The following is a 71,501-nucleotide window of genomic DNA, read 5'->3' on the forward strand; positions in this document are numbered from 1 at the left end:
AGCTTTTACGATCCAAATTAAACCGAATCTTCAGCCATCACACATACACTGATACACACTAATTCCTAATTCAATGATCGGCTCAAATATTCAAAACTCAAAGATCAGCTAAATTATTCGAAACTCAAACACCATACCAATCTTCAGCCATTACATATACACACTAAATCCTAGCTCGCCGATCAGCAAAATAGTTCCAAACTGGAACACCTAGCTAATCAATATTTTCAATCACCAAACTCAACACGACTAAAAAAATTCAGAAGATCTCCCATTTTTCAAGCTCTTACGATCCAAATTAAACCGAATCTTCAGCCATTACACATACACACTAAAGCCTAGCTTAACGATCAGCTAAATTATTCGAAACTCAAACACCACACCAATCTGCAACCATTACATATACACACTAAATCGTAGCTCAGCGATCACCTAAATCATTCGAAACTCGAACACAGTAAACAAATCAACAACAATCAATCAACCTAACTAAGCACAAAACAATTAAATTCAGAGAAATTCAAAGAGATTACAGTCTCGGATCGCTTAAGCAACGGCCCTTGCAATAAACTACGACCAGAGCTAGAAGCTAACTGTCGTTTGATCTTGTCAAGACTAGCTTCAGTATCTCCAACTTTCTGCAATTAATCAAACAATCATTCAATCAAATTCAATTCAACTCAATTCAATTCAATTGATCAAAATGTTCTACTTTCTCAATTAATTTGATCAACTAGCTTCAATTAATTACATGCGAAATGATAGAGATAACGAATAAATGAAGAAATGAAGGTGAAGAAGAATTACAGTGGAATCGCCATTGGACGCCATTGATGAAGGAAGTATTGAGCTCGGAAATTGGGGGAATTTATTAATTATTAAATATTAGGAGAAGGAAGTTTGGAAGAGTCGTAATTTTTCTCAAGACTGGTTGTTGGTGATAGTGTTCGTGTTAGTCTAATGAAAGGTGTTTTTTGGTTCTGCTTTTTTTAGGACTTTGCTTCATTAGTTGGGTGAGTACTATGTTTGCAAAGTATTTTTTGCAACGTTTTTCACGAGATTGGAAATTTTGACGGAAATCTCAAGTTTCCGTTTGTGATTTACACTTCGGTAGCTTTATTTGGCCAAAGTAGTTTATTTAACCAAAATTTCAAATCCTGGATTTTTGCGAGTGTTTGACAAGAAGGCTTATTTGGTCGAATAAGGTCACTCGAAATGAAATCTTCATCATCGTGTAGCATTTGAGAAATCATACCCGAAATAACTTATTTTTCATTTTGTATCCTTTTATTCTATAATATTAAATAATTTTCATATCATTTTACGTCATTTTACCAAAATCATTACTACCTTTTTCAATTTAGTTTGCCAAACACATTTTTATATAATCGATTCATCTTATCGATTCACTAATTTTCAAATTACCTTATCGATTCTGGCACCGTTTTATTGTTTTTTCGGTTTTTCAAATACCTTTTCAGTTTAAATCACCTTTTCGTAGTTTTGCCAAACAGAGCCTAAGAGATCGTCAATCAAGGTACAAATCTATTATAGTAAATGAAAATGAAATTAAGATACAATGAGTATACCCTAACTATAAACAATAAATTTCGATTGAAAATGTCTTAACCTAGTAATTAAGAACGATGTATATTGGACAATAGGTCCAAGTTCAACTCCTCCATGGCTCCAACCCCGTCCCTCGTTATTCTAATACCTTTGTGACTCATTTGATAATAAATAAAAATAAAAATATAACCAAGATATCTCATGCTAAAGTATTGTAAAACACATTTAAAGGTCTCATCCATAAATTATGTGTTTGGTTACCCCACACAATTTTGCATTTTCCCACCTTATTGAAGTCAACCTTCTCTTCTGTCATCGCTTGTAAGTTGTAAGCACTTTTATAACTCTGTAGTCCAAAATCAGGTCATTATTATATAATCTCGTTTATTTTGTCTTTCACCGGAATATAAAAGCCTAAACTACTCTAAAACTCTCGTCCATCAAAGTAAAGCCTAAGAATTTGAACCTTACCAATCAAAGTCCAATCCAAACCGATTTAAGAAACAATATTATCCTAATCCCGCTTTAGACTTTATTCTTTTGGACTTAGGCGCTGTTTGGTAAACGACATATTGGCCAAATTTTAGCATATTCAAGGCTTTTAGCATGTTTGACCAATTAATATGCTAATTTTATTATTTGGTAAACAGCATATTGAAACAGCATATTTGGGGTCAATATGCTGTTTTACAATATTTTATAATCTGCTTTTGCAATCTGCTTATGCTGAAATTAATCCGCTATTTACCAAATACGTTTCATCGAGTTTACTTCAATTCAGGTCCCATTTTAGCTCAAATCTATACTGATTAATTTGAACTTAATACGAAGTCTTTATTCAATTGATTCTACCAGCATTCGATTCAAAAATTAAAAAAAAAAGCCTATATCCAACAAAATCAATCCAAATAAGCCAATAATAGTCATCCAATTGGTCCAATGGGCCATAATTCCATGATCCAAGAACACATTAATTTCCCTCTCAACTCAAAATTTCAAAAACACCTTGACTCCTTCACTCCTACATTGACTACACAGTACTACATATATACTCTCCTTTGAGTCTTACCTTTCCTATGTCTGAAAGTGAAACCCTCAAGAAATCAAAATCAAAATCAAATATCATTTCATCTTTCAAATTCACCTAAACTCACATCATTTTCCTTCAACCTCTTCCTTCATCTTAAACAATACTACTTTCAAATTCAGATGACATGCCATTAACTTACTGTGACGTTTTCGCTTCTCTTTGGCGTTCTTTTCTTGCCATGGGTTGTTTTTTCGACTGTTTCCGTGTTCGTAACGATCCTAATCGTCCTCGTCCTCGCTCCGTCCCTGATTCTTCTCCTCCTCCTCCTCTGAACGCTACTGTTTGTATTCGTCACTTCTGTTTCTTCAATTTATCGTACATTTGATTGATTTTGTGTTCTATGATGTTATTACTGTCGTTTCGACTATAATCGGAGTAATCTTGCTGTCATTTTTGATTAATTTACGAGACATTTGATTAAAATTGTGTTTTTTAATGATATTCCCGTCGTTTTGACTATAATCGGAGTAAATTGATTATTTAATGAGACATTTGATTAAATTTGTGTTTTTTAATGTTGTTCATGTCGTTTCAACTATAATCGGAGTAATCTTGCTGTCATTTTTGATTAATTTATGAGACATTTGATTCAATTTGTGTTCTTTGATGTCGTTCCAGTCGTTTCGACTTTAATCGGAGTAATCTTGCTGTCATTTGTGATTAATTTACGAGACATTTGATTCAATTTGTGTTCTTTGATGTCGTTCCAGTCGTTTCGACTTTAATCGGAGTAATCTTGCTAGCATTTTCGTAGTTTTATGTTATTTGAAGCATTGCTCTATCAAAACCATTAGATTTTGAAAAGATTCAATTGATTAAATTTGAATTCTTTGATGAATGATGCTGTTGTTTTCACTTTGATCGGAGTAATTTTGTTGTGAATTTATGAATTCCTTATATAATTTACTGCATTGCTCTGTCAAAATGATTCGATGTTAAGAGGATATTCGATTGATTAAAGCTGCGTTCTTGGACGATGTTGTTTTCATTTTGATCGGAGTAATTCTGCTGTCAATATTTGAATTTTTTCTGTAATTTGCAACATTGCTCTTTTGAATTGGTTAGATGTTAGAGGATATTTGATTGATCAAATTTGCGTTCTTTTATGATTGATGTTGTTTTAGACTGATCGTAGTAATTTTGATACGTATTAGATTAAATAAATTTGAGTTCTTTGATGATTCTGATGTGGTTGTAGACTGATCAGAGTAATTTGCTGTGTTTTTCTGCCAAATGGATGGAATTTTGGACAAAAAATAGATTTCTTTCTCGTGTTTTCTGGAGTTATATAGTCGCGGAATCTTGCTGTTAGACTCTCTTGTACACTGGCTTGATTTTTTCATAGTCATCTTCGTTTCTGTAACTTTCTCCTAACAATTCTTGGATCAGTTTTCTTTTGTCAAAGAACATTTGCAATGTTGCGTTTCTGTTGGAGTTGAAATATACGCGGTTAAGTTTTATTGTTGATGATTCAGGAACATGTGGCGGAAAAGATTCATCTTTCGTCTTTGTTCACAGCTGAAGGTACATATCTTTCTCAAGGTTAAATGCTGGTATAACCGTATAAGTGTTGTTAACTTTATGGCTGTTACTAATTGATCTAATGTCGGACCTGCACAGAGAAAAAAGAATGTGTTGTGACAGACCAAGAGAACCTTGTACCGCCAGTCGCTAGGTCGGGTGTGGATGAAAGCCTCCTGGAAGAAGTACATTCTCATGATCATTCTTGATGATTTCTGTTCAAACATGTTATTTCTTTGTCGTATTTTTTTGTCCATGGTGAAATTGAGGTTTAACTCCTAAAGTACTCGTGTGCATAACTCTGAAAAGTCTTTATTTTTGTTAGTCTTGGGCTCTTTGCTGTTTGAGTTGAAAATATTTGAAAGCCTGATGTAGGACGGTAGGCTGAACCGAACTTGTGAGCATGTCTGGTATAGCGTCACCTATAGGTATGTTTCGTTCATGTTTGGCAAAAGAAGGTACCGATTAGAGGATGCCAATACCGCTGTGACCACCCCTTCATGTAAACCAAAAGCCGATTATAGCTAAAAAACCATTATGAGATGTTAGTTGGAGGATATGTCTTATGAGCCGCATTAACCATATTAGCAGAATTATAATCTTTGGGCTGCCACTGATTCTGTGAAAGTTTAAGTGAATGCTTGTCTGCATTAATCCAGCTTGAATAATAGTTACGAGTCTTCTCAGTAGTTTCTGCGGAAAATTTCCTCCTACTATAATTGCAGCTAGGGTGATGGTTTATTGCTTGGGGAAAAGGATATTTACTGGTATCAGTTGTGTGTACTTTGTATTACCAGGTTCGACTTCTAAAAGCATGCGGCACTCTACCTCAGACTCCCGTAGAAATCCGAAAAGCAGTCAAATTCTCTGATCAAGTGGAGAAATCAGAAATGAAAAGGCGTCCGAATGCTCTGGAGTCTGCACCAGACACTCCTGCAGCAATTCCGGCAGAAGAGCTTGAAATTTTTGAGAGTGCAAATTCAAAATCACCAGAGACTCCTGAAGAGAATTCAGAGATATCACATGTTCAAGTACCGAGCTCTGTGATGAAGGCTTCACCGTATGCTACCCCAAGAAAGATAACAGACGACATGCAGACACCTGGAACAGTTTATGCAACAAGTATGAAAAGTCTAACTCAAGGGAATGGTAGAATACGATCCCAGTACGTCTACACAACCTTGAACCCTATTGACGGCTTATCTCAGCTTGAAGATTTGAAGGAGACATCAGAAACTACTTCACCTGAAACTACTTCGCCTGTTGTGGGGTCCAGTCAAAAACTCGTGAATAACGAGTCATTAGGAGATGCAACTTTATCGTCATGGCTGAAACCAAACCAGGAAGAGAACATCAGAAAGCCTAATGGTCGAAATATTCCCGGGGAGAGGCCTATTATTGGTTTGGTTGCTGCACACTGGAATGAACAAGAGAAGACTCCCCATGTTCCGCCAAAGTGGTTTGATGGTAATGGAATTCCAAATTCAACGACTAAATACAAGGAGGTTATTCTCTTCACTCTCATAACACGGTTTCATACTTTCAGGGTGCGTTTGGATAGCAATAGTGGAGGGAAAAGAAGGGGAGGGGGAAGGAGGGAAGGGAAAGGGAGAGAAGGGAAGGGGAGGGGAAATGGAGTGTGGGTGTTTGGATATAATTTCCCTCCAGATCTTGCCTATTGTGGAGAGCTTTTGATTAGGCTTGGAAGAGGGAAATTAAATCCCTCCAAATCTCTCCCCCTTCATTTCCCCCCACCCTCATTTGCTATCCAAACAAGATTTTAAATCCACTACTCTCCCTCCCTTTCTTTTCTCTCCAAATCCCTCAATCCAAATACACCCTGGGTGTGTTTGGATTAAAGGATTTGAAAGGAAAGGGAGGGGAGTGATTTGAAAGGATGGGGAATCCATTGTTTGGTTAGCAAAATGGAGGTGGAGGGATTAGGAGGGAAGGGAAAATGGATCCCTCCATTTCCCTCCTCCAAGCCAATCTATTTTCTCTCCAACAAAGGCAAGATTTGGAAGGAAAATCACCTCCTCCATTCTCCCTTCCCTCCCCTTCCTTTCCCTCCTTCCCCCTCCCCTCCCTTTCCCTTCTTTTTTGCTATCCAAACACACCCTCATTCTCAATTCGACATATCTCGCTTTGCTAAATAAATACCTGTGGGTTTTCCAGGATCAGAAAGTCCGTTGGCACGCTACTCCGTTTGAGGAAAGGCTGGAAAAGGCACTGTCCGAAGAAACATGTGTTCCCCAAAGGTAAGCATTTATAGACAATATTACGAATTCTGGCCTTGGCTGGCACCTTATAGGCTTATAATACTCGGAAATCTTATCCGCTTTTTCATTGTAGGAAGTCGATCTCAGGGGCGGCACCAATAATTTTCGAGGAACTGGAAGGTCAGGAGGATACAGCTTCATCCCAGCTAAAGACTGCTCCAAAACCCGTGGAATCTTTCTGAATACCAGCCAATGTAGTGTAATAAGCTCGGAAAACGTTTTTAATGTTCCCGAGTTCTTCTGAGGATAAGCTGTTTCGTGATTTGAATATTTTGCAAGTGATTTATAGTACAAATCCAATCATCTTGACTGGGTTTGAGCAGTGAAGATACATTTACCGAGTAATTCCTAAGGTTTCGACTTTGTTAGTGTATTTTTCAAGCAACATTATATATCGAAAATGTAAATAGAAGTAGAGAACTTTCGAACATGTGCTTATTCACTTGCAGGTTGCTGTTTGTGTCGAATTCCCCTCCGCACCACCCCCAGTTTCGATTGCAATTTAGATCGGTTACTTTCAGTTCTCTTATATTATGAAAAGTCGAAGTTAGTTGTACATAGTTCGCTAAATTAACATTTCTTGAATAACAAACGAGAGGGAAGATCATAAATCCTGCAAAAGTGGCAAAGAAAACTCGGTTACCATGAATCATTATATGGAACCGTTTTAATTTATGGCGGAAAACAGTTTCAGACTTTCAGCAATCACATAATTGATGTTTCTATTAGACCTACGATCCTACCAAAAATCTCCACAACTGCAAACACCGTCTTTGAAATGGTGAAAACGGCTAGTGTCTCTCACAGTGATCTCCCTCTTAGCAACAAGAGTCATATACTTAATGGCATCATGACAATCACTACATACTCTAAGATTCTTAGTAACAAAAATCGTCTCGCTTGGGTTTTGATTAATAATAGCAAGGGTTATAGCTAATTTCTCGCTATGATGGAGAAGGATATGCTCCTTTTCTTCCTCTTCGACATCCTGAAACACCTCATTGTTCGCCGTCTGATATCCCAGCTTTTTCATTTCCCCCAGCATTTTCTCCAGTTTCTTGTAGATTTGTTCCGACTGTGGATGGGAATCGTCTCCTCCAATGAACGCGTGGGTAACACCATTAATCTCGACCCAACTACATCCTGGCCATTTCTTGAATCCTTGGTCCTTCTGCCGGGTTCTAACTAAAGCCGCCTCTTCCCATCTCCCGGCATTACTGTATATATTAGACAAAAGCACAAAATTGCCAGAACTTTCCGGACCCAAACTTTGAATCTTCTTTGATACCTCTTCAGCTAAGTCGACATTCTTGTGGGTTTTACACGCGGCTAGTAGGGCACTCCAAACATGAACGTTGGGCGAGAATGGCATTTTATTTATGAAACTAGTGGCTTCGTCTAACTGCCCTGCTCGACCCAACAGATCGACCATGCATATATAATGATCAATCCGAGGAACTATCTGAAACTCTGTAACCATTGCATCAAACCAGAGTTTCCCTTCTTCCACAAGACCTGAGTGACTACAAGCAATCAAAAGACTGATGAATGTTATGGCATCGGGTTTTAAACCAACATTTCTCAATTCATTGAACAGAGACAATGCTTTTAACCCTCGGCCGTGAATACCATACGCAGCAATCATAGAATTCCAAGAGATAATGTCTCGATCAGGCATCCTATCAAAAACTTCCTTAGCGGCTTTAACCCGTCCACATTTTGAATACATATCAATCAGGGCATTACAGATTGATGTGTCGGACACAAAACCATTGGTTATACAAAACCCATGAGCGCAAACTCCGAATTTCAGAGCAGATAAATGAGAACAAGCTGGTAGCAGAGATAACATTGTAGCCTCATCCGGATTTATTCCTGAAAATTGCATATTTCTAAAGAAATACAATGCTTGCTGAGCGTTACCCGTTTGCACGCATCCAGAAATCATTGCACCATACGAGACTCTATCGATTGGTTCCATTACTTGAAAGAATTTGATAGCATCATGTATTGCACCACACTTGGAATACATTGAAAGAGCGGTATTGCTAACCATTAAATCCGACAGATGCCCTGATTTGGTAATATGACCATGAATTCTTGTACCGTATTTTAGGTCAATTAACTGTGTGCACGCTCGAAGTGCACAACCGAGAGTAACTGGTGACAGACCACTACCATCCTCGTACAACATACGGTCAAACAACTTCAAAGCTTCTCTCATCTGATCACATATAACACAAGCACCAATCATCGCGCTCCAAGTAACTTCATTTCTGACACCCAACAAGTCAAATATCGTCCTTGCATAAGATACACACCCGCATTTGCCATACATATCCAAAAGACTCGTGCCTATCATAACCGCGTTGCTAAAACCCTGCCTCACAGAATACGCGTGGATAGCCTTCCCATGACACAATACATTAGCCTGCGCTACTGCTGGTAAGACGGTTACAATAGTAGACGAGTTAGGCCTTATTCCTTCCTTCTGCATATCAACAACCAATCTTACAATATCATCATAAAACCCGTGATCTGAAAACCCCACAATCATAGCATTCCACGCAACAATATCGCGACTTTGCATCCTAGAAAACACATTCTCCGCTCGAGTTACCTCTCCACATTTGGCATACAAATCAACTAAAGCAGTAGCAACATAAACATCCACCTCAAACCCACGTCGTAAAACATGTCCATGAATCACCTCACCGCGGTCTTTAGCATACAAACTCGAACACGCCTTAAGCACAAAAGGGTACGTAAATTTCGTAGGAACAAACCCAAATTCAACCATCTTCCGATACAAATCAATTGAAAACTCAAAGGGTCCATTCCAAGCATATCCCCTAATCATCATATTCCAAAGAATAATACTTGGGTGCGGAATTTCATCGAACACATGGCGTGCAATATCATGTCTACCACATTTTAAGTACAAAAGGCATAGTTTTTCCAGCATAATAGAATAAAGACCACCATTAAAATGGTGATCTTTGTTCTTGAGGAGGTGTTGATGAATTGTCTTGCCATTTATAAGAGACTTGGTTTCGATACAGCGTTCGACTAAGTCTACGTATTGGTCTGCTTGTATGGCATGAATGAAACGATGTTTGGTCACTTGAGTTGGGATGTTGGCAAAGTTTAGTCGCACAAGATATTTGATCATATCCTTCTGTTTCGTAAAATTGCGAGACGGAATATTTGTGATCTGGGTTCGAATCCTGTTTAAGATAGTCCTAGGCTCCTAGCACTTAGCTGATGAAAGGGAATGAATGAATTTTGTCGGGTTGGATCGGGTTTTGCAAAATCCAAACCCGATCCAGTTACTTATTGAATCACAAATCTATAACCAAACCCGATCCATATCCAAAATTTTAAAATCCATACCCGATCTATTATACTTTTTTCAAATCTATACCCACTCCAAATCCATATCCGATACACCATATAATCCAAAACCCAATACGAAACTTGATTTACTATATAAAAATTTAATCTTATATGAAAAAAAATTGAAATTTCAAGTTTAGTAAAGCCTAAATTTTCAAAAATATTTGATTGGATCAGGTTCGGGTATGAATGGATCGGGTTTGGATTTGGTTCGGGTTTTCCAATAGTGGATTTGGATATGGGTTTTAAAAAGTGGATTGGTTATGGGTTTTTAAAAGGTGGGCTTGGATCGAATTTTCTCCTTCGGTTCGATTCGGGTTCAGTTCGGTTTGGACCACAATTGCCATCCCTAGTTACGGGTTGGGTTAGGTCGGCGTCACATTATCGTCAAAAGGCGGCCCTATTGAAGTTCAGGCTATATAAAAGAAGTCGATATCACAAACACACCCGGCCAAAAGCGGGCCTTTGCCCGATCAATAAAAGAGATGAAGTCGCTAAGAAAAGAGGAAAGTAAAACGCGTATTGTCTAAAGTTGGTTCACAAATAAAGTCGGTTCGTTGACGTGTCATAGAAGTGTAAGAGAGATGTAGCGACAATTAGTAAATTCCGGAGTAAAAATGCTTTTGAATAACAAAAAAATACACAATGTGTTTTGTGCAATCATCCAATTGAAGATAAAGATCATTTCTTTTTCAAGTGTTCATTGATTGCATGAGTCATCCAAGACATGAATATCATTAGTTTTAACAATTTTTTTGGCAATATACGATAATATTGCAAGTCAGAGCTTTATAGAGAAACTTAATCATCTTAAAATTTTAATTCCAAAAGCCGATTTCATTAAGATTGTATTTATTTGGTGGAATGCATGGTTCTATAGAAATGACATTATTTTTAATGATGTTTTTTTTTTTTTTTTTTTTTTTTTTTATGACGAGGAGGTTGAGTCCCCCAAGCCCATGCATTCCCGCACCACCACATGTACCATGTAAGCCACCCCTTTGGGGGCCGCAGCGTGGCCAAGTGATCATCGCCTCGGTGGTAGTCGAACCTAACCCGAGACCTCTCAACTCCTACATTTCGCAAGCTTCATTTTAATATCGAAACTTATCCTTTTATGTAATAATAGCATTAAGATTTGGAATGAGACTAGACATAAGGATCTTAACAATCCTGATAAAGACGTTGATGGGGCATATTCTGCACCGCTGACCAAGTCAACACATTGAGCAAGGTCAAGGATATCCACAGCAAAGTCAACGACTTAGACAGCCTAGCCGATGCAGCCTATCGGCTGTCACTGGTCTCGGCATGGCAACCAGCCAGCCGGGACACATATCCGCGTACCCATATCCAAGGACCCTCGGCCGGCCTGCCATAGGTCCATCGGCCGAGGGTAGAACGGTCTTTCCACCTGCTAGCCACTTGGCCACTTGGCCACTACGTGACAAAAGGTGAAAGTCTATAAATACTCCTCAACCTTCATTGAGGAAAGGATCCATAAATTAACCTAAGAATCACTATTCATCTGGTAATATCTTCCTTATCTCTCTACAATACATCCTTAGCCAAGTAACAACTTATCTCTTAAGTTTACCGACTTGAGCGTCGGAGTGAGTACGCTTGGCACAAAGCCAAGCCCCCGCCTCGTTCATTGTTGCAGGAGAGGCCGAGTGGAACGATAAAGACAAGAGGGATTCAACTCAAGACATCATTCTACAAGCCACGGGTGGTAACAATACTTGCTCTGGAATTACACCCGGAACAATTGGCGCCGTCTGTGGGGACGACACTAGAAGCTAGTCACATTCAGTCCCAAACAAAAAATATACACACAAAAAACCCACCCCAAAAGCCAAGAAGATGTCGAAACAACAAGAGGTATTCGTGACTGACGAAACCGAATTCTACCAAGATGATACAGTCCACAAATTTGGAGTTGTGCAACCCTCCGCCGGTCAAGTGATTCAACCGGAGTACGGGATGCCAATAATACCAGACACTCCGCTGCCTGCCGACCAGGTCACCATCATGGGACATGTGGTTGACGCAAAGAAATCAAGATGCTCCCCGGACCTAATGGGAGTACGCCGGCTCACACTGTCACGCCGACAAGAGCGGCGGAAACCGTCCAGGAGACCAGGGCCCAAAATGTGACCCCAAGAAACTTGAACGGAGCATTAGGAGAAGCTGACCCTGTCAAGACACCGGAGGAGCCCAAAGTGGTCGTGGTAGACCTAAGTCCTTCTCGCACTCGTGAGAAGACAGCGTCGCCGCGGCACGAACGAGGCACACCCCGGAGGAGCGAAAGAAGCCCAACTCGTCAGAGTTGGAGAAGAAGCCCGACTCACCAGAGTCGGAGGAGAAGTCCTTCTCGCTACGAGGAGAGAAGCCGGACTAGGAATGCGAGGAGCCGATCGCCGCGTGTCGTTCGACATGTGGTCAGACAGCCCCTCAGCGCCTACTTCCTAGATATCCCGGTGCCGACTAAACTGAAGTTACCACCTATAGCATACAAAGGAGAAGGTGACCCAACCGACCACGTCGAGGCTTACGAGTCTCACATGTCAGTATGGGAGCAACCCGATGAGGTTTGGTGCCGAATCTTCCCAACGACACCGCACGGGATGGCACGAGTTGGTACAAGGGGCTACCGACGGGTCGGTATCTGTTACGCCGACCTGAAGGACACGTTCCTAGCCCAGTATTCCTGCAACAAGAGGAGGGCCGTGGAGACATCGGACCTCCTGACTATCAGACAGGAGGGAGGCGAGTCTCTCCGAAGTTATGTGAAGAGATTCGACGCCAAGGTTCGAAGAATTCGTGAGTGAACAATGAACCGGCGACCTTCACCCGATGAAAGGCCTCCCAAGGGGAGACCTAAAAACGAGCTCATCAAATGCGGCGGCCTCGACCTTGACGCGCCAGAAATCGGCGATCAAGCCATTAAAGTGGAGGACTATCACAAAACCCGGGTAGGCCCTAGCGAGGCCAAACCCTCGAAAAAGAAGAGCGCCGGGAGGACAACCTGGATGAAGGACGCCGTGACAATAATCGGTCACGGTGCTGGTGAAAGACGCCGTGACAATAATAGGTCACGGTCGATAAATCTGCCAGAAAGCAGACTCGACGGGCGTCGGGTGGAGTTCGGGAACGTACCACCAGAGGCGGTATAATGATAAAACTCCCCTCATCGTATCGGCCGCCGAGTTCTTCGCCCTGAGCAAAAACGAGGGCCAGAAGTGGGAAAGGCCCCCCAAGCCGAAGGGAGACGGTGACACGAGCCAGTACTGTGAGTACCACGGCCACACCGGTCACCTTATCGACAACTCGGCATCTCAAGAATGCCATTGAAGAACTGATCCGGAAGGGGAGCCTCGGCAAGTACGTTGCCAAAGGCCAAAAGACTGACGCCGGCAGCTCAGATAAGAAATCCGTCTTCGAACGGATAGGAGTGATCCATGTTGTCATCGGGGTCAACGAGAACGGAGGGTCCGCTCATGGGCACAAACGGCACCTGAACGAGCTATATCAGGCCATCAACTTTGTGCCCAACACAGCGATCCCCGCTTCCAACATCCCCGATATGACTATTGGAAGAAAGGACTACGGAGGAGTCATCGCTCCTCACAGCGACCCACTTGTAGTCAATTTGGACATATCCAACCACCTGGTCAAGAGGTGCCTGATTGACACAGGCGCCTACACGAACATCATGTTCAGGGAGTGCTTCCTCGGCCACGGTCCGAAAGTCAGGACTTAAGCCCCCCGCACCAATCCACTATACAGCCTTCTCCGGGGCCTACCGGTACCACCGGGGTCAATCGGGATCGCCTATGATGTTCGGCGAAGGGAATGCGGCTAAGAATGTCCTAGCCGAGTTCGTGGTCATTGACGGCTCGTCCGCCTACAACGTTCTCATAGGCCGAGTCACTCTGAGCGAGGCCGACGCAGTGATGTCTATCCGGGCCCTAACACTGATTTATGTCTCGGACCGGGGGGAAGCGCATAAGCTCGTCTCTAAGGACGAGAGGGACGAGGTGGTCAACATCCGATAGGCCGCGAGGGATGCAACATGCAATCCTCAAAGTGGCAAAGAAGTCGAGAAAGGAAAAGTCCATCCTTACAACAGAGGACGACCTCATGGATGCAACTAGCGGCCGATCGGGAAGGTGTGCCTTTGATGAGCCATTAGGACGCTGGTAATCTCGGGAAAACTTTGTATAGCGGCGGAGGTGTCCAAAATAGCTGTGGGCACCCCAACGCATGTTTATACCTAATGAAAAATCGTCCAAGTCTTCCATCAAAGTATCCATTTTTTCCCCATCAGTCATTAACAGGAAGAAAATGCCGGCTCACACTGTCATACCGAAAAGAGCGGTAGTCTCCATAAAGAGGCAGGCGCCGTCGCAGTCACCCCAAGTAGTAGACGCCACGGCTGTCACCCCAAGAGGTTTGACGCCGTCGCAGTCACTCCAAGTGGTAGACGCCACTAGATCATTAACAGAAGAAGACGCCGGCTCACACTGTCACACCGACAAGAGCGGTAGTCTCCATAAAGAAGCAGGCGCCGTCGCAGTCACCCCAAGTAGTAGACGCCACGACTGTCAGCCCAAGAGGTTTGACGCCGTCGCAGTCACTCCAAGTGGTAAACGCCACGGCAGTCATTAACAGGAAGAAGACCGGCTCACACTGTCACACCGACAAGAGCGGTAGTCTCCATAAAGAAGCAGGCGCCGTCGCAGTCACCCCAAGTAGTAGACGCCACGGCTGTCACCCCAAGAGGTTTGACGCCGTCGCAGTCACTCCAAGTGGTAGACGCCACGACAGTCATTAAAAGGAAGAAGACGCCGGCTCACACTGTCACATCGACAAGAGCGGCAGTCTCTATCGGCAAGCAGACGCCGGCTCACACTGTCACACCGACAAAAGCGGCAGTCACCATCAAATAACACGTACGCGGCTCACACTCGTCACACCGACAAGAGCGCAATCACCCTCGTAGCGTGACACCGCGACGGTCACGACCAGCGCAGTTGATACTAGCTGAAGCGATCAAAATGCCTTAGAAGCGTTAAACGCAATTGAGATACGCACTCTACACTACCTCGGCCAAGCCGAGGCGGAAACAAAAGAGACGCTCAATTAATAACGTAAGAAGACAACTCGGACGAAGACGAGAAAAGACCTCGGCCAAGCCAGAGGCAAAGTAAAAACGCTAAGAACAGTTGAGACGCTCAACTATTAGCACAAGGAAAAGAAATGAGGTAAAGACCTCGGCCAAGCCGGAGGCAGAAGAAACGAACTCTTATTAAAAATGATAACAGGTTACAAGCGAGGAGAATACGGACGACGGCCGTCCCCATAGGGATAAGCCAAAACACAACCTACCGAAGTTGTACAAAATACAGAGAAAAGTTACAAATATGTCATTTGGAGCGCCAAAAGATGGCAGGGAGGAAGGGCTTAATAATTGGCTCCCGAACAACTGAAGCTATCCGAAACGCCGGGTGAGCCTGGTGACAACCGCCCGCCTCCCTATGCCTGTTGCTGCTTGCCATCAGCAGCAGTAGCAGCATCTTCTTCGATGGGCAACCCGACAGTTTTCCTAGCAGCCTCAGCCTTAGCTTCAGCAGCCTCAGCCTTCTCAGCAAGGGCTGCATTCTCCGGAGGATATCCTCAGACAGGTCCGGTCCAAAGTGGTCTGCGAAGGAAACAAAGCAAGAGTTAAGTAGAAGAAATAAATCGAAGTTCGAGAAACAGGAACATTGAGAGCGGTGATGGGCCTCACACCGACCCCACTCACCCTGTGCTAGGGCCGGTATGAGGCCGACATGGCAGAGCGGCTCATCCTGGAGGATGATCTGCGTTGGGGGAATCCATCTTTTCGGCACCCCACTCTTGTCCGCCTCAAAGAGCCTCATCGCCAGCTTCTCATCCTCCTTAAGAGGGACCTTGCTGGCATCCATCTTGAGCTTTTTCCGGGTGACCCATCTGTCGTGCTCCGCCTTAGTCTCACACCGCAAATTAACTTGGTGCTGAAAGGAGCGGGGCAGCGGATAGTCATCCGGCACATTAACGTACACCCACCGATCTTTCCAGTCCTTGCAAGAAGTAAGTTTGTCAATAGAGACATAACCCTGCTCCGTTTGCACACTGTACCATCCGACGCGGCCGTAGATTGATGGCCGGAGATGATGAAGCCGGCGGAATAAATTCACCGTTGGGGCCTCTCCCTTGAAGAGACAAAGCCAGACAAAGCCGACTATGGTCCTCATAGCCAACGGGTGCAGTTGGGCAACAGCAACGTTCATGGCCCTAATGATGGCCATAACGTACTCATTCAAAAAACCGGAGCCCGTACTCCAAGTGCCGCATGTATACGCCGGTGTAGCCCGGTGGAGGGCAACAGACGGCCGACCCTCCTCGGGGATAACAATTTTGTATCCCCCGCCAAAGGAAAAATGGCCCTCGAAAAATTTCTCGCGGAACAATCGGCGAACTTATGGGTCCAAGCACGGTCAAGGCGGACCTTACAGGCGTCGCCGTGATCCATAACGCATCGCCTCCCCTCATTAGGACGAGCCCTTTCAAAGATCATCACCAAAATCGTCTGCGTCATGATCGACATCATCGTCATCCTCCCATTCCTCCAAAATTTGAGGATCAACTTCGGGAGAAGGAGACCTGGGGCCCTGGACCTTATCGGGATGGCGTCTGGCTTCTCCTCCTCATCAAGGCGCGACGGGAACCCCCGGCGTAGAAGTGCTAGTCCGGCGTCGGCGAAGACATGATAGCAATGATTACTTAACAAAATAAGAAGTGAGGAAATTTGTTCGTTTAACTTGAAGAAAAATACTCACGGGAGTAACAACTCGAAAATTAGAAGACAAAGAAGCCCTTGAAAGTTTAGAGAGAAGAAAATTTTGGAGAGAATGAAATTGGTGGCCAATTTCGTGGAATAACTGCCCTATTTATAGGAAAAGCCCATGAAGAAGGACCAATCGAGAACACCCATGAAGCGCCAACCAATCAAAGAACAGACACGTGTCGGACATGCAACCATGGAAAGTCAATCGTCGCAACAACAAACGTCAATCAATGCAATAGTGATCAAGCGTCTTCAACACGCCCCTTCACCTCTCTTCGCCTATTCATCTTCCTCAACAAATTCCTAGGTATCTGCTCTCCGCCGGCCACATGATCAACCAAGCTAGGAAGCACCGGCCTGGGGGCAATCAAAAACAACCGGCACTCCCAACCCTGGTCTCGGCCAGCGTCACTTTCTTTTCCACATCGGATGCCCTTTACACATCCATATGGAGGGGGATATGGTACGGCCTAAGCGAGAACCAGGATCGAGGTAGAAGAAGCCGATACCGAAAAGTTTCAGAAATTACTTGCGCAGAATATACGCTCAGCATACATCGGAGCCCATACCACGGCATAGACTACGCTGGGGGCAAATTGATGGGGCATATTCTGCACCGCTGACCAAGTCAACACATTGAGCAAGGTCAAGGATATCCACAGCAAAGTCAACGACTTAGACAGCCTAGCCGATGCAGCCTATCGGCCTGTCACCTGGGTCTCGGCATGGCAACCAGCCAGCCGGGACACATATCCGCGTACCCATATCCAAGGACCCTCGGCCGGCCTGCCATAGGTCCATCGGCCGAGGGTAGAACGGTCTTTCCACCTGCTAGCCACTTGGCCACTTGGCCACTACGTGACAAAAGGTGAAAGTCTATAAATACTCCTCAACCTTCATTGAGGAAAGGATCCATAAATTAACCTAAGAATCACTATTCATCTGGTAATATCTTCCTTATCTCTCTACAATACATCCTTAGCCAAGTAACAACAACTTATCCCTCTAAGTTTACTGACTTGAGCGTCGGAGTGAGTACGCTTGGCACAAAGCCAAGCCCTTAGTTCGTTCATTGTTGCAGGAGAGGCCGAGTGGAACGATAAAGACAAGAGGGATTCAACTCAAGACATCATTCTACAAGCCACGGGTAGGGATGGCAATGGGTAGGGTCTGGGTAGGGTCCGTCTAGACCCGGACCCGACCCGAGATTTTCCCTTTGGACCCGTGCAGACCCGGACCCGCAAGGGTCTAAAATTTGAGGACCCATACCCGGACCCTATGGGTAAGGGTAGGGTTTGGGTCTACCCGTGGGTCCGAGTTTCAGCCACTTTAGTAACAAGATTAACAGCTATGGGGTCAATAATATTAAAAAAGAAATTCATACTATTTTAACATTATGAGTTTATTTTATTAATCATCTGCCAATTAATGGTGGGTGTCGGTCATTGCCATTATTAGAGAGGTGGTCACATGCGTATCGTGCTATGGTGGTGGTTTTCTTGTGTTAGTGATGTAGTGGTAGTATTGTCAAAAGAGTTTGGTTGAGTTTTATCACTTTATGGGACGAGGAAGAAAAAGAAACTTTAGTTGAGTTTCTACAAATCCATGATATGAATTCGAGAAAAGTTGTAATTTTGATTTTTTTCTTTAATAAAAGGGTCTAAGGGTCTGGGTATGGGTCTCATAACTTAGACCCCCCTTGACCAAAATATTTTCTTAAGACCCATACCCGACCCATACCCATTGGGTCTGAAAAAATGAGACCCATACCCGACCCATTAGGGTCCGACCCTCAGGATTTGGGTCGGGTCCCCGACCCACTGCCATCCCTAGCCACGGGTGGTAACAATACTTGCTCTGGAATTACACCCGGAACAGACGTGTCAGTTAGAAATACTATTAGTAAGGAAGAAATTTGGTTGGAGAAACCTAAAAATGAGTTTCTAAAGCTAAATTTTGACGGATCAAAAATAGATGGTAATAAAGCTGTTCTAGGATATGCTATAAGAGATCATAATGGTAAAGTCGTTTTGCTTGGAGTAAAAAAGTGCGGATCTAATAGTATTCTTGTTGCTGAAGCTCTCGCTTTAAAGGAAGGCATTTTAGCAGCTAAATACTTAGGAATTTCGAAGTTAATTGTAGAAGGTGATAATTTATGTGTTATCAACTCAATCCGTAGTATTTGGCAAATTCCTTAAGAAATTTCTAGTATTATCAAGGATGTAAAATTAGATCTTGGATCTTTGAGGAAGTGATAATAAAACATTCTTTTCGTGAAGTCAACAAAGTAGCCGACTTTATGGCTTCTATTGGACATTCATGTCCAACTCTTTCGAGGTGGTTTGAAAGCCGGTGACTTCAACTTACCTCTATCATTCGAAAGGTTGAAATAAGTTAGTCCTACCTTAGAGGATCAATATAGTTTTATTACCTTATAAAAATAAAAATAAAAAAAATACACAATTCATATATACAAAGAATTTGGACACACATTGATCAGCTTCCCAAACATTAAAGTTTTGTGTTACTTAAGTTGATACAGTCATACAAAGACTTGAGTTGTCTGTTAATCAACTTACTGTTATTTATGACGATTTGTAGTTTGAGTCCGTCACCCCACCATTGATCCAGTCTATGAGCATCAAGAAACTTTTGATGTCCTTTGGACAAAATAAAGAGTTTTGAACCGATATTCATGTTGCTGACAGGACCCGCAGTCTTGCCACTGGTGTTGTCTCCGTCTCCCCCATTCCTGGTTGGACAGGTATAATAAGAGCAAACCAAGTCGCTGTCGTTCACGTACAGGTTTGGGACCCACTTGCTCAAGCCTGGGCACGACACCTTACTTGGGTCTTCTAAGATTGGGACTACTCCGGTTCTTGAAGGGAACATGGACCTAAATCGCTTCCAAAGAACGCCTGCTTTTTCCCCGATACTCCTCAGAGTCATGGCTAGGGAAACCGAAGGAGGATTGAATAAATGAGTGTCGGCAAAAATCCTTCTTTAGCTAATCCTTTACCGATTTGGAGGGCAAACCCGGCTCCTAATGAATGTCCGGCAACACAAACTTTTTCGCTTCCATACTTGTCAGCCAGGGATTTCAATGCATCAGAAGCTATCTTGAATCTTACAGAACCTTTCAAACAGTCCCAGGTTAGGAAACGAAGATCATCAGTCAAGTCCCTTCGGGCAGTCCACCAGTTCAGCATTGTTCCTCTTAGGGCTAAAACCGCTTTTGGGGCCCCACTGGGTCTTATGAGGATGAAGTCAGCCAAAGCTGCTGACCTGTCCCATTCAAGAATCGCACCAAATATCGAGCCATCCCTCTCATCGATCAAAGTTTGAGTTAGCTTGTACTTGAATGGCAACCACCACCCGGGAGCCAATGCGGTTTCTGCTTGTCTGTTTTCTTGTCTATCCTGCTCTAGTAAGTAAGCCGCTTCTACGAAACAGGCCATAAATGTTCTTTTATAATTGCTGTCTTTCCTTCATAGCAATCCACGGAAACAATTTTAATCGGTAATTTCAGAACACAATCCTAACCTTTCAAAACGTAACTGCAAACAATGTAGCTCTACAAGCAAATAAAAGAAGCGAGATAGACGGCCAGCAATCACAGCTCGAAAATAATGATGAACTTATGCCTTAAAGTTCTAAGTATGTGATATGCTACCTCTCCTATACATTTCACAGTATTGCTACATCTTACAAAACTTATTATGATCAAAATTCAAAAGCTAACTAATCAAAAATCAACCTGAAACATCAACCATTAGTTCATGTTTGGATTAAGGATATAAAGGTCAAGAGTAACCAATTATAGATTTAAAATTATAAGCTCAATAAACAGATGAAAACCCGGATCAATTTGCTCAATAAACAGATGAGAACCCCGAATCAATTCAGAAACTTGAGCAAATTGTAAATGTAGGTAACATAGTCATTATCGCTCTCTTTGGTAAAACTAAATGAAAACTGAAAAGATAACTGAAGCCTGAAATCTAAAAAGGTAATTGAAGCCTGAAAAGGTAACTGATAAGTTAGCTGAAAATTAGGAACTGATAAGGTAGCTGATTATATAAGAAAGTGTTTGACAAACTAACTGAAAAGGTAACTGATTTTGATGAAATGACGTAAAAAGATATGATAATTATATAATAGTATAAATTTACGGGGTAAAAACGAAAAATCAAATCAAATTAGGTACCTGACATCTCAAATGTTACTCTAGGTAGCATTTCATTTCAGGTAGCTTATTTGGTTAAATAAGCTACTTGCTAAATGCTTACAAAAAAAATAAGGTACCTGAAATTTTGGTCAAATAAGCTACTTTGACCAAATCAAGTACCTAAAATGCATTGCCAAACAAAGTCTAACACACAGCATATTACATCAACATTGCCCTCTGATCCCCATCTTACAAAAAAACTCCCAAGTACGCAAAAAGACGGTGGTTCTACCAAAGCGTCTTACTTGTGACATATATTATCCGTTACAAGTTGAAGACGGATAGTTTCTCTCTCACAATAAGGCAAGTGAGAGGACAAGTGGGGTGGGGTGGGGTGGGGTGGAATGGAGCACCCCATGGATAGCGTCACTTGCATATTGTCAGAGGGGCACTATCTATCTTCAGCTTCTGACGGATAACCCGTCTTCAATGAGAACTTGTGTTCTATTTTAGGAATGCTTTTAATGGGCAATTGGATTCTCCACACTCAATTTGTTTCACTTGTCATCTAATAATTAACCCATACTTTTTCCTTGATTTTTGTGTCAAAATCAAAGGCAAACAAATGACTGGGGACGGAGGGAGTAACATTAACATTTAAAATAAACAAACTTACTTGACAAAAAAAACACTAACCATTTAGATTTAAGGATATCTTTCCAAGAAGGTGAAGAAAAATTATGAGGACCAGAAACATGAAAAGCAAAAGGGTGTGATTCAATACCACCATTGTTACTCCCTTGATCCATTTTTGTTGTTGGTGGTGGTGTTGTAAATTTGCAATGACAATTTCCTCAACATTATGTCCCTTTTATAGTTCTGCAATCAAAAATCATAACTTTTTAAAATCCCCACTTACAAATTTTTAATCTTTTAAAGAATTGGGCTTTTTCTTATGAAAATTATTGACCTAATAACATTCAATATTGGAATAAAGACTTGAAAATGTAAAAGCTCAAAAATTAATTGGAATAAATCCTTGAAAATGTATGATTTAGGCCATGTTCTTTTAGACTTTAAGCCACTCTTTTAGTTCATATAAGTTTAGTTCAATTCGTACCCACTTTCCTATAAGCTCACATCTTATAAGTTCAATTCAAATCATATAAATTTAGTTTAGAAAAGTTAAAATCATGTAAGCTCCATTCCGAATTCTAAAAAGTTAAGTAAAAAAAAAAAAAGAGCCTTACAGAATTCACAAATTCTCACTTGTGACGGACACTATCCGTCACAAGTGAGTGACGGGTCACCTCCCTCTCACACAAATGCAAGTGGGGAAAAAATGGAGCGCCCCACTTGCCTCCCACTTGCATTTGTGTGAGAGGGAGGTGAGTCGTCACTCACTTGTGACGAATAGTGTCCGTCACAAGTGAGACTAGCTGGAATGAATTACAGATTTTTTGGGTGGAAATTTTCAGGGAATAGTTGAGAAAAAGTGATTGATTTTATCAAATGAGGAATGCAAGGGGGGAAGAATGGAGAAATGTTGAAATTCAATGGACTAGGGCTTATTCCTTCCTTCATATCAACGACCATTCTCACAATATCATCATAAAACACATGATTCAAAAACCCCGCAATCATGTCATCCTCCTCTATACGTCTCAATCATTTATTTATCTTTGATTATATACCACTTAGAGAGAATAAAAAAAAGTAAACAAACGAATGGGATGGGAGAGAATAAAACACATTCTCCGCTCGACTTACCTCTCCACCATTTAGCATTCAAATTAACCAGAGCAGTAGCAACATATAGAGTTATACACCCCCTCAAATGAAACTCACGTCGTAAAACATGATGAATAAAAAAGGTAAACAATTGAATGAGACTGCGGGAGTATAAAACACATTCTCCGCTCGACTTACCTCTTCAAATTTGGCATACATGATATAGCCCACGTCGTAAAACATGACCATGAATCTCCTCACCACGGTCTTTAGCATTCAAACTCGAACACGCCTTGAGCACATAAGGGTACGTAAATTGCGTAGGAAGTAGGAACAACCCCAATTTCAACCACCTTTCCATACAAATCAACTGCCACTTCAAAGGGTCCATTTCCAACTTCCAAGCATATTCCAAAGACTAACACTTGGGTCAGGAATTTCATCGAACACATGGCGTGCAATGTCATGTCTACCACATTTTAAGTGCAAAAGACATAGTTTTTCCAGCATAATAGAAAAAAGACCACCATTAAAATGGTGATCTTTGTTCTTGAGGAGGTGTTGATGAATTGTCTTGCCATTTATAAGAGACTTGGTTTCGATACAGCGTTCGACTAAGTCTACGTATTGGTCTGCTTGTATGGCATGAATGAAACGATGTTTGGTCACTTGAGTTGGGATGTTGGCAAAGTTTAGTCGCACAAGACATTTGATCATATTCTTAAGATTTCAAGACGGAATATTTGTGACCTGGGTTCGAATCCTGTTTAAGATAGTCTTAGGCAGCACCCGTCCTTATTAATAAAGTTACTTGATTTTTGTTGTTGTAAATCATCCGGTTTAATCCGGATTCGAGCTGGATAGGACCACTAGGGCGGTAAAGCTCTCCGTCATGAGTTTTAACACTGTTGCGTTTTCAGGGCTCAAACACGAGATCTTCGATTAAGCTAGAACAACCGCTTACCAGTTGATCTAAGTGTTCATGGGTATTAATAAAGTTACTTGATAAAAGGGACGGAATGAATTTTGTTTTGTTTTCCGGGTTAAGGGTTGGAGGGTCGGGTCACATTATCGTTAAAAGGTCGACGGACCCATTTCGGTGACCAATTTAAAAGAAGTCGATATCAACTAACTCACCCAACTGATATACGAAAATGGTAATTGGTGGAAAATATAATCTGAGCAAATAATTTGGGTGTAAATTATTAAAAAAAAGTTGACGTGGGAATAAATATAAAAACGTGGATTAAACGTGGGTGTAATTTATAATTTACTCATTAGTAAATTTCGGAGTAAAATGTCTTTGAATAACAAATTAATATACGATTCATATATACAATTACGAAGAAAGGAAAACAAAACAAAATTACACGACCTTAAATTGAACAGTTAGTTGGTCTTGATTCAGACGGACCATTTTGGTCTGAATGAAATAGACACACACATTGATCAACTTCCTTGATTGTAATACAATGACTTGAGTTGTCTGCTAATCAATTTACAATTATTTATGACAGTTTGTGGTTCGAATTCGTCGTCCCACCATTGAGCCAGTCCATGAGCATCAAGAAACTTTTGATCTCCTCTAGACAAAATAAAGAGTTTTGAACCGATATTCGTGCTCCCGGTGTTGGTATTGGTGTTGTCTCCCCCGCTCTTGGTTGGATAGGCATAATAAAAGCAAACATAGTCGCTTTTGTTCACGTACAGTGTGGGACCCAATGGCTCAAGCCCGGGTCCAACACCCGGCTTGGGTCTTCTAAAATTGGGGTAACCTCGGTTCCTGAAGAGAACTTGGACTTAAATCGCTTCCAAACAACACCGGCTTTTTCTTTAATATTCTTTAGAGTCATGGCTAGGGAAACCGAAGGAGGGTTGAATAAATGAGTCTCGGCAAAACTCCCTTCTTTAGCTAATCCTTTAGCGATTTGGAGGGCAAACCCGGCTCCTAATGAATGTCCGGCAACACAAACTTTTTCGCTTCCATACTTGTTGGCCAGCGATTTCAATGCATCGAAAGCTATCTTGAATCTAGCTGAACCCTTCAAACTTTCCCAGGTTAGGACACGAAGATCATCGGTCAAGTCCCGTCTGATAGTCCACCTCTTCAGCAGTGTTCCTCTTAGGGCTAAAACCGCTTTTGGGGCCCCACTAGGTCTTATAGGGATGAAGTCGGCCAAAGCTGCTGACCAATCCCAGTCAAGAATCGCACCAAAAATTGAGCCATCTCTCTCGTCGATCAAGGTTTGAGTTAGTTTGTACTTGAACGGCAACCACCACTTGGGAGCTAACGCGGTTTCTGCTCGTCTGTTTTCTTGTCTATCCAGCTCCAGTAAATAAGCAGCTTGTATGAAACAAGCCACAAATGTTCTCTTATAATTTCCGTCTTTCCTTCAAATGCAATCCACCAAAACAATTTTAGTCGATAATTTCATAGATATAATCACTAGGTATACGCAACCTTACCTTCAGAATCAGGTACGAAGCTAGGTTCAAATTCTACCTAGGGCTGCTACATTAGTCCTACCTATATTAGTTATTACCCGAGTCATGGCTTAGCCAGCCTGTACTTAGCTTCATCTCTATCGGAATAACAACATTTATGGACAACCCACCAAATTTCATCAACACCACCACCACTAAACATTACCCAATTTGTTAAACAAAAAAAAAGTTCAATTACATTTAAAAAAAAAAAAAAAAAAAAAAAAAAAAAAAAAGCCAGAATATTACCATTAAAAATAGGATCCATAAAAATAAAAAAAATGTAATTAACAAAAATAAATACTAACCATTTAGATTTAAGGATATCTGTCCAAGTAGGTGAAGAAAAATTCTTAGGACCAGAAACATGAAAAGCAAAAGGGTGTGATTCAACACTCCCTTCAACAACTTCCATTTTTTTTGTTGTTGTTGTTGCAATGACAATTTCATCAACATTGTGTTCCTCTTATACTTCTGCAATCAAAACTCGCACTTTTTAAAAAATCCCACTTACAAATATTTATCTTTTCAAAGAATTGGACTCTTTCTTATGAAAAGTATTGAGTTCATATTAGTCAACTCAATATTATGGAATAAATCCTTGAAAATGTATGATTTATGGTTTTTTTTTGGGTGGAATTTTTCAGGAAATACTTGAAGAATGCAAGTGGGGAAGAATGGAGAAATGTTGAAATTCAGTAGATGCATAATAACAAGTCAACAACCCAACCCATGATCCGAAACCCCGCAACCATTGTTACTCCCTCAGTCCTATTCATTTCTTTACGTTTAATTAAAATATCCTTCACAAAGAATGAAAAAGTTAAAGAAATGAATGGGACAGAGGGAGTATAAAACAATACTTTGCTCGACTTACCTCTCCACATTTGGCATACAAATGAACCGAGCAGTAGAAACATATACGCCCCTTTAAACCTACATCGAAAAACATGACGAATAAATAAGGTAAATAACTGAATGGAACAAAGGGAGTCTAAAGCACATTCTCCGCTTGACTTACCTCTCCACATCCGGCATACAAATCAACCAGAGCAGTAGCAAACTAGCAACAACACAAAGATCCGCCTCAAACCCACATCGTAAAACATGTCCATGAATCTCCTCACCACGGTCCTTAGCATTTAATCTCGAACACGACTTGAGCACAAAAGGGTACGGAAATTTTGTAGGAACAACTCCAATCTCAACAATCTTTCAATACAAATCAACTGCCACCTCAAAAGGGTCCATTTCCAAGCATATTCCAATGAATAACACTTGGGTCCGGCATTTCATCGAACATATGGCGTGCAATGTCATGTCTCCCACATTTTAAGTACCAAAGTTGGCTGATGTGAGTGATAAAGGCTCTCATCCTTAAATAAGTGGTCAGGGGTTCGATTCCCGACTCTTGCGAATGAAAAAACTAAACTTGGGAGGGGTCAACCCATTAAATTGCTTTCTTGATCTCGAATGAGATTGACCCAAATTGTCGGTAGGGATCTTACAGTCAACACCAAAAAACAAAATACAGAAGGAGATTTTCCATCATAATAGAACAAAGAGCACCATTAAAATGGTGGGATTTGTTCTTAAGTAGGTTTGATGGATTGTTTTGCCATTTATAAGAGACTTGGTTTCGATACAGCGTTAGACTAAAGTCTATTGATCAATAAAAGAGATGGAGTCGCAAAGAAAAGAGGAAAGTAAAAGTCGGTTCTTTGACATGTCATAAAAGTGTAGGGAAGATGTAGCTACAACAACTGCTAAACGACCCGCTCCATGAACAGAGGAGAAGATGAAGTCGCAAAGAAAAGAGGAAAGTACAACGGATTGACTAAAGCTGGTTCACAATTAATGTCGGTTCTTCGACATGTCGTAAAAGGCTAGAAGAGATGTAGCTACAATATATTGACAATGACACTTAACGATGCACAGATCAATTAGTAAATTCCGGCGTAAATGTCTTTGATTAACAAAGATACACACAATGTGTACCGAAAGTTCTCTTATATTCCTTCATATACAAAGAATTAAAGAACGTAATTGCTAAATCCCGCGCACTTTAAATATGGAATAAATTAAAACAACAAAATGCGCGGGATTTAGTAAAATTATGCGCGGGATTTAGCACGCTCCTTAAAGAAAAACAGAACAAGATTATATGACCTTCAATTGAAACCGGAACATATTGATCAGCTTCTCAACCAGAGTTTTGTGTTACCTCGGTTTCACAGTTACTTGTTGAGAATGCGGAAGTTGATACAAAGACTTGAGTTGTTTGCTAATCAACTTACTGTTATTTATAACGGTTTGTAGTTCGAGGTCGTCAGCCCACCATTGATCTAGTCTATGAGCATCAAGAAACTTTTGATTTCCTTTGGACAAAACAAAGAGTTTTGCACTGATGTTCGTGCCGCTGACAGGACCGACATTCTCCTTACCACCGCTGTTGGTGTTGTTGTCTACTTCTCCCCCGTTCCTGGTTGGATCAGCATAATAGCAGCAAACATAGTCGCTGTTATTCACGTACAGGTGCGGGACCCACTTGTTTAACCCTGGTGCTGACATCTTGTTTGGGTCTTCTAACAGCGGGGTAGTTCCTACCTCGGTTCCTGAAGGGAGCATGGACCTAAATCGTTTCCAAACAGCGCCAGCTTTTTCCCCGATATTTCTTAAACTCATGGCTAGGGAAACCGAAGGAGGGTTGAATAAATGAGCCTCGACAAAAATTCCTTCTTTAGCTAATCCTTTACCGATTTGGAGGGCAAACCCGGCTCCTAATGAATGTCCCGCAATACAAACATTGCCGCTTCCATACCTGTCAGCCAACGATTTCAATGCATCGAAAGCTATCTTGAATCTTACTGAACCCTTCAAGCTTTCCCAGGCCAGGAAACGAAGATCATCGGTTAGGTCCCTTCGAATAGTACAACTCTTGAGCAATGTTCCTCTTAGAGCTAAAACCGCTTTTGGGGCCCCACTAGGTCTTAAGAAGATGTAGTCAGCAAAAGCCGCTGACCTGTCCCATTCAAGAATCGCACCAAATATCGAGCCATCTCTTTCGTCAATCAAGGTTTGAGTTAGTTTGTACTTGAATGGCAACCACCATTTGGGAGCTAATGCGGTTTCTGCTGGTCTGTTTTCTTGTCTATCCAGCTCGAGTAAGTAAGCCGCTTGTATGAAACAAGCCATGACTGTTCTTTTATAATTCCCGTCTTTCCTTCATATGCATTCAAAGCAAACAATTTTAATCAGTAATTTCAGAATACATTTATAAATTACATACTACTGAATTTGAATTGCAGACTTGCATTCTTGCTTAAGACGATCTTAAGTTTAGACGACACTCACAAGTCACAACAGATTTGTAAAACGTTGATTTCAGCAAAACTTTATATAATTTGAATAGTTTCTACATAGTTTAGAAGCCATTGTTGCTCAACAAACAGATGAAAAACCCGAATCAATCCAGAAACTTGAGCAAATTGTAAATATAGGTAACACAAGCAACATTCCATTAACACACACCATACATCATCAACATTACCCTGTGATTCTGTGAAGTATGATCCCCATTTTACAAAGACACTCCTACCTAAGCAAAAAGACTGCGGAGCTAGGGGGCTAGCACTCTAGCAGAGGCGATCGCCCCAACTAAACAATTGGAAATTTGTACTCCCTCCGTCCCGGTCAATTGTTGTCTTTGGTTTTGGCACAAAGATCAAGGAAGGAAAGAGGAGGGGCCGAATTACTAAATTACAAGTGGACCAAATTAAGTGTAAATGATCAAATTGCTAATCAAGTTCATTCTTAAAATAGAAAGGACAATAATTGACTTAGACACCCAAAATGGAATAGGACAACAAATGACCGGGACAGAGGCAGTAATTTTTAGTTAGAAGTTTCCATTTTTTTTCTAGTTTACCTTACTCCTTTACAAAATCCCACCCCCAATCAAGGAAAGAGGGGCACCCAATTACCAAATGACAAGTGGAACAAATTAAGTGTGAATAATCAAATTGTTAATCAAGCTCATTCTTAAAATAGAAAGTACAACAATTGACTGAGACACCAAAAATGGAATAGGACAGCAAATGATCGGTCAGAGGTAGTAATTTTTAGTTAGAAGTTTCGATCTTTTTTCTAGTTTACCTTACTCCTTTACAAAATCCCACCCCCAATACTCCAAGTTTAATTTCTCGCCCATCTAACTATAAATCCTGGCTCCGTCACTAGATACAGTCAGAATAACTACATTCAGAAACACCCAATAAATTTGATCAATCAACAACAACATAGAACAACATCCAAATTCTCATACTTATAAAAATTCACAATTAAATTAATTAAAAATAAAATCAAAATATCAACATTAAAAATAAATAAATCCACGAGTAATTAACAACAAAAAGAAATACTAACCAGCTAGATTTAAGGATATCTCTCCAAGTTGGTGAAGAAAAATTTCGAGGACCAGATACATGAAAAGCAAAAGGGTGTGCTTCAACACCATTATTAATATTATTATTATTATTAATTCCGCCATTGTTACTCCCTTGAGCAACCTCCATTGTTGTTGTTGCAATCACAATTTCCTCAACTTTATGCTCTTCTAATATTTCTGCCATTAAAAATCACACTTTTTTAAATACCCACTTACAAATTGTCAATCTTTTCAAAGAATTGGATTCTTTTTTTATGAAAATTATGGACCTCACAATTAATTTAATATTATTCCATTAATTTGTCACATCATATGGTAAAAAAGAAAAATTAAAGATTTAATTGGATTAAACCCTTGAAAATGAATAATTTATGGGTTTTGATTAATTTTTAGGGAATTATTTTTGGGGAATAATGCAAGTGGGAAGAAAAGAAAAAGAGTGCAGAAAAAAAAAAAAAGGTTGAAAATCAGGGGTTTGGTGTTTATGTTAAGAAAATCTAATTAAGGGTTTTGTTTAAAGAAGGAAACGGAAAGATTAATGAGGTGGGGTCATGGTGGGTTTCTAGATTTATTTCCACAACGGTCATATTTCTCTCGTGTTGTTGTCGGGCATAGTTAACCTAATTATTGTGTGATTGTGATCATAAACCTCAAAAGCAATTTAAATATATGCCCGGTTTGGTAAACCGCATATTAGTCAATTTTTAACATATTCAAGGGTTTTAGCATATTTGATCAGTCAATATGCTGATTTTAGTATTTGGTAAATCATATTGAAACAACATATTTGGGGTCAATATGCTGTTTTACAATATGCTGCTTACCCCAACATATTGGTTAGCATATTCAAAACTAGGAAATTTTACTACATTTTACAAAAAAAAAACTAACAATTTACTAATCGTAATCTGCCAGTTACCAAATACTTAAATTAATTCTGCTAATTATAATATGCTAGTCAAACCTTCTATTAAAATTTGTCATTTTAATCTGCCTTTTCAATCTGCTTATACTGAAATTAATCCGCTGTTTATCAAACAGGACAATAGAGATGTTATAGATTGACCTGTTAAAATTTATCTGATTCGAATAAGGTTGATTTGAGATCCGAAAATAATTGAAAAATGTGACTTGGATTTGATCCGGTAAATTTGAATTAACCCGGCCTGAAAGGGACCCGACCCGAAGTGACTTGAAATAACCCCATAAACCCGAAATGGCTTGTGTAATACAAAATCTTCACCCGAAATGATCCAAAACGCTCGGACGCTAAAGGACCTAAAAAGTAACTCGGTATTTATTGACCCAACCCGAATCCGGCCTGAATAAGCAGTTTGCCAAATCTATAATATAAACCGCCTATATCACTACGGAAAAATGGCTCTCAGAGTCTCAGAGATTGAACTTGGGACTTCAAGTCATCCGACTAGTTTTTAAACACTTATTGTGATTAATTTTATATTTTAATTTTTTTTTGTGCATTGAACTTCTTATTTTAGCTTTAATGTATTAGGCAAGACTAGTCACACTCGCTGAACAATGAAAAAACTGTAATTAATTTAAAAAAATTGGAATCTTTTTCCTACTTCACTCTATCGTATTATTAGTAGGTCTAGATCACCCCTCCTGAAATTTTCCATCCCTTAACGTTAAATTCTAACTCCACCACTGCACTTAAATATTCAAGAAAAATAAAATTGAGGGCATAATAGTCATTTGAAAAGTAGGCTTTAGCGCGTTACTACTCATTTTACGTTAAGAGTTGATTAATTCGACAAGGGACAACTTGCAATGAGAGAATAGAAAGTCAAAGGCCAAAGAGAACTTCTCTTAATTCGAAATTTCATACACGCTTTACTTGCAATGAGAGCTTGGTTCACCTTTCAAGCATAGTGTCATGAAAGTGTCTATACTAACGGTAAGTCTAATTATAGACGGGAATATCCGTTTATAATAAGAGATGGGTCGTATCTCTCTTACAAAGAGGCAAATGGGAAGCTAAATAGTAACCCACTTGCCTCTTTGTGAGAGGGATTCGACCCGTCTCTTATTATAGACGGATATGCCCGTCTATAATGAGAATTTGTGCTTTAGGAACAATTTCTCGATCCAATTTATCACATATTTCCTCCGTCTTTTACTCAATAGTTAATCTTTGTTTGAAATTCTTTTAGAAAAAAATAAGATAGATAACTATTGACAGAACAAAAGAGAGCGACATAACACGCCTTTAAATTGTAATGTAATCTAAACTGGTATGAAAATCGTAAATTTGTAGACATCAAACTGAATATCGTCTTCTTTTAAAGTAAAATATTCGTTGAACACGATATGTCTATTATATACGTACCCGAAATATTAAATTTGAAAGGGATACACAAACACCCAAGTGTCGATAGTAAAACAAAAACTTTTATTATAGCTCATGCACGAACGTAACTACTAACAATAAGTCATATACGTAGTAATTTGGGTTTTAGTGGACTAAAATCCATAACAAAATAAAAATTGCTTTGAGAATTTAAGATCTTCTCGAGTTGCTAATAAGCATTTGGATGGTCATTCCGTCCTCAAAGCAACAACAACAAATCATACACGAATTGACAAGATCTTTGTGTATGACGGTTTTTTATATTTTTTATTTAAAAAAGGTTTTCTTAATACTGTACTACTTTTGTGATTTTGTCAATTGTCCACCATGGTTATTTTTAAATCTATTTTACATTATCCTTGTATAAAACCGCCATACACAAGACTATATCATCTAAGTTCATAGTAACAAAATTACAACTATATACTATATATTATCTCAGTTCCTCAAACGCATTATCAAATAAAAAGTAATTTCATTACATTCTCATAAAAAAAATACAAGTATAAACTTAATTTTACCATAATTAATAAGAATCTTTTATAAATATTTTCCTATTAGCCTTATTAATGTGTGCCCTTAGTACATACGTTAAAAAAACCAAAATACGAGATTGCAAGTAGTTTTTGGGCAAATCATTAAGGTTAAGAAGACCAAGATACCGAAAAACAATACCAAAACTCGAGACTTGGTTACGCTAATTGCAACGATTTGAAGTTCACAATCGACATCTGTAATCGACAAATCATAACACCACCGAGTGACACCATATCATTAGAAATCGAAATCAAAAAGTTCGGTACACGTGAAATTATCATAAAGCATTGGCATAGTCTCAGGATGTGGCACGGCCGAGAACTTGGTAACATTAAATCTCAATTTCGGGGCTTCGAACCGAAGAAAAGCTCCCTCATTACCAAATTGATCACAATAATTCGGAGCCGAAAAAACCGTAACAACCGTACCATTATGCTCAAATTCATACCCTTCTTGTTTCACCTCATGTGACCTTACTAATAAAATCAACTCATTATCTTCCAAAAACTTTTTCGTCACGTCCGGGCCGAATTTTAGGCCCACACCCCGTGGGCTCGGACCTCTACCCAGGTCCGAGCCCGGATCACTCCATAATAACTCACACATTAGTCCTTCTTGGGGAGGTTCTCTAAATCGGTCAATTGCACGGATATCGGATAATTTTACGCCGTCTTCACTAAATAGACCGCCATGTGTCACAAATACCTTATTATTAATCACATGAGCTAAAGGTAAGCAACAAAAAACTTGAGCAAATAAATCAACAAAAGTATAATTCAATTTCGTCTTGATCTCGGATTTGAACCCGTAATACTCGTTCATGCTCTTGCTTTCGTGATTTCCCCTAGCTAAAAACATTGAATTCGGGTATAAACACTTGAACGCGAAAAGCGTAAGTATAACTTCAATTGAAAACGACCCTCGATCAACAAAATCGCCATTAAATAGATACGGGTTATCTTCGGACGGATATCCATTAATCTCGAATATGTTAATTAAATCGTAAAATTGTCCGTGAAGGTCACCACACACGGTAATATGTTTTCCGTCGGGTACACTTATATCGACAAGCGTAGGCAATTGAAATAATAAATCACGGGTTCGTACGAGGATTTGATATGCAAACTTTTCGTGTAGACAAATTTCGTTCTTAAAGTCGTCTATCATGCTCTTTATAAATTCTAAGGTAATTGATTCGCCTTTGAATCTTGGCCCGGAATAATTTGGGTCGACCACATTGAGTTCGATTGGAATAGGCATCGTTGGCGAATATTTGTTGCTCGTAATGACTTGAGAATTTTTGGTGCGACTGGGACGGAGGGAGTATATTACGGAAAGTGGGAATACTTGTGTAGGTTTGATATTATGTAACAAGGAATATTTGATGTGTATATATACAAAAAAAATTGTCTAACACTTTCCTAAACCGTATAGATGGTTAGAGTTGGATTAGGAAAATACCACTTCAATTAATTAAAAATAAGAAAAATAATTAAATTTTTATCAAATGGTAATTTTTTTGTAATTCCGTAGCTTGGTCTTTTGCTGGTAGGAAGTCAAATAGAGTAGCACACGAGCTTGCTCATGCTCGTCCGTGAGGACTTGGCATGCATTAATGGCACCCACATATCGGTTTTCTTTCAAAAAAAGAAAAAGACAAAGAAAAAGAAAAACAATAGTTTTACTTTTTTTTTTTTTTTTTTTTTTTTTTTGGGTTTAGTGGTCAGGAACTTTAGGGTATTAAATTTATGGAGCGAATTACACCCGCAGTGTTTAATTCGTACCAAGTTTTTTATTCGTTTTTGAAATACACTTCACCTTCGAAACCAAGCTTGTATACATGGGCGTCTTAAATCAAATGGAGACCCGGTGTACCATAAAAAAATGAGGCACTAAATATGAATGTATAAGTGTAGTACATATCGAGGTTTGTATAGAATTTTATTAGTAAAACTTATAAATTCAGTGGCCAAAACTGAAGGCCCGATTCTGTCGCCCGTGGTCGCCCGGGTATTAGACGCCCCTGCTTGTATATAACGTTACAAAGGTTTATGGGCCTAAAATCCGACATTCTCTTTTGAGTTCTGTTCTTTGTAATCAACACAATATGGGTCCGATTAAGAAAAGCACTCCATGCCAAATCCGAAGAACCATATCGATCAACCGACATACAGGATATTGCATACAACTATTTATTTAGTGTAGCTGCGCAATCAATGATAAGTTTTTCTGTAATGCAAGTTTAAGGTTTAACATGTATGCCCGTATTATTATGATTTTGAGCACTAACAAACATGTTCATTATTCTCAAATACGCGTTAGTTGCGTTATAAAAATATTTAATTCAATTAATTATTGTATGGGTTTTGCACTTATAAATTGAGATGATTTATCATTTAAACTTATACTATAATACATTTCAAGAAACAAATAACAAGAATTGAGTACGTAATAACATGGGAAATCATAATAATGCCCTAACTACTCTTATGTTATTTCTCGCATTTGCATCTATTACACACTTTGTAAGTATCTCCTACTCTTTAGAGACCTAGCAATGATCATGATCGATTTACGGGCAATGATGGTATTATCGCATCGTCAATGTTTATGGTTTTTATTTATGTTTAATGCATGGTTTGCTTGCTAAATGTTAAGGATATCAAATCTATCCTCATCAAGTTCTTTGCAAAATGTATTGTTATATTAATAAATGCTTGTAATTTTATGCAGAATGTGGTTGAGGGCCTTGAGGCTGACACTTGCCAACATTATATTTTGGTGAAGACTGGCAATGTTAAAAGTGCGGGTACAGATGCACGTGTAACAGTCAAGTTATATGACGCGCAAGGTCAAATGATTGAATCCACTAATTTACAAGAAAAAGGAACTGACAAGGGCAAGCTGAGACTCCATTATCGACCAATTGAGGGACGTCTAGGTGTTCAAGAAGTTTATTATAGTGATCCCTACAACTATTTTGAGAGAAATCAATTGGACTCTTTCACTATCGAATCTAATTGCCATACTTCTAAACTTTGTAAATTAGAGTTAAGCCATGATAATACAGGCACAAAACCCGGTTGGTATGTTGACTATTTAAGAGTTCAAACTAACTATCCTAACGATATACCAAGATTGGCTTTTGAAGATACTAAGTTTGAAATTAACCAATGGCTTGCTAAGGACGAGAAGCCAAACTCGCTTAGCGTTCAAAAGAATTTATGCGGATCTTCTAATTAATATTGAAAAATGAGATGATGTCGCTGTTGACAATTGTAATATGCTCTTATGTAGATCTATATAAGTAGTCAGTCAAATACTTGTGTTTTGTATTTGTTTTCATGTTTAATACTAGTTTTAATCCCGTGCAATTTGCACGGGATTGCAGTTTTTAGTGTTGTCATTTTTGAATAATGTTTAAAAGAATGATTAACCGTATTTAAGATTTTCGATTTGTAATATAATTTTATATGCAATTACTGAGTATGTATATAGGTATATGAGTTATGACCGACGTACTAAAAATATTATAATATTAAAAACACAGTTTATATTCAAAGTATATCAAAACATAATGAACCTATATAAATTTGAAATATCATAACATTGTTACAATATACAATCATAAGTAAATGGTAATACAAAAATCTCAAAATTTTCTTTATTATATATGCATTTTTCATTGTCACAACTTACTCATAAATTAGAGTTGTCAACCCATTTTCACTTATGATGCAACGTATTGTTAAACCACAAATTCTCATTATAGACGGATAGTGGTAGTGTCCCTCTCACAAATGAAAGTGGGTAGTGCAAGTGGGTGGAAAATGGATACCCCCACTTGCCCTCTCACTTTAATTTTGTGAAAGAACCACTATCCGTCTATAGCTATAGATGGATAGTGGCCGTCTATAATGAGTCGGACTGTTGTTAAACATGTGTAAACACCAATCTTGGAAAATAACAACATTATTATCATATACAACCAAATAACTGTTTTATTAGGCAAGATTATACATTTTAAGGTGAGTTTTGTAGTTTTAATTATTATAGTCGTTGCTTTCCCAAACCCCATCATGACTGTCCCCAAAGCCCGTCATTACTCGTATTTTTGTGAATGTTAAGTAGTCTATTATGGTATTTTTCTTTTGTAATTTCATGTAACCATTTTTTAATCGTGTCATTATTGTTTGGAGCGATTTTTTCAAATAATATTTATGTGAAGCTTTACTCATGAACTCTTGAATAGTTACTTTTTACAATAACTAAAATTTTCATCCAAGAATTTTTATGCTAGATTTTTTTTTTTTTTTTTGTGTTTTTGTCATTTTCTTATTTTTGTTGCTCTAAATCAATTTTTTAGATTAGTTATTATTTTTAATATTTTTGATATACTGATATGATTATCTTTCAACATATTGATGGTAAATGTATGTTAATGTTATTTATATACAAAATTAAAAATGGATATAACTTTATTTGATTTACTTGATATAGTTTAACTAACATTTTTGGTCATATTGTTAAAAAAATTCTTTAAAGTAACTAATTTTAAAATGTCATTTATTTGATTTACTTGATTTGTTAAAATTGAAAATGAAAATAATACTAATCAACGTACAAAATATTTACTAAGTTGTAAACACTGATGTAAAAGAGTCAACCAAAACAATTAATTCTCATGTGTTCTCAACATGGTCCACCACTACTGATTTTTTGGAAAAAAAAGAAAAAAAAATCTATATATATATATATATATATATATATAAAAGAGAGTTTTTTTCGAGCGATCTGAGAGCGTCCACATCATCAAAAATCAATTTAGGAAAGTATAATTTTTGATGTAAAAAATAAAGTAGAGAATCTTTTAATTATTATAATATGTATATTTCCTAAATTATATTCAAGTGATATTTGTAATTTTTATATCAAACTTTTACATTTCATTTGGCAAAAAAATACCGTTCAAAAAATTATGAAAATAATATAATTAGCTTTGTGGTAAAAAATGCTATCATTAGAGTATAGATTTCATATTATTTGCACACATTAAAGATGGTGTACTTTTTAATATGTAAAATTGTGTACTTTTTAGTATGTTTTGTCCCACATTGGAAAATAAGTAGGTGTGGTGAAATATACTACATATAAATAGTAGAATTGTCCCACATCGAAAGATTAGTATAAGGTAGTGTGTTCCTAAGATTATAAATAGGAGACATATTTGGAACTTATGTATCAACCCAAAATTTTTTGAGTCTCATAAATATTGTTTTAAAGAGCTCTCTTAAGATTTTCTATTATTATCTCTACGATATGATATAAAAAAATATAGTGGAGATTGATGATAACTACTCAGGAAAGAGTTAAGAACATGAACAAGAGAAGCAAAAATCACTTAATATTGGTGTCACATAGGCAACCTATAATGAACAACATTACAACATACACAAAGTTAAAGTACAATACAAAACAAAGAGTTTTACTAATGGTTGTCTCCTAACACAGTACAAAACTAAAGATTTTACTAATGGTTGTCTCCTGAATGCACTAATAGAGCGCCCTAACACATTACAAAACTAAAGATTTTACTAATGGTTGTCTCCTGAATGCACTAATAGAGCGTTAATGTGTCGTTATATGTACGATATAGAGATCCCTATCTAATGGTCGTCGATCAAGACTAAGTGGGTTTACCTTCAAAGAAAAATAATACGTATACAATAATGGTGTTTTTTTTAAGAAGAGGCATTTACTTCTTGGTATGTTATATCTTTCACATTGAAAAATAATGTAGGCATGATGAACATACTACGTCTAAATAATTAAATTATGTATCTCACATCGAAAGATTAGTATATAAAAGATATGTACTTTTTAGTAGGGTGAAATTTAAATAGGAGGCATCTTTAAAACTTAGGTATTAACACAAAAAATTTATATATAAAAGATATGTACTTTTTAATATGTTATATGTCCCACATTGAAAAATAATGTAGGTGTGGTGAATATATTATGTATAAATAATAGAATTGTCTCATATATATACATTTTCTATATTATATTAAAGTGATGTTTATAATTTTGATATAAAAACTTTATATTTCATTTGACAAAAAAGTATCGTATGAAAATTATATAATTAGATGGTGACAAAAAAAATGCTATCATTAGAGTGTAGATTCTATTGTATTTTCTCATTATTAAATCGAGTTGATGTCAAAGTAGGTGCGAAAAAAAATGGTCTACTTAGTATGTTATTTGTCCTACATTGAAAAGTAATGTAAGTGTGGTGAATATACTATGTATATATATTAGAATTGTCCCACATCGGAAGATTACCATAAGGCAGGGTGATCTTATGATTATAAATAGAAGTCATAACCCAAAATCTTTTGAGTCTGTTAAGTATTGTCTTGGAGGGCTCTTAAAAGTTTATATCATTATTTTCTACCTATAGATTTTATATGTCCCACATTGAAAAATAATGTAGGTGTGGTAAATATACTACGGTTAAATAATATAATTAGAATTGTATTAAAAAAAATTCTATTATTAGAGTATAATTAAGTTCATATCATTTGCATATATTTTAATTATGATAAAAAAAATAGAAAACAGACGTATGAATATTAATAGATAGTATAGTATTTGCTTATTATTAAATCGGATTGGATGTCGAATTAGGTTCAAAAAATATGGTGTACTTTTAAATATGTTATTCGTCTCACATTGAAAAATAATGTAGGTGTGATAAATATATACTACGTATAAATAGTTAAATTGTCTCACATCAGAAGATTATCATAAGGTGATCCCATGATTATAAATAGGATTTATCCTTGGAACTTAGGTATCACCCCAAATATATTTAATCTCTCAAAGTATACTTATTATATAAGAGATTTTAAATATAATCATGAATTAAATATTAAATTTTTAAAGTTGTAACATTTTTTTAGGTGGGAGAAAGAGCGATAAAATGGTAAATATTATAATGGAAATTTTTCATTGTACCCTCGAATTTTGGTAGATTACACATAATACCCCTAATTTTAAGTTTCTACATATAATACCCTTGTGTTTAATTTTTTTCATAATACCGTTACTCCTATGAGTAACTGAGCATGTCATGCTATTTGTGTTTTATTATTTAGGTATTAGATGTTAGTTTATTAAATAAAATATGGAATTAGGAATTAGATGATGAAGTGTTTGTGTAATAGATAACAAAAGAAAAAGGAGTCACAAGTCATAGGAGTAATGACGAAAGTTGTCAAATGGTATTCTAGGAAAGAAAAAGGTGAACACAGGGGTACCATTTGTACAAACTTAAATTAGGGGTACCATGTGTAATCTATCAAAGTTCAAGGTTAACATGAGAAATTTCCAATATTATAATGATATAGTTAGCTAAATTTTCATTTAAAAGAGAGATATCTGTACCAATAAAACAATAAAGGGGATATTATTCTTTAATTGTTATTTTATTGCCATGTCATCAAACTTAACGTCCATTTAACAGCCTTTACATTAGGGGTACCATAGGCAAAAAAAAATGGAACCTTAAGGGTACCCTAGGCAGATTCTTAAAAGTAGGGGTAACATGGAAAATCTGACAAAATTAAGGGGTACTACGGGACATTTCCGTATCTCAATTATGATAAAAAAAAATGAAGAAAAACAACGTACAAATATTAATGGAGAGTACTTGATCATATTATTAAATTTAAATATAACTATTATATATAATGAGTAGCAATTGTCCGTATTCAGTATTCGGGATCTGGTTGGATGTCGAACTAATTGCCAAAAAGATGGTCTAATTCTGAGTATGTTATTTGTCCCACATTGAAAAACAATGGAGGTTTGATGAATATATACTACATACAAATAGTAGAATTGTCCTACATCAGAAACATAATCCAAGTTTGGTGAATATATTACTTATAAATAGTAGAATTGTCCCACATCGAAAGATTAGTATAAGGTGGGGTGATTATATGATTATAAATAAGAGTTAACTCACGTATATATTAATCTTTTATTTTTTTTGAAAGAGATATTTTAATAATATGTAAACAAATCATTAGACATAGAATGTAAACATTAAACTCTTATAACATTTTTTTTTTCCATTATAAATAAGTTAATTACCCCGTTGCAACGCACGGGCATTCAAACTAGTTGCATATGATGACGTGGTTTAATGAGGATGCTTTAAATGTTCCTGTATTTATAAAGATAAGATGTTTGTAAAGTGTGACATCTTTTTTGTATGAGTCTTACTTAACATTTCATTATTTATAATGTAATAATGAGATTTGAGAGTGAAATGTTTTTTCTTAATATCATGATTATTACTACCTCTGTCTAATTAGGTTGTTATTTATTTGACTTTTTTGTGAGAGGTATTTTGAAACAAACATAATTATTTATTGAAACGGAGGAAGTATTATGTTTGCAAAACCCTAATATTCATCTAGCACAACCGGTCACTCCATAGCAATTCACACATGACCCTTCTTGGGGAGGTTTGCAAAACCGGTCAGTAGCCCAAATGTTGGATAGTTTAACACCGTCGTTACTGAATAACCCGCCGTGAATTACCAAGACCTTGTCGTTGATGAGATGAGCCAAGGCCCAAGGGTAAGCAACAAACGCTCCCTCACTAAAGAGACCACCATGTGTGACCTTGTTATTAATCGTATATATTATGGAAGGTGCGAATAATTGTGTAGCTTTGATATGTAACAAGGAATATTTGATGTGTGTATATATATACAAAAAATTGTCCAACACTTTCCTAAACCGTATAGATGGTTAGAGTTGGATTAGGAAAAGACCACTCCAATTAAAAATAAGAAAAAACAATAATTAAAATTTTTATCAAATTGTAATTGTTGTAATTCCGTAGCTTGGTCTTTTGCTGGTAGGAAGTTAAATAGAGTAGCACATGAGCTTGCCCATGCTCGTCCGTCATAATTTGGCATGCATTAATGGCACCCACATTGGTTTTCTTTCAAAAAAAGAAAAAGAAAAAGAAAAACAATAGTTTTTACTTTTTTTTTTTTTTTTTTTTTTGGGTTTCGTTGTCAGAAACTTTAGGGTATTAAATTTATGGAGCGAATTACACCCGCAGTGTTTAATTCGTACCAAGTTTTTCATTCGTTTTAGAAATACTGTAATACACTTCACCCTCGAAACCAGCTTGTATACAACATTACAAAGGCTTATGAGCCTAAAATCCGACATTCTCTTTTGAGTTCTCTTCTTTGTAATCAACACAATATGGGTCTAATTAAGAAAAGCGCTCCACACCAAATCCCAAGAACCACATCGATCAACCGACATACAGGATATTGCATACAACTATTTAGTGTAGCTGGGCAATCAATGATAAGTTTTTCTGTAATGCAAGTTTAAGGGTTACAAACATGTATTCACGAACTATTATGATTGAGCGAGCACTAACAAACATGTTCATTATTCTCAAATACGCGTTAGTTACGTCATAAAAATATTTAATTCAATTAATTATTGTATGTCTTTTGCTCTTATAAATAGAGATGATTTATCAATTCAAACTTATAATTCATTTCAAGAAACAAATAACAAGAAGTGAGTAATAACATGGGAAATCATAATAATGCCCTAACTGCTCTTATGTTATTTCTCGCCTTTGCATCTATTGCACACTTTGTAAGTATCTCCTACTCTTAAGAGACCTAGCAATGATCATGATCGATTTACGGTCAATGATGGTATTATCACAATGTTAATGTTTATGGTTTTTATTTATTTTTGATTTTGATCCTTTAATTAAGTTTTATGCATGGTTTGCTTGCTAAATGTATTGTTATATTAATAAATGCTTGCGATTTTACGCAGAATGTGGTTGAGGCTAAAATTTGCTACCATTATATTTTGGTGAAGACTGGTAATGTTAAAAGTGCGGGTACAGACGCACGTGTAACAGTTAAGTTATATGACGCGCAAGGTCAGATGATTGAATCCACTAATTTACAAAAAGACGGAACTGATCAGGGCGAGCTGAGAGTCCGTAACCAACCCGTTGAGGGACATTGGCCCTACGTTAGAGAAGTTTATTATAGAGATCCCTACGACTATTTTGAGAGAGATCACCTAGACTCTTTTACTATCAGGTCTAATTGCCATACTTCTAAACTTTGCAAATTAGAGTTGAGCCATGATAATACAGGCACAAAACCCGGTTGGTATGTTGACTATTTAAGAGTTCAAACTAAATATCCCGGGGATTTGCTCGCTTTTGAAGATACTAAGTTCAAAATTAATCAATGGCTTGCTAAGGACGAGGAGCCAAACTCGCTTAGCGTTCAAAAGGACTTATGCGGATCTTCTAATTAATATTGGAAAATGAGATGATGACGTTGTTGACAATTGTAATTTGCCCTTATGTATATCTACATAAGTGGGCGGTCAAGTACTTATGGTTTGTATTTGTTTTTATTTTTAATATGTTTGCAAAGTGTGCCATCTTTTATAAGAGTGTTACTTTTACATTTTATTATATATATAATGTAATTGATGTTATTTCATAATGAGATTTGAGAGTGAAATGTTTTTTCTTACTATCTTAGTTTTAAAAAGGATACCTCGCTCGTTTTAATGTTTTGTCGAAACCTCCATCTTAAGAGAGACTTCTCAGTAATCTAAGATAGTAAGATATTACATGTATTTTTTCGATAGATCATTAAAGGTTGAGAATACAAAGATATCGAACAAGCAGTACCAAAAATTGAGACTTGGTTATACTAAATGCAAGGACTTGAAGATCGTAATCAACACAATTGAGCATCACACCGAAAAAACCCTGACAACCATACCATTATGTTCAAATTCATACCCTTCTTGTTTCACCTCATCAGGTGACCTTACTAATAAAATCAACTCATTATCCTCCAAAAACTACTTTGTCACGTCCGGGTCGAATTTTAGTCCTACACCGGGCGGGGGGGTTCGGACCTCTTCCCGGGTCTGGGCACGGATCACTCCATAACAATTCACACATTAACCCTTCTTGTGGAGGTTCTCTAAACCGGTCAATTGCGTGAATATCGGATAATTTTACGCCGTCCTCACTAAATAAACCACCATGTGTCACAAATACCTTGTTATTAATCACATGAGCTAAAGGAAAGCAACAAAAGACTTGAGCAAATAGGTCAACAAAAGTATAGTTAAATTTCGTCTTGATTTCGGATTCAAACCCATATTACTCGGGTATAAACTCTTGACCTGTCCATCCGAAACCACCAACTCGAAAATGACGCGATAAAAAATAACTCTAATTGAACCAAAATGACTTGAAATGGCGTTTTCTCTCTTAATCATTAACCCCAAAATGACCCGACCCGCTTGGCCTGACCACCATATCGAAATGACTTGAAATGGCCCAAAATCCGAATTAACCCGAAAAAAAAGGAGGAACCGGAACTGACCTGACCCAAATTGGTCAAATCCAAACCCGACCGACTGACCCGTTTACCAGGTCTAAATTCCTGTCCCTCCGACTTCAAATTAAAGGATGCATTTGATTCAACGTTTCCTCCACTTCGTCTGCCGAGTTTCTTCATTGGACATATATAAAATAAACCCAATGATAAAGAGAAGGCGTTTATATTCTATCAATTCATGGACTATACAACCAGTTGTATATGTTGTACGGTATAGAATCTGAGTTTTGTGATAAAGTATCCGAGCTTTATGTTAAAGAATATGAGCTTTATTAGAAAGTATCGAGCTCATCCACTTACACATTAAAATCATGAATTTTGAATTAGCTCAGAAAGAATACATATAAGTTCGGATTCTTATACCTTGGTTGTACAATGTTTATGGTACAACTGGATGTATAATCCTATTTGTGATATTCTATTAAGCATCAATCAGCCGGCATAGAGTATAATACATGAAGTATATCTTCTATATGATACAGAGTACTATGATAATGTAGACGAATAAATTAGAAAATCAAATAAATATAGTTTAGCATAGCTGGGGCAATCAACAAGAAGATTTTCGGCAAATAATGGAGGTTTACGAACATGTGTGCACGATTACTATTATCAATGATCACTAACAAACACGCACTTATAAATAGAGTCGTGATTATTGATTAAATCACTTCAAAAAATAATAAACAAGAATTAACTAATTAACTATGAGAAATCACAATGATGCCCTAATTACTCTTACGCTATTTCTCGTCTTTGCATTTATTGCACACTTTGTAAGTATCATAATTCATAATTTATGGTTTTGATTTAATGTATATTTTAATTTTAGTCTCTTTTGTTAAACTTGATGCATGGTTTATTATTACTTGGAAATTAAATGTCAAGGATATCATATTTATCCTGAATGATCACGGTTCTTTGCAAATGGATTATATATATATATATATATATATATATATATATATATATATATATATATATATATATATATATATATATATATTAATTAATGTTTGCAATTTTACGCAGAATTTGGTTAAGGCTACTCCTGCTTGCCGACATTATATTTGGGTGAAGACTGAGGATGTCAAAAATGCGGGTACAAACGCACGGGTAACACTGGAGTTATATGACGCGAAAGGTCAGATGATCAAATCCAGTAATTTAGAAGGAGATGGAACAATGCCTGGCGATATCATATTCAACTCGGTAGCTTCACATATATATAGAGAACACAAAGCCCACGACTATTTTGAGCAAAATAACCTAGACTCTTTCACTATTAGGTCTGATTGTCATACTTCTAAACTTTGCAAATTAAAGTTGAGCCATGACAATGCAGGCACAGCTCCCGGTTGGAGGGTTGACTATGTAAGTGTTCAACGGGATAGGTTCAGCCCCGAAAAGTACGATACAAAGTTCAAAATCAATCAATGGATAGGTAAGGACCAGACCGTTGTAAAGGACTTATGCGGATCTTCTAATTAATATTATTGGAAAATGAGATGATGACGTCATTGACAATTGTAATTTTATTTCACCTTATGTTGATCTACATAAGGGCCGGTCAGTTAAGTAATTGTGGTTTGTATTTGTTTTCATATTTAATATGTTTGCAAAGTGTGCCATCTTTTATAAGATTGTTGTTTTTACGTTTTATTATATCATGTAATTGATGTTATTGGACTATGAGATTTGAGAGTGAAATATTTTTTCCTTAATATCATGATTATATATTATGTTTGCAAATTGTTTAATCTTCTACCTAGTTCGACTAATACGACTTGCACGAGAAGTAATCGATAACGAAACCATTAAGATTGATGATTGATGATTGCACGAGAACTGACATTACTCGGTTTGTAGACACCGAAATTTTATATTTTGGTAGATACTTATTAGATGGCATATCCCCCTACTACTAAGAGAATAAAAATTATCTTAGTTTTCCCTCCAAAAATCATCTAGCTAAATAAGGTAATAAATAAATTTTTTTTCCATTACATTATTATCTTTTCAATAAATATATTCTTATAAATAAACCCTAATTTTTTAAATAAATTCATACTTATAATTTTTTCATTAAAATAAAATAAAATAGATATTAAATTATAAAGTATAAGTTGCTAAATTTTTCAGTAATGCAATAATTATTACTGTAAAGAATAACTTGACACATGTTTACTATTAGCTTCGTGACAAAAAACACACTAAAAAAATTCACAACTTAAATAATTTTTTTTTATTAGTTTCCATTTCAATTTTTTTGTTTCATATCAAAATACAATGGAGTGAACTGATAAATATTAATGAGGTGCAAATTTTAAAAGTATAAATCCTCCTATCCTCCTATATACTAATAAAATACAACTTCTCTAAAGTTTTCCCTCCAAAGTGCTCAAACTTATATATGGAAACAAATTAGATTTTCATTTATTAAACTAATTTTCATTTAAAATAATCTATACATAAAAACTGTATCTCCTATTATTAACTTCGTGACGAAAAAAGATATTTTTAAAAAAAAATTGATGTAGTTAAAATATTTTCATAAAAAACACAATTCATGGAATTATTTAATTCTTTTGATTAATTTTAATATTAGTTATTTTTTATAAAAATTCGCGAGATATAAATCTAAAATCTATAACTAATACACTAAAAATTAAAAGGCCTATATTTACCGCGCTTTTGCACGGGATCTACACTAGTTTAGTATTAAAGAGATAATTATCAATAAAGATTATTATAATATCTTAGGATATACGGAGTACTAGATAATATTCACTCATTTCCTTGGAAATTGGTATGGCTTTTTCCGTTTTCAAGTAAATTTCCTCTTTTTATCTGGAAGCTTGCCCATCACATCATCCCAACGAAGACGCTCCTGGCCCATAGAGGATTTCGTCTTGATACTTTTTGTCCTTTACGTCGAGCGGATATGGAAACTCCTGAGCATTTGTTCCGCTCCTGTGACGTAATTCAACATGTCTGGCGTTCTTCGTTACTTGGCATACACTCCTTGGCTTATCCAAATGTCTCTTTCGTCCGATGGTTAGCTGATCATATTTCATATCTTCATCGAACATCTTCAACTGGGTTTAATTGTTTACTTTATTTTTATGCGATCTTGAGATCCATCTGGCTCACCCGTAACTCTATTGTTTTTGAGAATTGTGAGATTGTGCCTGTACACATCCTTCATTTAGCTGAAGCATTACATCACTCACACTTGCAATTGCCTTCTCTCCGATACGAAGGAGCTCCAACCCGAGTACTTCAGATTACCGCAGTTAATCATCTTTCAACTTTGCAGTCTTCACTTTCTTACCGGCTCTACATCTGTAGGAATTCTCTACAGAATGGTTATACAGCTATGGTTGAGTCAGACTCTTGCATGCCTGAATTCTCCTACATGCGTGCCTCATCCCCTTTTGCTGCCTATTCTCAAGCCTTACTCCAAGTTATGTCGTGCCAAGAGACAGCTACATCCCCCGTAATTACCTTTGTGGTACCATCACGAAAATTATGTTCAGTTCTGGCTTCTCAAAAGTCAGTACCAATAGATGTGCGAAATTCACTTCATGCAATTCGCACACTTCTTCGTTTACATCGTAGTTGGTCGGTTAGTCTAGCTACTGGTTAACTTACTGAAATTTGGTTATATCTGTAATGACGTTTTAATTTCGTTTAAATATATCGGTTTACTTTTGTCGAAAAAAAAAAGGAACAGCAAGTCTCATTATAGATGGGAATATCCGTTTATAATAAGAAACGGGTCGTATCTCTCTCACAAAGAGGCAAGTGGGAAGCCAAATAGTAACCCACTTGCCCTCCCACTTGCCTCTTTGTGAGAGGGATTCGACCCGTCTCTTATTATAGACGGATATGCCCGTCTATAATGAGAATTTGTGCTTTAGGAACAATTTCTCGATCCAATTTATCACATATTTCCTCCGTCTTTTACTCAATAGTTATCTTTGTTTGAAATTCTTTTAGAAAAAATAAGATAGCTAACTATTGACCGAACAGGAGAGAACGACATAACACACCTTTAAATTGTAGGGTTATTTAATAGGAATAATCCAACCTAAGCCTCTCCTTCCCCGTTTAATCCATCCTATTGATTATCCCATATTAATCCTATCTTTACTATCATTTAACTTATTTTGCACCACGCCTCATGTTGACTTGTTGTACCCGGTAAAGGTCACTAATTAGCAGGTTTCCTTATTTTTACCCTATTTTTTTACACCTTCCTTCCTATTTTAAGACATCTAATTACATCTATCATCACTCCTTTCATTTTTCTGGGTTCATCCTCAATGTTAATTTCTCCCCCTTTCATTTATCTTCTCTAATTTATGGGTTCAGCCATAAATCTGGTCTTCTTCTTCTTCTTCTTCTTCTTCAACAAATTCCCATATTACAACTCTCCCCAGATTCCCAATTCACCAAACAACCATTCAACATAACTAAGTACCCATCTCAGACTTAAAAGCCCATTTTCTTTCTTCAAAACTAGAAAAAGTACTTTTATTTATGTTATTGTTCTAATTTTACCTTTTACAATTTTCCTTGCTTTTTCTCCTCCTTCATCATCGTTTATTCGTCTTCTACTTGGTTTGTCAATATGTTTAATGTTTGATGTTGTTGCTGGGCTGCGACGGGGATGCGGCTAAGAGTGAGGAGGAGGTGTAGCCGGGTCTGGGAGGTGGAAATGGTGGCGCCCGTGGCGTGTATGCTTAGGTGGTTCGGTGGTGTGGGCTTAAAGTGATGCGGTTCAGTGGTGGTGGTGAACATACGGTGCGGTTCCATGGCGATGATTTTTAGTGTTTGGTGAAAGAGGAGGCGAGAGATGAAGATGGAAGGTTGAAGGGGATGAATATTGAATAGGATGTAGTCAGTGTCATTGTTTTAACTATTTTAATTTTTTTTTTATTTCTAAGGGTCCGTTTGGATTGAAGGAATTGGAGAGAAAGGGAGGGGAGGGAAAGGGAGGGATTTAATTTCTTTTGTTTGGATAAAAAATATGGGAGAAAGGAAATGGAAGGGGAGAGAAATGAGAGGACTTATTTTCCCTCCTATGTAACAAACTATAATCTTTCCAAAGGTGTGAAGATTTGGAAAGAAACATTATTTGACTTAATTATACCACCAACATCCTTCAATCCTCCATCCATTCTTCATCTCCCTCCTTCCTCCCCTTCCATTTCTCTTCATAATTTTTGTTATCCAAACACCCACATTCCATTTGCCCTCCCCTTCTCTCCCCTCCCTTCACCTCCCCTCACTCCCCCTCCCCTCCCCTTCCCTCCTAAAATTGTATCCAAACGGACCCTAAGGGGTGACTTGTTTAACAGGTTGCCCTTTCAACGTATCAAAATAAGTTAAATGATGGTAAAGATCAGATTAATATGGGATAATCAATAGGTTGGATTAAATGGGGAAGAGGAGACTTATGTTGGATTATTGTCATTAAATAACCCTAAATGGTAATGTAATCTAAACTGTTATAAAAATCGTAAATCTGTAGACAATGTCGTGTTCTTTTAAAGTAAAATGTTCGTTGAACACGATATGTCTATTTTGTACATACCCGAAATATTAAATTTGAAAAGGATACACAAACACCCAAGTGTCGATAGTAAAACAAAAACTTTTATTATAGCTCATGCACGAACGTAACTACTAACAATAAGTCATAACTCATACGTAGTAATTTGGGTTTAGTGGACTAAAATCCATAACAAAATAAAAATTGCGTTATCGAGTTGCTAATAAGCATTTGGATGCATGGTTATTCCGTTCTCAAAGCAACAACATGCAACAACAAATCATACACGAATTGACGAATAATTCTTGTGTATGACGGGCTTACACAAGTTTATTAGCTAGGTAAGAAAAGGTTTTCTTAATACGGTATACTATTTTTGTCCAATGTCCACTAATACGGTTATTTTTAAATCTGTTTTACATTATCCTTGTATAAAAACGCCACACGTACAAGATCATCTCAGTTCATAATAACAAAATTACAACTATATATATTATCTCAATTCCTCAAACGCATTATCAAATAAAAAGTAATTTCATTACATTCTCATAAAAAAATACAAGTATAAACTTAATTTTACTATAATTAATAAGAATGTTTTATAAATCTTTTCCTATTAGGCTTATTAATGCGTGCCCTTAGGACATACGTTATAACACCGTAAAACGATATTGCAAGTATAAGAAGACCAAGATACCGAAAAACAATACCAAAAGTCGAGACTTGGTTACGCTAATTGCAACGATTTGAAGTTCACAATCGACATATGTAATCGACAAATCATAACACCACCGAGTGACACCATATCATTAAAAATCGAAATCAAAAAGTTCAGTACACGTGAAGTTATCATAAAGCATTGGCAAAGTCTCAGGATGTGGCACGGCCGAGAACTTGGTAACATTAAATCTCAATTTCGGGGCTTCGAATCGAATAAAAGCCCCGTCATTACCAAATTGATCACAATAATTCGGAGCCGAAAAAACCGTAACAACCGTACCATTATGCTCAAATTCATACCCTTCTTGTTTCACCTCATGTGACCTTACTAATAAAATCAACTCATTATCTTCCAAAAACTTTTTCGTCACGTCCGGGCCAAATTTTAGGCCCACACCCCGTGGGCTCGGACCTCTTCCTGGGCCCGAGCCCGGATCACTCCATAATAATTCACACATTAACCCTTCTTGGGGCGGTTCTCTAAACCGGTCAATTGCACGGATATCGGATAATTTTACGCCGTCCTCACTAAATAGACCGCCATGTGTCACAAATACCTTATTATTAATCACATGAGCTAAAGGTAAGCAACAAAAAACTTGAGCAAATAAATCAACAAAAGAATAATTCAATTTCGTCTTGATCTCGGATTCGAACCCGTAATACTCGTTCATGCTCTTGCTTTCATGATTTCCCCTAGCTAAATACATTGAATTCGGGTATAAACACTTGAACGCGAAAAGCGTAAATATAACTTCAATTGAAAACGATCCTCGATCAACAAAATCGCCATTAAATAGGTACGGGTTATCATCGGACGGATATCCATTAATCTCGAATATGTTAATTAAATCGTAAAATTGGCCGTGAATGTCACCACACACGGTAATATGTTTTCCGTCGGGTACACTTATATCGACTAGAGTAGGCAATTGAAATAATAAATCACGGGTTCGTACGAGGATTTGATATGCAAAATTTTCGTGTAGGCAAATTTCGTTCTTAAAGTCGTCTATCATCCTCTTTATAAATTCTAAGGTAATTGATTCGCCTTTAAATCTTGGCCCGGAATAATGTGGGTCGACCACATTGAGTTCGATTGGAATAGGCATCGTTGGCGGGGCGACAATAGCGTTACGTTGAACGTTTTTATCAAGGGTTACCATGAATATTTTTGGTGCGACCGGGACGGAGGGAGTATATTAGGGAAAGTGCGAATAATTATGTAGCTTTGATATTATGTAACAAGGAATATTTGATGTGTATATATACAAAAAAAAATTGTCCAACACTTTCCTAAACCGTATAGACGGTTAGAGTTGGATTAGGAAAATACCACTTCAATTAATTAAAAATAAGAAAAATAATTAAAATTTTATCAAATCTTATCTATATTAATACAAAAGACAATACTCAATCCTTAGCGCGCCACGTCATAAATGCATTTTTTTTTTTTTTTTTTTTTGGAAATTCATGTTATGGTGGGACGCGTGAGTGTGCAATGTATTTATTTCTTCAGATTCAAACATGCGATAAATTCCGTCTTACAACAAATTCTATGAAATAATATTATGAAAAAATTTTATGAATTAATATTATGAAATAGTTTTATACATTCCGTGTAAATAAAATTTATAACATATACACAGAATGAATTACAAATGCGAGTAAATGAAATTGAATTACGGAGTACATAATTTTTAAAACAAAATTACATAATAATAAAATTACATAATTTCAAGAAGGAATAACATTTATATACGCGATCGAACATAAAACGCAAATGAATTACATACATATGTTAAAGTTGATTATATTAGATTATATTTCTTTTATCCGGATGTAAAGTTTTTTATGTATGCAATTTTCATTTACAAGAGTAAATTACGTTATTTCCTTATAAACCAGTGTATGTGAACACGTGTTTGTAACAAATTTAAACATAAATTATGTAAATCGTAGATTTAGACCAACTAGATAAGTACAATAGAAATGCAAAAACAAATATACATTCAAAAACATTAATATTGGCCCAAATACATACCCGTGCAATTTTGCACGGGTTTAAAACTAGTTGTAATTGTTGTGATTACGGAGCTTGGTCTTTTGCTGGTAGGAAGTCAAATAGAGTAGCACACGAGCTTGCGCTATGCTCGTCAGTCAGAATTTGGCATGCATTATTTGGTACCCACATCGGTTTTCTTTCAAAACAAAAAAAACGAAAAAGAAAAAGAAAAACAATAGTTTTTTTTTTTTTTTTTTTGGTTTGGGTTTAGTGGTCAGGAACTTTAGGTTATTAAATTTATGGAGCGAATTACACCCACAGTGTTTAATTCGTACCAAGTTTTTCATTCGTTTTAGAAATACACGTCACCTTCGAAACCAACTTGTAAAATCCGACATTCTCTTTTGAGTTATCTTCTTTGTAATTAACACAATATGGGTCTGATTAAGAAAAGCGCTCCACACCAAATCCCAAGAACCATATCGATCAACCGACATACAGGATACTGCATACAACTATTTAGTGTACGTAGCTGGGGCAATCAATGATAAGTTTTTCTGTAATGCAAGTTTAAGGGTTACAAACATGTATTCACGAACTATTATGATTGAGCACTAACAAACATGTTCATTATTCTCAAATACGCGTTAGTTACGTTATAAAATTATTTAATTCAATTAATTATTGTATGTCTTTTTGCACTTATAAATAGAGATGATTTCTCAATTCAACTTATAATACATTTCTAGAAACAAATAACAAGAATTGAGTACGTAATAACATGGGAAATCATAATAATGCCCTAACTACTCTTATGTTATTTCTCGCCTTTGCATATATTACACACTTTGTAAGTATCTCCTACTCTTTAGAGACCTAGCAATGATCATGATCGATTTACGGGCAATGATGGTATTATCGCATCGTCAATGTTTATGGTTTTTATTTATGTTTAATGCATGGTTTGCTTGCTAAATGTTAAGGATATCAAATCTATCCTCATCAAGTTCTTTGCAAAATGTATTGTTATATTAATAAATGCTTGTAATTTTATGCAGAATGTGGTTGAGGGCCTTGAGGATGACACTTGCCAACATTATATTTTGGTGCAAACCGGCAATGTTACAAATGCGGGTACAGATGCACGTGTAACAGTCAAGTTATATGACGCGCAAGGTCAAATGATTGAATCCGCTAATTTACAAGAAAAAGGAACTGACAAGGGCAAGCTGAGACTCCATTATCGACCAATTGAGGGACGTTTAGGTGTTCAAGAAGTTTATTATAGTGATCCCTACAACTATTTTGAGAGAAATCAATTGGACTCTTTCACTATCGAATCTAATTGCCATACTTCTAAACTTTGTAAATTAGAGTTAAGCCATGATAATACAGGCACAAAACCCGGTTGGTATGTTGACTATTTAAGAGTTCAAACTAACTATCCTAACGATATACCAAGATTGGCTTTTGAAGATACTAAGTTTGAAATTAACCAATGGCTTGCTAAGGACGAGAAGCCAAACTCGCTTAGCGTTCAAAAGAATTTATGCGGATCTTCTAATTAATATTGAAAAATGAGATGATGTCGCTGTTGACAATTGTAATATGCTCTTATGTAGATCTATATAAGTAGTCAGTCAAATACTTGTGTTTTGTATTTGTTTTCATGTTTAATACTAGTTTTAATCCCGTGCAATTTGCACGGGATTGCAGTTTTTAGTGTTGTCATTTTTGAATAATGTTTAAAAGAATGATTAACCGTATTTAAGATTTTCGATTTGTAATATAATTTTATATGCAATTACTGAGTATGTATATAGGTATATGAGTTATGACCGACGTACTAAAAATATTATAATATTAAAAACACAGTTTATATTCAAAGTATATCAAAACATAATGAACCTATATAAATTTGAAATATCATAACATTGTTACAATATACAATCATAAGTAAATGGTAATACAAAAATCTCAAAATTTTCTTTATTATATATGCATTTTTCATTGTCACAACTTACTCATAAATTAGAGTTGTCAACCCATTTTCACTTATGATGCAACGTATTGTTAAACCACAAATTCTCATTATAGACGGATAGTGGTAGTGTCCCTCTCACAAATGAAAGTGGGTAGTGCAAGTGGGTGGAAAATGGATACCCCCACTTGCCCTCTCACTTTAATTTTGTGAAAGAACCACTATCCGTCTATAGCTATAGATGGATAGTGGCCGTCTATAATGAGTCGGACTGTTGTTAAACATGTGTAAACACCAATCTTGGAAAATAACAACATTATTATCATATACAACCAAATAACTGTTTTATTAGGCAAGATTATACATTTTAAGGTGAGTTTTGTAGTTTTAATTATTATAGTCGTTGCTTCAGGCCCAAACCCCATCATGACTGTCCCCAAAGCCCGTCATTACTCGTATTTTTGTGAATGTTAAGTAATCTATTATGGTATTTTTCTTTTGTAATTTCATGTAACCATTTTTTAATCGTGTCATTATTGTTTGGAGCGATTTTTTCAAATAATATTTATGTGAAGCTTTACTCATGAACTCTTGAATAGTTACTTTTTACAATAACTAAAATTTTCATCCAAGAATTTTTATGCTAGATTTTTTTTTTTTTTTTTTTGTGTTTTTGTCATTTTCTTATTTTTGTTGCTCTAAATCAATTTTTTAGATTAGTTATTATTTTTAATATTTTTGATATACTGATATGATTACCTTTCAACATATTGATGGTAAATGTATGTTAATGTTATTTATATACAAAATTAAAAATGGATATAACTTTATTTGATTTACTTGATATAGTTTAACTAACATTTTTGGTCATATTGTTCAAAAAATTCTTTAAAGTAACTAATTTTAAAATGTCATTTATTTGATTTACTTGATTTGTTAAAATTGAAAATGAAAATAATACTAATCAACGTACAAAATATTTACTAAGTTGTAAACACTGATGTAAAAGAGTCAACCAAAACAATTAATTCTCATGTGTTCTCAACATGGTCCACCACTACTGATTTTTTGGAAAAAAAAGAAAAAAAAAATCTATATATATATATATATCTATATATATATATAAAAGAGAGTTTTTTCGAGCGATCTGAGAGCGTCCACATCATCAAAAATCAATTTAGGAAAGTATAATTTTTGATGTAAAAAATAAAGTAGAGAATCTTTTAATTATTATAATATGTATATTTCCTAAATTATATTCAAGTGATATTTGTAATTTTTATATCAAACTTTTACATTTCATTTGGCAAAAAAATACCGTTCAAAAAATTATGAAAATAATATAATTAGCTTTGTGGTAAAAAATGCTATCATTAGAGTATAGATTTCATATTATTTGCACACATTAAAGATGGTGTACTTTTTAATATGTAAAATTGTGTACTTTTTAGTATGTTTTGTCCCACATTGGAAAATAAGTAGGTGTGGTGAAATATACTACATATAAATAGTAGAATTGTCCCACATCGAAAGATTAGTATAAGGTAGTGTGTTCGTAAGATTATAAATAGGAGACATATTTGGAACTTATGTATCAACCCAAAATTTTTTGAGTCTCATAAATATTGTTTTAAAGAGCTCTCTTAAGATTTTCTATTATTATCTCTACGATATGATATAAAAAATATAGTGGAGATTGATGATAACTACTCAGGAAAGAGTTAAGAACATGAACAAGAGAAGCAAAAATCACTTAATATTGGTGTCACATAGGCAATCTATAATGAACAACATTACAACATACACAAAGTTAAAGTACAATACAAAACAAAGAGTTTTACTAATGGTTATCTCCTAACACAGTACAAAACTAAAGATTTTACTAATGGTTGTCTCCTGAATGCACTAATAGAGCGCCCTAACACATTACAAAACTAAAGATTTTACTAATGGTTGTCTCCTGAATGCACTAATAGAGCGTTAATGTGTCGTTATATGTACGATATAGAGATCCCTATCTAATGGTCGTCGATCAAGACTAAGTGGGTTTACCTTCAAAGAAAAATAATACGTATACAATAATGGTGTTTTTTTTAAGAAGAGGCATTTACTTCTTGGTATGTTATATCTTTCACATTGAAAAATAATGTAGGCATGATGAACATACTACGTCTAAATAATTAAATTATGTATCTCACATCGAAAGATTAGTATATAAAAGATATGTACTTTTTAGTAGGGTGAAATTTAAATAGGAGGCATCCTTAAAACTTAGGTATTAACACAAAAAATTTATATATAAAAGATATGTACTTTTTAGTATGTTATATGTCCCACATTGAAAAATAATGTAGGTGTGGTGAATATATTATGTATAAATAATAGAATTGTCTCATATATATACATTTTCTATATTATATTAAAGTGATGTTTATAATTTTGATATAAAAACTTTATATTTCATTTGACAAAAAAGTATCGTATGAAAATTATATAATTAGATGGTGACAAAAAAAATGCTATCATTAGAGTGTAGATTCTATTGTATTTTCTCATTATTAAATCGAGTTGATGTCAAAGTAGGTGCGAAAAAAAATGGTCTACTTAGTATGTTATTTGTCCTACATTGAAAAGTAATGTAAGTGTGGTGAATATACTATGTATATATATTAGAATTGTCCCACATCGGAAGATTACCATAAGGCAGGGTGATCTTATGATTATAAATAGAAGTCATAACCCAAAATCTTTTGAGTCTGTTAAGTATTGTCTTGGAGGGCTCTTAAAAGTTTATATCATTATTTTCTACCTATAGATTTTATATGTCCCACATTGAAAAATAATGTAGGTGTGGTAAATATACTACGTTTAAATAATATTGTTCCGGGTGTAATTCCAGAGCAGATATTTGTTACCACTCGTGGCTCGTAGAATGATGTCTTTGCTTGAATTCTCCTTGCGGTCTCCTGAAACGATGAACAAACTGAGGGCTCGGCTTTGGCCGAGCGTACTCACTCCGACGCTCAAGTCAGTTAACTTAGAGGGATAAGTCGTTACTTGGCTAAATGCGTATTGTAGAGAGATAAGGGAGATATTACCAGATGAATAATGATTATTAGGTTAAATTGTGTATCCTTTCCTCAATGAAGGTTGAGGAGTATTTATAGACTTTCACCTTTTGTCACGTAGTGGCCAAGTGGCCAAGTGCCTAGCAGGTGAAAAGACCGTTCTACCCTTGGCCGATGGACCTATGGCAGGCCGGCCGAGGGGTCTTGGATATGAGTACGCGGATATGTGCCCCGGCTGGCGGTTTGCCAGGCCGAGACCCAGGTGACAGGCCGATGGGTTGCATCGGCCAGACTGTCTGAGTCGTTGACTTTGCTGTGGATATCTTTGACCTTGCTCAATATGTTGACTTGGTCAGCGGTGCAGAATATGCCCCATCAATTTGCCCCCAGCGTAGTCTATGCCGTGGTATGGGCTCCGATGTATGTTGAGCGTATATTCTGCGTAAGTATTTTGCAAAATTATTCTGCATCGGCTTCTTCTACTGTATCGGCTTCTTCTATCTCGGCCTGGTTCTTGTTAGGCCGTACCATATCCCCCCTCCACATGGATGTGCAAAGGGCATCCGATGTGGAAAAGAAAGTGACGCTGGCCGAGACCAGGGTTGAGAGTGCCGGTTGTTTTTGATTGCCCCCGGCCGGTGCTTCCTAGCTTGGTTGATCATGTGGCCGGCGGAGAGCAGATACCTATGAATTTGTTGAGGAAGATGAATAGGCGAAGAGATGTGAATGGGCGTGTTGAAGACGCTTGGTCACTGTTGCATTGATTGACGTTCAACTGTTGCAACGATTGACATTCCGTGGTTGCATGTCTGACACGTGTCTGTTCTCTGATTGGCTGAAGCTTCATGGGCTGTGCCCTGATTGGTCCTTCTTTATGGGCTTTTCCCTATAAATAGGGCAGTTATTCCGTGATTTTGGCCACCAATTTCATTTTCTCAAATTTTCTCCAAAATCTTCATCTTTCTAAACTTTTCAAGGGCTTCCTTTTCTTCTGATCTTTCGAGTCTTTGATCCGGCGAGTGTTTTTCTTCAAGGTAATAAAACAAATTTTCTTTTATTTTGTTAGTAATTGTTGCAAACATGTCTTCTGCTGATGCTGGACCTAGTAAACCTGCGTCGGGGGGCCCTAGGTCTTCTGGACGGTTTCCGCCGCTCTTGTCGGCGTGACAGTGTGAGCTGGCGTATTCCCAATTAGGTCCAGGAGCATCTTTAGTTTTGCTACGTCAACCACCTGTCCCATGATGGTGACCTGGGTGGCGGGCAGCGGCGTGTCTGATATTATCGGCATCCCGAATTCCGGTTGGATTACTCCGCCGGTGGAGGGCTGCACGACTCCAGAATTGTGGAAGGTATCATCTTGGTAGAGTGCGGTTTCGTCGGTCACGACTACCTCTTGTTGTTTCGACATCTTCTTAGCTTTTGGGGTGGGTTTTTTTTTGTGTTTATATTTTTTGTTTTTGGGAATGAATGTGACTAGCTTCTAGTGTCTCTCCCCACAGACGACGCCAATTGTTCCGGGTGTAATTCCAGAGCAGATATTTGTTACCACTCGTGGCTCGTAGAATGATGTCTTTGCTTGAATTCTCCTTGCGGTCTCCTGAAACGATTAACAAACTGAGGGCTCGGCTTTGGCCGAGCGTACTCACTCCGACGCTCAAGTCAGTTAACTTAGAGGGATAAGTCGTTACTTGGCTAAATGCGTATTGTAGAGAGATAAGGGAGATATTACCAGATGAATAATGATTATTAGGTTAAATTGTGTATCCTTTCCTCAATGAAGGTTGAGGAGTATTTATAGACTTTCACCTTTTGTCACGTAGTGGCCAAGTGGCCAAGTGGCTAGCAGGTGAAAAGACCGTTCTACCCTTGGCCGATGGACCTATGGCAGGCCGGCCGAGGGGTCTTGGATATGAGTACGCGGATATGTGCCCCGGCTGGCGGTTTGCCAGGCCGAGACCCAGGTGACAGGCCGATGGGTTGCATCGGCCAGACTGTCTGAGTCGTTGACTTTGCTGTGGATATCTTTGACCTTGCTCAATATGTTGACTTGGTCAGCGGTGCAGAATATGCCCCATCAAATATAATTAGAATTGTATTAAAAAAAATTCTATTATTAGAGTATAATTAAGTTCATATCATTTGCATATATTTTAATTATGATAAAAAAATAGAAAACAGACGTATGAATATTAATAGATAGTATAGTATTTGCTTATTATTAAATCGGATTGGATGTCGAATTAGGTTCAAAAAATATGGTGTACTTTTAAATATGTTATTCGTCTCACATTGAAAAATAATGTAGGTGTGATAAATATATACTACGTATAAATAGTTAAATTGTCTCACATCAGAAGATTATCATAAGGTGATCCCATGATTATAAATAGGATTTATCCTTGGAACTTAGGTATCACCCCAAATACATTTAATCTCTCAAAGTATACTTATTATATAACAGATTTTAAATATAATCATGAATTAAATATTAAATTTTTAAAGTTGTAACATTTTTTTAGGTGGGAGAAAGAGCGATAAAATGGTAAATATTATAATGGAAATTTTTCATTGTACCCTCGAATTTTGGTAGATTACACATAATACCCCTAATTTTAAGTTTCTACATATAATACCCTTGTGTTTAATTTTTTTCATAATACCGTTACTCCTATGAGTAACTGAGCATGTCATGCTATTTGTGTTTTATTATTTAGGTATTAGATGTTAGTTTATTAAATAAAATATGGAATTAGGAATTAGATGATGAAGTGTTTGTGTAATAGATAACAAAAGAAAAAGGAGTCACAAGTCATAGGAGTAATGACGAAAGTTGTCAAATGGTATTCTAGGAAAGAAAAAGGTGAACACAGGGGTACCATTTGTACAAACTTAAATTAGGGGTACCATGTGTAATCTATCAAAGTTCAAGGTTAACATGAGAAATTTCCAATATTATAATGATATAGTTAGCTAAATTTTCATTTAAAAGAGAGATATCTGTACCAATAAAACAATAAAGGGGATATTATTCTTTAATTGTTATTTTATTGCCATGTCATCAAACTTAACGTCCATTTAACACCTTTTTTACATTAGGGGTACCATAGGCAAAAAAAATGGAACCTTAAGGGTACCCTAGCATTCTTAAAAGTAGGGGTAACATGGAAAATCTGACAAAATTAAGGGGTACTACGGGACATTTCCGTATCTCAATTATGATAAAAAAAAATGAAGAAAAACAACGTACAAATATTAATGGAGAGTACTTGATCATATTATTAAATTTAAATATAACTATTATATATAATGAGTAGCAATTGTCCGTATTCAGTATTCGGGATCTGGTTGGATGTCGAACTAATTGCCAAAAAGATGGTCTAATTCTGAGTATGTTATTTGTCCCACATTGAAAAACAATGGAGGTTTGATGAATATATACTACATACAAATAGTAGAATTGTCCTACATCAGAAACATAATCCAAGTTTGGTGAATATATTACTTATAAATAGTAGAATTGTCCCACATCGAAAGATTAGTATAAGATGGGGTGATTATATGATTATAAATAAGAGTTAACTCACGTATATATTAATCTTTTATTTTTTTTGAAAGAGATATTTTAATAATATGTAAACAAATCATTAGACATAGAATGTAAACATTAAACTCTTATAACATTTTTTTTTTCATTATAAATAAGTTAATTACCCCGTTGCAACGCACGGGCATTCAAACTAGTTGCATATGATGACGTGGTTTAATGAGGATGCTTTAAATGTTCCTGTATTTATAAAGATAAGATGTTTGTAAAGTGTGACATCTTTTTTGTATGAGTCTTACTTAACATTTCATTATTTATAATGTAATAATGAGATTTGAGAGTGAAATGTTTTTTCTTAATATCATGATTATTACTACCTCTGTCTAATTAGGTTGTTATTTATTTGACTTTTTTGTGAGAGGTATTTTGAAACAAACATAATTATTTATTGAAACGGAGGAAGTATTATGTTTGCAAAACCCTAATATTCATCTAGCACAACCGGTCACTCCATAGCAATTCACACATGACCCTTCTTGGGGAGGTTTGCAAAACCGGTCAGTAGCCCAAATGTTGGATAGTTTAACACCGTCGTTACTGAATAACCCGCCGTGAATTACCAAGACCTTGTCGTTGATGAGATGAGCCAAGGCCCAAGGGTAAGCAACAAACGCTCCCTCACTAAAGAGACCACCATGTGTGACCTTGTTATTAATCGTATATATTATGGAAGGTGCGAATAATTGTGTAGCTTTGATATGTAACAAGGAATATTTGATGTGTGTATATATATACAAAAAATTGTCCAACACTTTCCTAAACCGTATAGATGGTTAGAGTTGGATTAGGAAAAGACCACTTCAATTAAAAATAAGAAAAAACAATAATTAAAATTTTTATCAAATTGTAATTGTTGTAATTCCGTAGCTTGGTCTTTTGCTGGTAGGAAGTTAAATAGAGTAGCACATGAGCTTGCCCATGCTCGTCCGTCATAATTTGGCATGCATTAATGGCACCCACATTGGTTTTCTTTCAAAAAAAGAAAAAGAAAAAGAAAAACAATAGTTTTTACTTTTTTTTTTTTTTTTTTTTTGGGTTTCGTTGTCAGAAACTTTAGGGTATTAAATTTATGGAGCGAATTACACCCGCAGTGTTTAATTGCATACCAAGTTTTTCATTCGTTTTAGAAATACTGTAATACACTTCACCCTCGAAACCAGCTTGTATACAACATTACAAAGGCTTATGAGCCTAAAATCCGACATTCTCTTTTGAGTTCTCTTCTTTGTAATCAACACAATATGGGTCTAATTAAGAAAAGCGCTCCACACCAAATCCCAAGAACCACATCGATCAACCGACATACAGGATATTGCATACAACTATTTAGTGTAGCTGGGCAATCAATGATAAGTTTTTCTGTAATGCAAGTTTAAGGGTTACAAACATGTATTCACGAACTATTATGATTGAGCGAGCACTAACAAACATGTTCATTATTCTCAAATACGCGTTAGTTACGTCATAAAAATATTTAATTCAATTAATTATTGTATGTCTTTTGCTCTTATAAATAGAGATGATTTATCAATTCAAACTTATAATTCATTTCAAGAAACAAATAACAAGAAGTGAGTAATAACATGGGAAATCATAATAATGCCCTAACTGCTCTTATGTTATTTCTCGCCTTTGCATCTATTGCACACTTTGTAAGTATCTCCTACTCTTAAGAGACCTAGCAATGATCATGATCGATTTACGGTCAATGATGGTATTATCACAATGTTAATGTTTATGGTTTTTATTTATTTTTGATTTTGATCCTTTAATTAAGTTTTATGCATGGTTTGCTTGCTAAATGTATTGTTATATTAATAAATGCTTGCGATTTTACGCAGAATGTGGTTGAGGCTAAAATTTGCTACCATTATATTTTGGTGAAGACTGGTAATGTTAAAAGTGCGGGTACAGACGCACGTGTAACAGTTAAGTTATATGACGCGCAAGGTCAGATGATTGAATCCACTAATTTACAAAAAGAAGGAACCGATCAGGGCGAGCTGAGACTCCGTGAAGAACCCGTTGACGGACATTGGCCCTATGTTAGAGAAGTTTATTATAGAGATCCCTACGACTATTTTGAGAGAGATCACCTAGACTCTTTCACTATCAGGTCTAATTGCCATACTTCTAAACTTTGCAAATTAGAGTTGAGTCATGATAATACAGGCACAAAACCCGGTTGGTATGTTGACTATTTAAGAGTTCAAACTAAATATCCCGGGGATTTGCTCGCTTTTGAAGATACTAAGTTCAAAATTAATCAATGGCTTGCTAAGGACGAGGAGCCAAACTCGCTTAGCGTTCAAAAGGACTTATGCGGATCTTCTAATTAATATTGGAAAATGAGATGATGTCGTTGTTGACAATTGTAATTTGCCCTTATGTATATCTACATAAGTGGGCGGTCAAGTACTTATGGTTTGTATTTGTTTTTATTTTTAATATGTTTGCAAAGTGTGCCATCTTTTATAAGAGTGTTACTTTTACATTTTATTATATATACTCCGTATAATGTAATTGATGTTATTTGATAATGAGATTTGAGAGTGAAATGGTTTTTCTTACAATCTTAGTTTTAAAAAGGATACCTCGCTCGTTTTAATGTTTAGTCAGAAACCTCCATCTTAAGAGAGACTTACTGTAATCTAAGATAGTAAGATATTACATGTATTTTTTTCGATAGATCATTAAAGGTTGAGAATACAAAGATATCGAACAAACAGTACCAAAAATTGAGACTTGGTTATACTAAATGCAAGGACTTGAAGATCGTAATCAACACAATTGAGCATCACTTCAGGTGAGCTTCGTATCGACTTCAATAATCGACATATCATAGCAGCATCGAGTGACACCATATCATTAAAAATGAAAATCAAAAAGTTCGGTACAAATAAAGTTACGCGAAAGTGGTAATTAAGCCCCTTAACTTTGTTCAATTGTGAAATTAGGTCCCATAAGTTTCATTTGGAACAATTAAACCGCTTAACTTTCACAAAAAAGTGAAATTCAACCCAATTTTTAAAATTTTTATTACAAGAAATTTAATAAAATATTTTATACTGCAATTAAAAAAATTATTAAATACTAAAAATTTACTAATTGCAACTTTACAAAATTTACATAATTTATTAATCATTGAAGAACACTTTTACATACATATTTAGTAAATTGTTTATAATTTATATAGTATTCATACATATATACTGTAATAAATTGTTTATATACTATAAAATTCAAATAAAACAATTCTCAATATTTAATACAAATATAAAAGTAAAATCATAAAACAAAATATTTTATATTTGATAAAATGTATTAAAAGTTATTTTAATATAGGAATTTGGTGAAATTTAGAAAATGGGCTGAATTTCACTTTTGGTAAAACTTAAGGGGCTTAATTGCTCCAACTGAATAGGGGGCCTAATTTCAGAACAAAGTTAAGGGGCTTAATTAAGACTTTCGCGAATAAAGTTTTCATAAAGCATTGACATTTAGGGTGTGGCACAGCCGAGAACTTGGTAACATTAAATTGCAATTTCTGGGCTTCGAACCGAAGAAAAGCACCATCATTACCAAATTGATCACAATAATTCGGGGCCGAAAAAACCCTGACAACCGTACCATTATGTTCAAATTCATACCCTTCTTGTTTCACCTCATGTGACCTTACTAATAAAATCAACTCATTATCCTCCAAAACTACTTTGTCACGTCCGGGCCGAATTTTAGTCCTACACCGGGCGGAGGGTTCGGACCTCTTCCCGGGTCTGAGCACGGATCACTCCATAACAATTCACACATTAACCCTTCTTGTGGCGGTTCTCTAAACCGGTCAGTTGCGTGAATATCGGATAATTTTACGCCGTCCTCACTAAATAAACCACCATGTGTCACAAATACCTTGTTATTAATCACATGAGCTAAAGGTAAGCAACAAAAGACTTGAGCAAATGGGTCAACAAAAGTATAGTTCAATTTCGTCTTGATTTCGGATTCAAACCCGTATTACTCGGGTATAATAAACTCTTGACCTGTTACTGACTTGGCCCGAATGACCCCATCCGAAACCACCAACTCGAAAATGACGCGATAAAAAATAACTCTAGTTGAACCAAAATGACTTGAAATGACGTTTTCTCTCTTAATTATTAACGTAAAAATGACCCGACCCGCTTGGCCTGACCACCATATCGAAATGACCTGAAATGGCCCAAAACCCGAATTAACCCGAAAAAAAAGGAGGAACCGGAACTGACCCGACCCAAATTGGTCAAATCCAAACCCGACCGACTGGCCCGTTTACCAGGTCTAAATTCCTCTCTCTCCGACTTCAAAGGATGCATTTGATTCAACGTTTATATTATATTAAGCATCAATCAGCCGGCATAGAGTATAATACATGAAGTATATCTTCTATATGATACAAGTACTATGATAATGTAGACGAATAAATTAGAAAATCAAATAAATATACTTTAGCATAGCTGGGGCAATCAACAAGAAGATTTTCGGCAAATAATGGAGGTTTACGAACATGTGTGCACGATTACTATTATCAATGATCACTAACAAACACGCACTTATAAATAGAGTCCTGATTATTGATTAAAAATCAATTCAACTTATCATACAAACAACTTCAAAAAAATAATAAACAAGAATTAACTAATTACTATGGGAAATCACAATGATGCCCTAATTACTCTTACGCTATTTCTCGTCTTTGCATTTATTGCACACTTTGTAAGTATCATAATTCATAATTTATGGTTTTGATTTAATGTATATTTTAATTTTAGTCTCTTTTGTTAACCTTGATGCATGGTTTATTACTTGGAAATTAAATGTCAAGGATATCATATTTATCCTGAATGATCACGGTTCTTTGCAAATGGATTATATATATTAATTAATGTTTGCAATTTTACGCAGAATTTGGTTAAGGCTACTCCTGCTTGCCCACATTATATTTGGGTGAAGACTGAGGATGTCGGAAGTGCGGGTACAAACGCACGGGTAACACTGGAGTTATATGACGCGAAAGGTCAGATGATCAAATCCAGTAATTTACAAGCAAATGGAACAATGCGTGACGTGATCGTATCCTGGAGCATAAATTCAAAGACACATACCCATCACGAAGCCCACGACTATTTTGAGCAAAATAACCTAGACTCTTTCACTATTAGGTCTGATTGTCATACTTCTAAACTTTGCAAATTAAAGTTGAGCCATGACAATGCAGGCACAGCTCCCGGTTGGAAGGTTGACTATGTAAGTGTTCAACGGGATAGGTTCAGCCCCGAAAAGTACGATACAAAGTTCAAAATCAATCAATGGATAGGTAAGGACCAGACCGTTGTAAAGGACTTATGCGGATCTTCTAATTAATATTATTCGAAAATGAGATGATGACGTCATTGACAATTGTAATTTTATTTCACCTTATGTTGATCTACATAAGGGCCGGTCAGTTAAGTAATTGTGGTTTGTATTTGTTTTCATATTTAATATGTTTGCAAAGTGTGCCATCTTTTATTAATTATATGATGTAATTGATGTTATTGGACTATGAGATTTGAGAGTGAAATGTTTTTTCCTTAATATCAGGATTTTTGTTTTTAAGTTTTATTATATGTAGAGTAAATTATCAAAAACTCCCTTTTAAAATACACTTTTTAAAATTTACTCCCTTTTAAAAAAAAGTTTAAAAATTACACCCAAAATATTGCAAAAATTTAAAAATTGCACCCTAACCTATATTTTTGCATTTTTATGACAAAAATGCCCCTCATTTTTTTATTTCTCATATGTTTATCGACCTCCATTACAACTCTACCCACCTTTCTACCACCCAAGGACTCCACCGTCAACCACCACAATCCTCCACCCAAAATCCACCATCATATTCGTTATATGAGAATAAAATCTTAGGGGCTTTTTTGTCATAAAATGTAAAAATAGGGGTTTGGGAGCAATTTTAAAATTTTTGCATTATTCTGGGTGTAATTTTTAAATTTTTTTTTAAAAGGGAGTAAATTTTAAAAAGTGTATTTTAAAAGGGAGTTTTTGATAATTTACCCTTATATGTATGATGTAATTGTGGTTTGTATCTGTCTTCGTATTATGTTTGCCAAATTGTTTTGTCTTCTACCTAGTTCGACTAATACGTCACGAATTGTCTCGATAGAACATGAATAATTGGTGAACTGACATTGACTTGATTTTGCACGAGAAGTAATCGATAACGGACCCAATAAGGGATCCCATGACTCGGTTAAACCACACCCGATTGATGATTGGGTGATAACAAGATTATTGGGCGTATAGGGTGGTGGTTCATGAGAGAAACATAGTAGGAGTACATGTTAATTATGTTCTACGAATCTCTGAAAGTTATAACCCCTAATCTTTAAATAATAAAATAAACTCTTGTTCCTGTACTATTTTGTTTCTCTCTATTTATTATGACGGGTTCAAATTTTTATGGTATACAAGTTATTTTATACAATTATTTTTCTCCCGTGAATTTACCGTTTGTAGCTGATTACTTGGGGCCTCATGGAAGCCTACTACTCAAGCATTACATGTTGCTTCTTTTTTTCTTTTTCTTTTGTAAATATTTTTGCCAACGATGAAGTGGCGAAAAATGTAGATGGCAGACGGCTATCTCTTTGTGTAGTTGTCACAACACGTTACTCCGACCCGGGTCTATCAATACCAGCTGGCCTGGTGGCACCCAATCGGTAGTATTAGGGTGATACCTGGTGTTATCGAGTTTTGATATAATTGCATGAAAGTGCAATTGAACAATGACAGGTTGCGCTCCTAATATTTGGTATGATTGCATGAGTTTAATTTATTATTTTGTTAGGGGATACAAATCAATGACTTCTTCAAATGTATGGAACAAATATGCAAATCTCCTCAAATTTTGCCGTCGATATATAGAATCTTTTGGTTATTTGTTCAACAAGTAATGATTGTATGTATTTCATTATATAAATTTTGAAGTTTCAAAATTACCCTTTTATTAACTACAAATTTATTTAAAATTTAAAAATTATTGGAGGGAAACAATAAAACTGGAAAGTGGAATCTAGTGATAAAAACATGAGTGAGAATCTCATGTGTCTCATGTTCAAGCCCCTACAGGAGCAATTGTTTGGGAGTAATATGACCTGTCACCCTGGTAAAAAGGGTGGCTTACATGGTGTGCCTGGTTTACAGGCTATTATGTGAATTCAATGAGTTTACCGAGTGCGCACCTAAGGCATCAGTGACGGTAGGTTTCCTTACCCAAAAAAAAAGGAAGAGAAAACCCTAAACGTCAGGAAGAAGATGACAACTTAACGAATCAAATCATGGATGCTAACTGGATACTGAAGAAGTTAGGTAGACATTATATTATGGGAAATGAATAATTAATATATGCATTAGTTACATTGATTTATGTGTAATTTATTCCTTCATTTCTAAATTAATACCAACTTTGAAAGAGCATTAAATGCTTAAATACAACTCATTAATTGAGTTGTATTTATCATTTCCCATAATACAAATATATTCATTAGAGCATCCACAATGGTAAGCAACAACTCAACTAGCTTAACTTTCCACATCACCTTTTTGAGCTATAACACTTTTAAGCTACAAACTCTTCCAATGGTTAAGCTATAAGAGTTGTTGCTTAAATGAACTCAAATACATTTATTTAATTGGCATATATCACTTTGTGAGTCCATTTGAGCTACTAGCTCCATGGAGCTAGTTGCTCAAACTAAGCTAGTTCATGTGGAGCTCTCTCATGGTTGAGCAACTAGCTTGAAACTTTAAGAATTTGCAAGCAAGTCATTTTGCTCAACCATTGGAGATGCTCTTACTTATCGACTTATATTTAAAGAAATTATTTTAATACTTCTTCCATTATTAATGAATAAAAGTTATAAAAAATATTTTGATAATATTCTTGATAAATATAAATATTTTGATAATATTCTTAATCTATCTTTGACACGAGTCAAACGGGTTGGGCCGGATTTTAACTCTCAAACGGGTCATTTTGCTGTCGGTACACCGTACACGAGACAAGATTTAAGGTTTTTGACCCTGGAAAAATGGGTCAATTCGAGTTTGACAGACGCTCTACATAAATACATAAGAATACTTGTATTAACAAACCCAATGAGTAAGAGAAGGCGTTTATTCTAATTAATCATCAATCAGCCGGCATATCGGATATTACATACAAGTATTTACATGTATATAATAATGTAGACGTATAAATTAGGAAATCAAATAGATATGACATGAATGGGCACTACCAAACATGTTACTTACTTGTTGATACAAAATAAAGGTTTTCCATAAATCATTAGGACTAGTTTATTTCCTAATTAGATTATTACTAGTTTATTTATTTCCTAATTCCAGTTAGAATAAGTAAGGTAATTGTATTAGCTTTAGGAAAGACAATTAGGTAGGTTTGGCTTGTTTAGCAAGTCGATTTATTAGTATAAATAGGGAGTCAGTTGTATTGTTTTATTTATCGACTGAGGATTAATAAAAACTAGCCTAGATCCCTTGCAATGCATGCGCGGTATATATAGGGATGTTATTTTTAAAGTGTTTTAGTTATAAGTTAAATGACACATTAATTTTATATTTCACGCCAAAGTATTTTGATTGGAAGGAAAAAAAAAGTAAATGTGTATTTTAATGAATTTTTTTCAACTCGAAACTAATGATGTCTATTTATAAATTTTCTCAAAAAAAATTCATCATATAAACTAATAATAGGAGCTTATAATTTTATTTTCTACAGGCGCCTAATTATTAATAATAGCTCCAAATGGAAAAATTTTAGCAATATAATGTATAATTTATGGGTTTATATCAAATTTATTTTATTTCAATCAATATTTATATTTTAGAGTTTAATAACAAAATTACACGGAATAATTTGATGAAAAGAAAATATGATAAAAGCATAATGGTTTAATGAACGAAAATCAAATTTATTTGTTTCCTTAAATAAGGAAGTGTTTTTGGAGGAAAACATTTCATAATCCTTATTCTTTTAGTATAAGGGGGATTGAAGCATAAGCTTTTTCGTGTTTGCAAGTTCTGTAAACATAGGATCGGCGCGTTTTCGTTCCGAAACTGTTATTGTTTGACGCGTTTCAAACTCTAACCGGATCGATAGCAATTGGTCTTGCGATTCAATCACCATTGTTCGATCTATAGGTCTAGATCGCGGAAATATCCCATTGTTTCGATTTCTAGACAGATTTCGAAGCAAATATCCTTATTTCTTTATTGTTCCTTATTCTATAAACCGCTTCCGCGCAACTTTCGTATCATAAGTGGTATCAGAGCTTCGTCTCTTGATTTTCCTAAATCTAGACGGTCCTAGGCGTGTCAAAGCCAAGTTGTTAGTTGAATTTCTGATTGCGATTGGAGTTCAAGGGTTAAACTCAAGCAGGTGTAGTTTGAGGGTTAATCGGTTTTGCATTTCAGGAGCAAGTTTCTAGTAACTTGTTATTCAAGGCGTGACGTTTGCAAAAAAAAAAAAAAAAAGTTACTATTCACGCGTGGTACTGTTCATCCGCGCAAAAAAAAAAACTGAAAAAAAAAGAGGCAAAAAGAAGAAGACATGTCGGGAGTGTTCTCAAGTCAAAGCACCTACGAGGAGAATGTTAAGTTTGATCCGACATCACCTCCTATTTTTAACGATTATGATGAAGAGGAGACAGTGGAAATTATCGATCTCCAAGTTACAAAATCTGTTAATTCTTCTCTTGATAATCATCAAGAAGACAAGCTTGGAATAACTCTTGAAGGGGCGAAATTTGAATGTAAAACTGAAGTGGTTTGTGGTATAATTTCAAGACTTGTGCAAGGAGGATGGAGAGGTGGAAGGCACGAGCTGCTATGGCACAAGGGGTTTCTGAAATTTAAAGGGGATAACAAACTGAAGCTTGGCATCGAAGATGATTCGTTCTTATGTTCAAGTTTGTTGTTGCAGTTGTTTGCCATTCTTTTCGATTATGTGCGTGGAGTGTTCATATTTGATCCAGGCGGATTGACGCCACATGAATTGCAATTCCTTTCCAAGGGGGAGGGGATGATCCAAAAGTGATGAGCTCAAGTTATCAATGTCGAAGCTACTAACGAGTTGAGCATAAAGTTGGAAGTAAATAATGCACGGAGTAAGAAACAGTGTCCACAATCTGTTTTTTCAAAAAAGTCTGCTAAAGAAAACATCTCTCGGAAATGTTACTTTCGGTTACTTGGGGTTGTTTTCAGCTATGGCACGAGATATTGGTAGAGCTTGGAATGGAATAAATTATAGTCTTATTTATTATTATTATTATAGGCTTATTATGATTTCAGAATATTAGTTAGTTAATTTCCTATTTAGTTATTTCCTTATTTCAGTTTTAGGAAATTTAATTATCTATTATATCTTTTAGGTAATTTATTATTCAGGAAGAATAAGATCTCATCAAAGATATTAGGTCGGTTATTAGGTTATTTTTGAAGCCTATATAAGGCGTGTAATGGGTGTCACAATAGAACGTTGAAGA

The 71,501-nt window shown here is 36.4% G+C and overlaps 10 protein-coding genes and 3 pseudogenes across 11 annotated transcripts in view; 5 read left to right on the top strand and 8 right to left on the bottom strand.

Moving 5' to 3' along the window:
- Positions 1-1,022, bottom strand: part of LOC141610785 (uncharacterized) — a 7,283-nt gene extending 6,261 nt beyond the window's left edge. Inside the window, exons 1-2 of one of the 2 annotated variants that reach the window (XM_074429045.1) lie at positions 808-1,022; positions 534-638 (exon numbers count right to left, since the gene is read on the bottom strand). In XM_074429045.1, coding sequence (XP_074285146.1) covers positions 534-638; positions 808-831 — 129 coding nt within the window. In that variant the 5' untranslated portion in view covers positions 832-1,022. The remainder of the gene's footprint in view (positions 1-533; positions 639-807) is intronic. The other variant, XM_074429046.1, reaches the window with a different exon arrangement.
- A 1,555-nt stretch (positions 1,023-2,577) lies between these two features.
- On the top strand, positions 2,578-6,926 carry LOC141610788 (protein JASON-like). The gene is made up of 6 exons (XM_074429050.1): positions 2,578-2,939; positions 4,135-4,183; positions 4,280-4,365; positions 4,978-5,685; positions 6,356-6,438; positions 6,533-6,926. Exons 1-6 carry the CDS (start codon positions 2,784-2,786, stop codon positions 6,639-6,641), a joined length of 1,191 nt encoding a protein of 396 aa, XP_074285151.1. The 5' UTR covers positions 2,578-2,783; the 3' UTR covers positions 6,642-6,926.
- Positions 6,927-7,081: 155 nt separating this feature from the next.
- LOC141610787 (pentatricopeptide repeat-containing protein At3g16610) lies at positions 7,082-9,824 on the bottom strand. Its single transcript, XM_074429049.1, has one exon. The coding sequence runs from the start codon at positions 9,629-9,631 to the stop codon at positions 7,199-7,201; it is 2,433 nt and encodes an 810-aa protein (XP_074285150.1). The 5' UTR covers positions 9,632-9,824; the 3' UTR covers positions 7,082-7,198.
- A 9,366-nt stretch (positions 9,825-19,190) lies between these two features.
- LOC141610789 (GDSL esterase/lipase At4g10955-like) lies at positions 19,191-23,602 on the bottom strand (annotated as a pseudogene).
- A 315-nt stretch (positions 23,603-23,917) lies between these two features.
- LOC141612658 (GDSL esterase/lipase At4g10955-like) lies at positions 23,918-26,562 on the bottom strand (annotated as a pseudogene).
- A 686-nt stretch (positions 26,563-27,248) lies between these two features.
- Positions 27,249-30,010, bottom strand: LOC141610786 (GDSL esterase/lipase At4g10955). The gene is made up of 2 exons (XM_074429047.1): positions 29,535-30,010; positions 27,249-28,332 (listed from the first exon to the last, which is right to left on the bottom strand). Exons 1-2 carry the CDS (start codon positions 29,738-29,740, stop codon positions 27,330-27,332), a joined length of 1,209 nt encoding a protein of 402 aa, XP_074285148.1. The 5' UTR covers positions 29,741-30,010; the 3' UTR covers positions 27,249-27,329.
- Positions 30,011-32,508: 2,498 nt separating this feature from the next.
- LOC141612659 (serine/threonine-protein phosphatase 5-like) lies at positions 32,509-33,772 on the bottom strand. Its single transcript, XM_074431466.1, has one exon. It carries the CDS (start codon positions 33,722-33,724, stop codon positions 32,702-32,704), a length of 1,023 nt encoding a protein of 340 aa, XP_074287567.1. The 5' UTR covers positions 33,725-33,772; the 3' UTR covers positions 32,509-32,701.
- A 1,249-nt stretch (positions 33,773-35,021) lies between these two features.
- Positions 35,022-35,707, top strand: LOC141612797 (PLAT domain-containing protein 3-like). The gene is made up of 2 exons (XM_074431548.1): positions 35,022-35,051; positions 35,198-35,707. The coding sequence occupies exons 1-2, from the start codon at positions 35,022-35,024 to the stop codon at positions 35,705-35,707; spliced, it is 540 nt and encodes a 179-aa protein (XP_074287649.1).
- Positions 35,708-42,100: 6,393 nt separating this feature from the next.
- LOC141612798 (PLAT domain-containing protein 1-like) lies at positions 42,101-42,856 on the top strand. Its single transcript, XM_074431550.1, has 2 exons — positions 42,101-42,169; positions 42,359-42,856. Exons 1-2 carry the CDS (start codon positions 42,101-42,103, stop codon positions 42,854-42,856), a joined length of 567 nt encoding a protein of 188 aa, XP_074287651.1.
- A 7,478-nt stretch (positions 42,857-50,334) lies between these two features.
- On the bottom strand, positions 50,335-51,458 carry LOC141612799 (serine/threonine-protein phosphatase 5-like). Its single transcript, XM_074431551.1, has one exon. The coding sequence runs from the start codon at positions 51,409-51,411 to the stop codon at positions 50,335-50,337; it is 1,077 nt and encodes a 358-aa protein (XP_074287652.1). The 5' UTR covers positions 51,412-51,458.
- Positions 51,459-53,132: 1,674 nt separating this feature from the next.
- On the top strand, positions 53,133-53,818 carry LOC141612800 (PLAT domain-containing protein 3-like). The gene is made up of 2 exons (XM_074431552.1): positions 53,133-53,162; positions 53,309-53,818. Exons 1-2 carry the CDS (start codon positions 53,133-53,135, stop codon positions 53,816-53,818), a joined length of 540 nt encoding a protein of 179 aa, XP_074287653.1.
- An 8,668-nt stretch (positions 53,819-62,486) lies between these two features.
- Positions 62,487-63,242, top strand: LOC141612802 (PLAT domain-containing protein 1-like). Its single transcript, XM_074431553.1, has 2 exons — positions 62,487-62,555; positions 62,745-63,242. Exons 1-2 carry the CDS (start codon positions 62,487-62,489, stop codon positions 63,240-63,242), a joined length of 567 nt encoding a protein of 188 aa, XP_074287654.1.
- Positions 63,243-64,306: 1,064 nt separating this feature from the next.
- LOC141612803 (serine/threonine-protein phosphatase 5 pseudogene) lies at positions 64,307-64,917 on the bottom strand (annotated as a pseudogene).
- Between the last annotated feature and the right edge of the window lie 6,584 nt (positions 64,918-71,501).

The sequence above is a fragment of the Silene latifolia genome, chromosome 11 (genome assembly GCF_048544455.1).
Source record: "Silene latifolia isolate original U9 population chromosome 11, ASM4854445v1, whole genome shotgun sequence".
Classification (NCBI taxonomy): domain Eukaryota; kingdom Viridiplantae; phylum Streptophyta; class Magnoliopsida; order Caryophyllales; family Caryophyllaceae; genus Silene; species Silene latifolia.

Coding starts and splice junctions, on each gene's coding strand:
- LOC141610788 (XM_074429050.1), top strand. CDS start 2,784: ATGCCATTAACTTACTGTGACGTTTTCGCTTCTCTTTGGCGTTCTTTT. Junction 4,184..4,279: donor GTCTTTGTTCACAGCTGAAG/GTACATATCTTT, acceptor GGACCTGCACAG/AGAAAAAAGAATGTGTTGTG. Junction 5,686..6,355: donor CAACGACTAAATACAAGGAG/GTTATTCTCTTC, acceptor TGGGTTTTCCAG/GATCAGAAAGTCCGTTGGCA.
- LOC141610787 (XM_074429049.1), bottom strand. CDS start 9,631: ATGATCAAATATCTTGTGCGACTAAACTTTGCCAACATCCCAACTCAA.
- LOC141610786 (XM_074429047.1), bottom strand. CDS start 29,740: ATGGCAGAAATATTAGAAGAGCATAAAGTTGAGGAAATTGTGATTGCA. Junction 28,333..29,534: donor GATATCCTTAAATCTAGCTG/GTTAGTATTTCT, acceptor ATGCATATGAAG/GAAAGACGGGAATTATAAAA.
- LOC141612659 (XM_074431466.1), bottom strand. CDS start 33,724: ATGCCTATTCCAATCGAACTCAATGTGGTCGACCCAAATTATTCCGGG.
- LOC141612797 (XM_074431548.1), top strand. CDS start 35,022: ATGATCATGATCGATTTACGGGCAATGATG. Junction 35,052..35,197: donor TCGATTTACGGGCAATGATG/GTATTATCGCAT, acceptor AATTTTATGCAG/AATGTGGTTGAGGGCCTTGA.
- LOC141612798 (XM_074431550.1), top strand. CDS start 42,101: ATGGGAAATCATAATAATGCCCTAACTGCTCTTATGTTATTTCTCGCC. Junction 42,170..42,358: donor TTGCATCTATTGCACACTTT/GTAAGTATCTCC, acceptor GATTTTACGCAG/AATGTGGTTGAGGCTAAAAT.
- LOC141612799 (XM_074431551.1), bottom strand. CDS start 51,411: ATGGTAACCCTTGATAAAAACGTTCAACGTAACGCTATTGTCGCCCCG.
- LOC141612800 (XM_074431552.1), top strand. CDS start 53,133: ATGATCATGATCGATTTACGGGCAATGATG. Junction 53,163..53,308: donor TCGATTTACGGGCAATGATG/GTATTATCGCAT, acceptor AATTTTATGCAG/AATGTGGTTGAGGGCCTTGA.
- LOC141612802 (XM_074431553.1), top strand. CDS start 62,487: ATGGGAAATCATAATAATGCCCTAACTGCTCTTATGTTATTTCTCGCC. Junction 62,556..62,744: donor TTGCATCTATTGCACACTTT/GTAAGTATCTCC, acceptor GATTTTACGCAG/AATGTGGTTGAGGCTAAAAT.